This window comes from Gastrolobium bilobum, unplaced genomic scaffold, assembly GCF_033153095.1.
Source record: "Gastrolobium bilobum isolate Gb01-03AN ecotype WA unplaced genomic scaffold, APGP_CSIRO_Gbil_v1 utg5452, whole genome shotgun sequence".
Classification (NCBI taxonomy): Eukaryota; Viridiplantae; Streptophyta; class Magnoliopsida; order Fabales; family Fabaceae; genus Gastrolobium; species Gastrolobium bilobum.
The window spans coordinates 1-72,089 of NW_026895358.1; the positions used below are offsets into that span (position 1 = coordinate 1).

A 72,089-nucleotide genomic window follows, 5' to 3' on the forward strand; every position below is an offset into this window, starting at 1 on the left:
CCATCACAAGGTGTACATACATATATATGTATACTGGCACTTAGGCCATCACTGGATCATCATCCGTTTATTTATCAGAGTAGGTATACTGGCCATCAGGCCATTAGGTATTATTCACAATGCATTACAACATCCACTAGTAATTAGGCCATTTCAATTTACGATATTCATTCTTTGAGATCTCCATGAGACCTCCATCATGGATCAATCCTCTTATGCTTCATAACACCTGAACCTCTACAAAGTAGCCATTTCCAAGGAGAATTCCACACATTAACGCACACATATAATCACATTTGTTTCCTTTATGGCATGTCTGTCAAGCTAGACCATATTCCGTTACGGACAATCATACTCTCAATGAACCTTGTTCAATGCCATCCATGGCGATTCTATCAACTTCTTCCTTATACATATAATACATAATTAATTCATCTCCCCTATGCTTAATCAATACTACCTCCTTATGGATTTAAATCCCATATTTCGATACATCTCAATTTAACAATTGACCAACATTATAATTTCAAGTGGTCAAATCCCATAGGATTAATCATCAATTATTCTATTTATTTCTCTGCATGAACCATCTCACTTTGTTTAAGTGTACATCATCCATCAAGGACTTATAACTTCTAGTCAACATAAAATATTCAAACTCATGCCTAAGCATATCTGTTCACCATTTTCAATAATCCAACAGGTTCTAAACCTTTCACCTTGATGAAGTCTATTCACCAAGTCCATTGTACACACTATACTACACACATACTTGGAAGCTTTACCCATACCATTTCCATACTATGGACTCATCTCAATTATATATCTTTATTATTCATGGTACTACAAGGTTCATCCATGCAATACCGTACATATCATAGATTTGTTTACAACTTTCACTTATAATCCAGCATTATAAATTTCATCTACAAGGTCAGACGAAACATTTAAGTCTGTTTCCCATAAGTCCTATAATATTCATATTTTACTTACTGCCATCTCTTGTCCATGGAGCAGTCAACACTGCATCCACAACATCAGGCTAAGGACTTACATTTGGTGTTCCAAGGTTGCCACGCAGGCTTCTTACGATGACTACGCATGTAACACAAAGGAATGGGTTGATCAGACCCACACTAAGGAATCACATATGCAGTAATCGATAAGAATCTACATACAACTATGCAACACACAACACAACTATATATTCATTATCAGAGTTCCCTAACAAAACTGCTCTGATACCATAAAATGTAACAGCCCGTTACGTACCGGTATTGTTAACATTAATTATGATATTAAGCGCAGTTACAATCACAGCAGTTCATTTATGAAACGCGAATAAATTTTTTTCGATTATTACGCGAGCATTTAAAACATAAAAAGGCGTAATAATTAAAAGCTGTGACCGTAACCATAAACTCTTGCGGAAGACTTATTTAAACTATTTTTATCACTTACGTTACTTATTATAAGTTACTAAGGAGTTCCCATAAACTCACTTAGCCAATTTCCAACTTTACGTTTTACACCAATTCGAATATGTTACACTCTAAGTTTTTCTGGGACCAAACAAATCGCAACCAACCCTACTTCTCAGATTATATCTTTGTGTTACTTAATTCCCTTTTTAACAAGCTAAAATACGCTCAATTCGGAGCTCATTTGCTCCGGTTATCGCCGTTTGAAGTTGGATAAGCAATTAGCCCAAACAACCCCAAAAACAGCCCAAACCACTCACTTTGCCCGAATTACTGCACTCAATCGACTCAACCATTTGCTCTCAAATTTTTATCCTACAAACTAGACATCTCAAACTTCATTTTGATATATCACACGCTTAATTTGACGGAGAAACGAAGCGGGAATTAATTTCCCAAATCCGGTCCAGAATCTGCCTCAGGTGCAGGGGCACATGGGCAGTCCGTGTTTCTCTATTTATTTCAGGCCGAAGATCAACCCAGAATTTCCTCAAATTTTGACACAAGGTAGAGGACATCTCAACCTTCAAAATGACGTATGGCACGTCCCTAGGGGACCTCTATAGAGGGAGATATGCTCTTCCGAAGTTCGCCTAAAATCTGCCAATTCTACAGAAAATTCGCCAGAGTTTCCTTTGTTTTTCCAATAATCCCAAATTTGTAAAAGATCATTTAAAACCTCAATGTACCTAATAAACACATGATAATACAGTAATAATCCAATGGGTGGCACACACAAGGACCAACAACGCCTTGGGGCACTTACAACCCAATCCAGTTTATAGTTATTAAACATAGAGTCCATATTAATCATTCTTAAGTAGTTGCAATCACTAACACCTTTTTCATGCATATTTCCATCATACATATTATCATAACCTAAAATAGGCCTAAGGCCCTTCCATCATAATTAGACATGCATCAATACTATTACAATATGGCTTTACAAATTACAACTTGAAACTAAAACTTCAAATTACATTCTTCTAAAATTTCAACTTAATTTAAAAGACAACATAACCAAATACATCACTACTAGACTTAGGCAAAATGGCATGAACAAGATGCTAATGAAGCTACTAATAAATACAAATGACATGTTCATGCCCTAAGTCTAGCCTAGGCCACACGGCCAACAAAATGCAAAATAAGAAACGCTCCATCGCTCACTCTGCGGGCCTCTTGCCCGAGGCTCCTGCTCCACTGCTACCTCCTGAAATAAATGCCCCGAGACGGGGTGAGATATACGAATATATCTCAGTAACCAAGAGGTTCTGGAGAAAACTCCACCCAATGGTTCACTTCGATGCATATCAATAGAATACAACAACCACTTTGAAAACGGGATATAGCAAGGGATTTAGAGAATGGGGAATATAAAGAAAACAAAATACGACGATACGGGATGGTAACCCCAATTCCACGTACGCCCTCGGCATATATAAGCCTATGGGTATCATCCAAGGTGTGTTCACAGAAACCACAACCATGATGCCCAAACCAACCAAAACGCCAAAGACATTCCTAGTGTGCTCCTACCCGGATCACACACCATGACACGCGGTCAACTGGAACTCCCTCCTGGAGACCTATCCAGCGGAAGTCCGAAAATGCCCGAAGGCTAATAAAACTGTCTACTGGCCAGAGACTCGGTACATAAGTACCCATAGCAATAATGCATGCATGCTCATGTGTTCTATACTACTCATACACACTTCCTACCGTTGCCATCAACTGGCAAAGTGGAACAGAAAAGGGGAACAAGCCCCAGTACCAAGAGGTTACCTTAATTTGCGTTTCCACAAGCTCCGCAGCAGCTTATCCCTCAACTCGGTACACAGCGGAATGCCTACACAGAGGACATTCCCAATCACTCTCAGTTCAACCCATACATGTTAATTTATAATTACACATGTAATGAACCAATTTCTTACCTCAATCCACTTGGTCCCGGACCAAGGGCAATTCACTGATTCAAGATTCGGGATTCAGGTCGACGTACGGCAACCTATACAATAACGTACATCCATCAGTACTCGTCAAATAGTATCAAAACGCAAAAACACAAAAATCCTCCCCATCCTCCCTTGATGGTTCGGCCATTGTAGTGTAAATGTGAGATTTATTTTTCTAAATTTTCTTTCTCATTTTGTTACGTCTCATTAGGTTGTCAATAGGCCGGTTCAAGTGCCGGTTCGTCATTTTCGCGTCGAATTACATCAAAACACGAAAATCGCCAAATCACCCCTTTTCCCCTTGGAGGTTCGGCCATGTAGGTGTAAATTTGAGATTTATTTTCCTAAATTTTCTTTCTCATTTTATAACACTCCCTTAGGTTGTTTAGAGGCTAGTTCAATCGTCGTTTTTCCGTTTTTCGACATTTACGCATCGTTTTGCGAAATATTTCATTCTGGGCTCATTTAGGTCTCTAACACAATTCATTTTTCTCCATTGATTCAAACACTCTCCAAGCACAACACAACCCATCTAAGCACCATATAACTACACAATTCATTATCCAAACCATTTTTCAACATCAATTCCACAATCTTTCCTCAAAGAATCGAATTTTAACCTATGGCATTCCAAGGAATTTCCATACAACTTTAATCATTCCAACCATCATACATCCTATTATATCATCATACCATCATGCCACCATCATCAAACAAGTCTCAACACCAAAATTCACAAATTCCAAAATCATGATCATCAATTTTTCTAAGTTAAAAATCATCACATTTCACTTAAAATTTTCATTGCATTTCTAGCATTACTACATCATTTTAAGGCATTATCATCTAATAGACATTTTCCATTTGAGCTCTCTAACACAACACATCATAAAATCCCTCTTTAGGGTTCATAAACACAATTCACCAATCAACCATTGAAATGTTGAAATAACTTACCCAAATGCAAGGCAAATGACTCCTCCTAGGTATACTCCACCATTGGAGCATTCCAAAGCTCCATGAACACCAAATTCCACAACTGAGCCGCGGCCTTTGAGGGGGAGGATCTCAAAATCCAGCCACTTTCACGACTCAAGGATAGCACCAATGGCTTTAGAAGGCAATTTCCAACAAATTTCAAGTTAAACTTTGTTGAATTTGGTTAGGATTTGAGTGATTTAGGTGGGAAGAAAATTTGAAAGAAAACTTGGAGAAAGAAGGAGGGGGGCTCGGTTTTTGGCTGAAGGAGGGGTGAAGGAGGTGATGAATAGTACTTTGATGAGGTGTTTTAAGTGAATTTTAAGTGGGGTGGGTCCCACGCCACCTCACGCGATTTAAAACGCGTCCAAACTCTCACTAAACGTCCGTAAATTCAAAACTTATTTAGAAACTCTAATTTTTAACATTAACTATTCTCCTTTAATTATGCTTGATCAGATGAATTAAGAGTTCTCCACTCGTTCGGAGAAAACACTGTTTTAAGCTATTACGCGCGCCATTGGCACGCTTCCCCAAACTGTCTTAATTTCATCGAATATCATAAGAAATCATATTTCCTAACTCATTAGACCATTTTTAACTCATATTTGAAACCTAGAGCTCAAAATTCCACTGGCACATTTTACGGTGCAATCGTAACGCGGTATTTTCACCCGCGAAAAACACTATTCACTGATTTTTCTGAAACTTGCCTGTCCACTCAATTTTTCGTTCTGAATCCATTTCCAGGGTTATTTTTATCATCGGAGACCTTCTACTCAATTTTTATCTGCCTAGGGTTGCGTGTTGGCTAATTACCATTTTGCCCTTTCTTTGTATTTTGGCCTAATCTTTAGGATTTTCACTAATCCATCACTTGATTACACACTTAATGGCTTAAATACTTAATTTCAAATTGTGAGGTGTTATATACCATCACAAGCCACTAATCCTCCAGATGGTAACACATCAACTCCTACCCTAAACCCTACTCAACCGCAAGGTCCTCACCCAAATTCAATTGAAAGTCCACAAACAGAAACACCCTTCCCTGTTAGTAGTGCACCGATGGTTCCACCTATCTTAAACTCACAAAGTGTATCCCAACCACACTCCAATCCTGTATATGTGGCACCAAATAACCCTCATGGAGTTCCTCATGACACATTGAATAACTCTTCAATTGGAATTCTTCAATCTATGGGGAAATTGGAAGTTTTGGAAGAAAGGTTGAGAGCTATAGAAGGGGGAAGAAATTATGGCCTTGGAAACGCATCCGAACTTTGTCTGGTTCCTACTGTTGTTATTCCCCCCCAAATTTAAAGTACCTGATTTTGACAAGTATAAAGGGACCACTTGCCCAAAGAGTCATCTGACCATGTATTGTCGAAAGATGGCCTCATATGCCCAAGATGAGAATTTGTTGATCCATTTTTTCCAGGATAGCCTGATGGGGGCAGCTTCGAATTGGTACACGCACCTTGAGCGAGCACATATACGTTGTTGGAAAGATTTGGCTGATGCTTTCCTCAAGCAATACAAGTATAACATTGATATGGCTCCTGATAGACTGCAGGTACAGAATATGACAAAGAAAGATGTTGAGTCTTTTAAAGAATATGCTCAACGATGGAGAGAACTATCTGCGCAAGTTGACCCCCCATTGTCAGAAAAGGAAATGGTTGCTACGTTCATCGATACCCTCCAATCATCGTTCTATGACCGGATGATCGGAAGCGTGTCATCAAATTTTTCTGACATTGTCATAATAGGAGAAAGGGTAGAAAACGGAATAAGGAGTGGCAAGATCACTCCTAATTCCATAGAGGCTGTTAATATGAAGAAACCTTCAACTGCGATAGGAAGAAAAAAAGAAGGAGAAACTCATGCTGTGACTTTCAATCAGCAAAGGTTTACGCAAGGCAAGCCTAACCCAACATATAGTAACCCTCAGCCAAGTTTCCAAACGCCTTTCACTAATTACCCTGATGTGGCCAATACTTCACATACCCCATATCCCCAACCTTACCACTCAACAACACCCTACCACTCGCCACCTCCTTCCCAGCCACAAACATTTCCAACTGTACCATCACGACCACCTCAATCATGGGCTCAAAATTCAAATCCAAATCAAAGAAGAACCCCAAATAACCAAGAGAGGAAACCATTTAAATTTGACCCAATTCCCATGTCTTATACCGAGCTTTTACCACACCTCATCCAAAGTTCACTTCTTGTTCCATGTCCAATGAAACCACTTGAGCCCCCTTACCCTAAAGGATTTGATGTGAATGCTAAATGTGATTATCATGCTGGAATTGTGGGCCATTCTACTGAAAATTGTAATGGTTTAAAGTTTAAGGTGCAGAATTTAATTGATGCCAAGTGGTTGAACTTTAAGGACGAAGCTCCTAATGTTGGCAATAACCCTTTGCCTAATCATGGAAGTTCTGGGGTCAATGTTGTTGAAGAGTTTTCAAATCAGCATCTTGTGAGAAAAGTGGCAGATATCAAAACTCCTCTAAAAATAATTTTCGAAGAGCTTTGTAAGTATGGGATGATACAAGCCCAAGTTAAAGAAGAGGAAATCCACGATGAAAGGATGATGTGTGGAATCCATCCAAATATGGGGCACTCCATTGAAGATTGCGACGAATTTAAGCAAATTCTTCAGGATTTGATAGACGTGCAATTTGTGCAAATTGGCTACCAACATGAGGATGGTGATGTAAATGTGGTTAAGGAGCAAGAAGATCAGGTGGATGTGGGTACCCAAGTTCCGATGGTGATCCCGCCAACTATTGAGCATACTACCTCCATCCAAAAACCACTGGTAGTTCATTACACAAGAAACTCATCCATGCAGACAACATGCAGCCCAAAGCCAATTACCATTCAAGTACCAACCCCTTTTGCCTACAAGGACACCAAAGTTGTGCCATGGAAGTATGGTGTGCAGGTTCTTACTAGCAACCCTCAGAATGATATATTGCCAGCGTCTTCTAGTACATGCTTTTCTATTGTCACAAATGTTTCTGGAATTGGTGGGATGACCCGAAGTGGTCGTATTTATAACCCCGAAGAGCTTCGAAGTGATTCAGCCAAGGAAGTAATGAAAGAAGACAGGACGAAGAACAAAGATGGAAGCATTTGTGGAGAAAAAGAAGTTAGTCCAGATGAGCGCAAGAAAGCGGTAACAAATGAAGAAGCCTGTGAGTTTTTAAAGTTCATCAGACAAAGTGAATATAAAGTGGTAGAACAACTGAATCACACTCCAGCAAAAATATCTCTCCTGTCTTTATTGTTGAACTCTGAACCACACAGAAAGGTATTAATGAAGGTATTGAATGAAGCTCATGTTGCCCATGACATTGCGGTGGACAAGTTGGATGGCATTGTCGGTAACATTGTTGCTGATAATTATGTCAGTTTCACTGATGATGAAATACCTGCGGATGGAAGGGGGCATAATAGAGCACTGCATATTTCTGTGAAATGTCAAGATCATGCTATGGCTAAAGTACTTATTGACAACGGCTCCTCTTTGAATGTAATGCCCCTATCAACACTATCAAAGCTGCCTTTCGATATTTCATACATGAGACCAAGTACTATGATAGTGAGAGCTTTCGACGGTACTAGAAGAGAAGTGATTGGGGAAATTGACATTCCGATCCAGATTGGCCCATGTACTTTTGAAATCACCTTCCAAGTGATGGACATTATGCCAGCCTATAGTTGTCTCTTGGGGCGACCTTGGATTCACTCTGCGGGAGTTGTGCCCTCCACATTGCACCAAACGTTGAAGTTCATAGTAGACAACAAGTTGGTAATTGTTTCAGGTGAAGAAGATTTGTTGGTGAGTAAAACATCATCAAACCCTTATATTGAAGCTGCAGAGGAGGCCCTTGAAACTTCTTTCCAAGCACTTGAGATTGCTAACACCACCTATGTAGGGGAAGGAGCACAAGTTATAAAGCCAACACCATCTAATGCATCATTAATGGTGGCTAAACTTATGCTCGAAGGAGGTTGTTTGTATGGGCACGGGCTAGGGAAAAATGGAGAAGGCATTGCTGAGCCGCTACAACTGTGTGAGAATAAAAATAGATTTGGGTTGGGATACAGGCCCACTAGAGCGGATAAAAGAAGAATCATAGAAGAGAAGAAGGAAAGAAGGATAACTCGGTTGGAAGGTAGGGATCCAACAACTGAGGGGGTTCCCATTTGTGATATTCGGCAAAGCTTTCGAAGTGCTGGACTGGTGTTTTTGGATCAAGTGGTTGCTATTGAAGATGATCATCCTGGCAACGGCAATATTAACTTGGTATATCCATGTTCTTCGGATACAGAGCTTGGCAATTGGGAGGTCGTCGAGTTACCCGTGATCTTAGATTCAAAGTAATTTGTAATGCTAATCCTATTGCTCTGCCCAAGGCTTTAGGAATACTTTTTGTAACATGGGCTCACATGTTTTGTTTCAGTATTTGTTATCAATAAATGCATTTCCTTCAATTTATCCTTGTTTCTTTATCTTGCACCTGGCCACTACTTCAATCTTTATTCATCTTTTGTTAACACCAATAAATGCAGATCTGAAAGTGTTTCTCTTGAAAATGACCATGTTAGCATCTCATCATATGATTTTGATCACCCTATTAATCATGCTGACGAGGATAATGAAGAAAGTTGGGAACCTCCCCCTGAGTTAATGAGATTAATAGAACAAGAAGCCAAAGAAATTCAACCCCATGAGGAGTCAATTGAAATAATCAATTTGGGGACTGAACATGACAAAAGGGAAATTAAAGTTGGCACATGTATGAAAGAAAGTGAGCGTAGCAAGTTGATTAAGCTCTTGTACGATTATAGTGATATTTTTGCGTGGTCATATCAAGATATGCCTGGGCTAGATGCTAGCATAGTTGAGCATAAATTACCTTTGAAGCCCGAGTGTCCCCCAGTTAAGCAAAAGTTGAGACGGATGAAAGCAGATATGCTATTGAAAGTTAGAGAAGAAGTTAAAAAACTGTTCGATGCTGGTTTCCTTTCAGTTTCCAGGTACCCTCAATGGGTTGCAAACATTGTTCCAGTTCCAAAGAAAGATGGGAAAGTTCGAATGTGTGTTGACTATCGAGATTTGAATAGAGCTAGCCCCAAGGATGACTTCCCAATCCCTCATATTGATGTTCTGGTGGATAATACTGCTCAACACTCATTTTTCTCCTTCATGGATGGTTTCTCGGGTTATAATCAGATCAAAATGGCTCCTGAAGACATGGAGAAAACCACATTCATCACGTTATGGGGAACATTTTGCTACAGAGTAATGCCATTTGGTTTAAAAAATGCAGGGGCAACTTATCAAAGAGCAATGGTGACCTTGTTTCATGACATGATGCATAAAGAGATAGAGGTTTATATAGACGACATTATTGCAAAGTCTCAAACAGAAGAGGACCACATAGTCAACCTACAAAAGCTGTTTGAGCGATTAAGAAAGTTCAAGCTCAGGTTAAAGCCAGCTAAATGCACTTTTGGCGTGAAGTCGGGCAAATTATTGGGGTTCGTGGTTAGTCAAAAAGGGATAGAAGTTGATCCTGACAAGGTCCGAGCAATCATAGATATGCCAGCTCCTCGTACAGAAAAGGAAGTTCGTGGATTTTTAGGGAGATTGAATTATATTGCCAGGTTCATATCTCAATTAACTGCAACTTGCGAACCAATTTTTAAATTGTTACGCAAGAGTCATACTGTGGTATGGAATGAAGATTGTCAAAAGGCTTTCGAGAAGATCAAACAGTATCTGCAAGAGCCTCCTATTTTGGTACCTCCTGTGCCGGGAAGACCTCTCATTATGTATCTGACAGTGCTTGATGAATCTATGGGTTGTGTATTGGGGCAGCATGATGAATCTGGTAGAAAAGAGCACGCCATATACTACTTGAGCAAGAAGTTTACCAGTTGTGAAGCAAATTATTCGTTGTTGGAACGGACGTGTTGTGCTATGGCATGGGCTGCTCGTCGCTTGAGGCAGTATATGTTGTATTATACTACTTGGTTAGTGTCAAAGATGGACCCGATCAAGTATATTTTTGAGAAACCGGCTCTTACTGGAAGAATAGCTCGCTGGCAAGTTCTGTTATCAGAATATGATATTGTCTATGTCACTCAAAAGGCAATAAAAGGCAGTGCTCTTGCTGAGTATTTGGCTCAACAGCCCGTGGAAGATTATCAGTCGATGCAGTGTGATTTTCCAGATGAAGATATAATGGCTTTATTTGAAGAAGAAGAAGAGTCTTCACAGCAAGAAGGATGGACTTTATTGTTTGATGGGGCATCTAATGCATTGGGGCATGGAATTGGAGCTATATTAGTTTCCCCTGAAAACCATTTTATTCCAATCACAGCCAGGTTATGCTTTGACTGTACAAATAATGTAGCAGAGTATGAGGCATGTGCTATGGGAATCCAAGCGGCAATAGAATCAAAAGCAAAAGTTCTCAAGGTGTATGGAGATTCTGCTTTAGTTATCCATCAGCTAAGAGGAGATTGGGAAACCCGAGATACCAAGTTAGTCCCTTATTATGCTTACATAAGGGAGCTAATTGAGCAATTTGATAAAGTTACATTCCATCGCATCCCTCGTGAAGATAATCAGTTGGCCGATGCTTTAGCCACTTTATCTTCAATGTTCAAGATAAGCCATGACAGAGATATGCCACTGGTAAGGATGGAAACTCGTGATCAGCCTGCATATTGTCAAACAGTGGAAGAGGAGCTCGACGGCAAGCCGTGGTATCATGATATCAAATGCTACATTAAGAGCAGAGAATATCCTCCTAGTGCCTCGGAGAATGATAAGAGAACCTTGAGGAGATTGGCAATAAGTTTCTTTTTAAATGAAGATGTACTTTATAAGAAGAATCATGACATGGTGCTTCTCAGATGTGTTGATGTAGCAGAAGCAGAGAAAATTATCAGAGATGTTCATGAAGGTTCTTTTGGGACTCACGCAAATGGGCATGCAATGGCGAGGAAAATCTTGAGGGCAGGCTATTATTGGTTGACTATGGAGACTGATTGTTTTAATTATGTGAAGAAGTGCCATAAATGTCAGACGTATGCTGACAACATTCACGCACCGCCAATGTCTTTGAATGTCTTAACAGCACCTTGGCCATTTTCAATGTGGGGAATGGACGTCATTGGGGTAATTGAACCAAAAGCCTCTAATGGTCATCGTTTCATTCTGGTCGCAATTGATTACTTCACCAAATGGGTCGAGGCTGCCTCTTATGCCAGTGTAACCAGAAGTGTAGTCGTCAAGTTTATTAAGAAAGAGTTGATTTGTCGTTATGGCCTGCCGAACAAGATCATTACTGACAATGCGACTAACCTGAATAACAAGATGATGAAGGAATTATGTGAGAGCTTCAAGATACAACATCATAACTCCTCCCCATATCGACCAAAGATGAATGGAGCAGTTGAAGCAGCAAACAAGAACATCAAGAAGATCATTCAAAAGATGGTGATAACATACAGGGACTGGAGTGAAATGCTTCCTTTTGCCTTGCACGGATATCGCACCTCTATTCGTACCTCAACAGGTGCCACCCCATTCTCTTTGGTGTACGGAATGGAAGCGGTGCTTCCTATTGAAGTGGAGATTCCCTCGTTGAGAGTCCTGATGGAGACAGAATTGGAAGAAGCAGAGTGGGTCCAATCTCGACTTGATCAATTGAATCTTATTGAAGGAAAAAGATTAAATGCTCTTTGTCATGGCCAATTGTATCAAAAGAGGATGAAGAAAGCTTATGAGAAGAAAATACGACCTCGACAATTTCAAGAAGGAGATTTAGTGCTAAAAAAGATTCTTCCCATTCAAAAGGATCACCGAGGAAAGTGGACTCCCAATTATCAAGGGCCCTATGTTGTGAAGAAAGCCTTTTCCGGAGGGGCCCTAATACTCACAATGATGGACGGTGAAGATCTACCGCTCCCGGTCAATTCAGATGCAGTCAAGAAGTATTATGCTTAAAATACAAAAAAAAAAACAAAAAAAAACAAAAAAAAAAAAAAAAAAAAAAAAAAAAACAAAAAAACAAAAAACAAAAAACAAAAAAACAAAAAGAAGAAAAAGAAGGTGCTCGCTAGGTTGAAAACCTGAAAAGGCGACCTAGGCAAAAATTAGAGCGACCTGGTAGGTTGAAAACTCGAAAGAGCAACCTAGGCAAAAGTTAGGGTCCAAAAAGTAAAGTATCACTCTTGATATATCAAGCTAGCATCAAAAGATCTCCCAAACTGGAGCAGATTAGACACTCGAGGCACAAGGGGCTGGGGCAACCGGTATCCATGGAAGTTGATTAGGGCATGTTCAAGATGATAAGCAAGGGAAGCTAGCATTGGTCATCGGAAAGAGTATCACTGGATGAGCTGAAACCCTCTCTTTTACCATTACCGTTTAAATTTCTTTGTCTCTTTATATCCTAGTTTATGGCTCATCTGTACTATTCTTTTTTCATATAATGACGTTTCCTTTTTTCTTCACTTCCATTGTTGATTGCATATGCATTTTCTATGATAAACCTATACTGAAATATGAAATATGTGATATATCATATATGCATTAAGGATTACTATAATTGCTTCAAAGGATCATGGTAAACACGATAAATCTCCCACAAGCAGGGTACGATAAGTAACAAATATCAAGAGTGTAGTTCTAAGGGCCAGCACCACAGTTTGGGTACAAAAAAATGAAGCAAGAAACAAGAACACTTTTCAGTTCATTCATGAGTTAAGAGGTAATTAAAACTGCAAGGCGACAGAACTAAGGGTTGTCGTGGAAGCAAAGGAGCTAGAAAATATCCAATTTGTAATTTTTGAGAGTGTCTGCATTTTGTGACATGCATTGCATCTTGCATCATCATTGCATTACAAAAAAAAATTATTATAAACATCTTGGTTCTTTACATTTTTGGCACTCATGCCTACACCTAGCTAAAGCGGGTACACTCTTCCGCGCCTTTATTTTTCTGCAAAAGCGGGTCCACTCTTCCGCGCCTTTAAATTTCTGCCAAAGCGGGTCCACTCTCCCGCGCCTTTAAATTTCTGTTAAGACGGGTCCATTAATTCGGGTCCATTTTCCTGAACCATTTATTTTTAAGTTAAATTTGGGTCCTCAATCCCACGCCATAATTATTCGGATCCTCTGACCTACACTCATTAAAGCTGGGTCCCCTGTCCCACAACTGAGATTAATTTAGCCGTGACGACTTGTTAATCTTATAATATAATTTTGGGTTATTTTAACTGTGACAGTTTGATAACTTGAAATTGACAGCTTATCTAGAGCATACTTACTTTTCCTATTAAAGCTGGGATCTCAATCCTGCATATATATACCTTTTAGCCCTATGCCATCACTGTTTACCTTTTGAGCTCCTACGCTCGTCATTGATTATCTTTTCACCTTAATATCCACCACCTCGTATGTTTTCCGGACAAAAAATGAGAGTTGACGTCTTTACTTATACTTTATACTGATAATATGAAAATTATAGTTCTTCATATTTTCTACTAAAGATAAGTAAAGAGGGGCAACTGTAACCACTCAATTTTGTCCTCACACGTAAAAAAAAATGTGAACCTTTTAGTTTGGAGTATATTATTATCATTATTATTTATTTTTTGTTTTATAAGAGAAAAAGAAAAAAAAGGGAAAAAGAAATGAAGGAAAACAGAGAATAAAAAAGAGTAAAAAGAAATTAAGTAAAAAGAGAGATATATTGATACAAAAAAAAAGAGTTCAGATTTTACCATTTAATAATAATAATGTTACCTTTCTTAATGGAAAGGAAACATTGTCGGGCTGTTCTCAAACCCCATACACCCATCATCATTCATGATAACAATTGATCCCATTTGTCAAGCTGTGTTACCTTGGAGAAAACAAAGCAGAAGGCGCTACAGAGCAGAGATAAGGCCATGTAACATGTAAGAGTGACAACAGAAGGGTTGAAAGGGCGGTTTAAAACAAAAAATTATTATTCTGTTGAAGTTCCACCGCCTTCGTCCATATATAAAAAATAGGGAGGGGGCACCATCGAAGAGAGGAGGGAGACGAATTCTCCTTTGGATCCTTACATAAGGTTACCATAAAACACAAGCCTCCGCACCAAGATAGTGTTTCCCTCCTCCACCGTTTTGACGCCGTTCACCACCACCAGTTGCTGCAAGTCTTACCATTGTTGTCACCAAAGAAGGTTACTGCAAGTAATCACCACAAAAAATCCGATACAGTTTGCCGCTGCTTGGACCTCATCCATCGCAGTGAACTGCCACCAGAAAATCGCCTACCACTGTGTTTAATCACCCAAAGCTCGCACAACATCTGATCGTTACTATTGTGCAGTCTCCACAGTTGGTATATTATTCGAAGGGGTCTTTCACCAAGGATAGCATATTATTATTCTTTTTGTCTTTCCTCTATACGGACTCACAGGTACGCAGTTTGTTTGATTAAATAAATTGTTTATCTTTTCGTTTGTTTTAATACTCATCGTGGAAGATATTATATGAGAAATAATAGGTTAATTTGAATATGCAAAGACCAAGATGCCTTTTATTCACTTGTGCCCACGGACGTACGGGAATCATTAAACTTTTACACTCATGCATGTATGACGTTTTGGGTACAAACATATAAAATGGAAATGGTGGTCCCATTTTTTGTTATTAGCTTATCATGTTAGTGTTAGTTTATTAGCTTATCATACTGTGTCTTCACGTTATTTTCGGTCCAAACAATACAAATATGAATCTCTTAAAAAGTGAAAAAAAGGTAAGAATGTCTCTTACAAATTTTTTAGCAGCATGTTAATCGATTATACCATTATGGAATAAGATGGGCATACACTATTCAATATTTAATCTATTTACCAATTTTATATTCTTCACAATTATAAAAGCATAGAATGGTCTGCACTTTTATATCGTGGAATCCAAGACATTATTTCTCATAAATTTTTTATTTAATTGGACAAACTTAAAATACTTGGAAATTGGAATAATGGTGTTGTTTAGAATTGAAGCATGGCTTCACTGAAGGCAAAAAAAAAATATAAGACAAAATTTATTTTATATGGGTGATTTAGCCGTGACGGCTGGTAACTCTCTATATTTTCTTTTGGATCATTTTGGCCGACACGGCTTGGCGATTCAAGATTCATTTAAGTTTTCGTAAAATAACATGGAATATATGTTAAAAGGATTAGCTGAGTTGTGACAGCTTGTTAATTCCTTTATTCTATAGAATCATTTCGACTGTGACAGTCGGATGATTTTAGACAATTTAGAAATAATAAATAAACAAACAAATAGTCACAATTTTTTATTATTGATTTTGGGTTAATTTAAAACATAAAAAATAAAGAAAATTAGTTCACTATCAATTGAAATGGGAGTCAGCTGAGCCGTGACGGCTTGTTAACCCCACACATTTTGTTTTGACTCATTTTTGCCGTGACGGCTTGGTGATTCAAAATTAAATCAAATTTATCATAAAATTTACGATAACAAAAAATAATAATATGAATATTATTATTCTTTTTAAAAGAAAGGATTAGCTGAGTTGAGATAGCTTGTTAATCTTGCAATTATCATTTCGGATTATTTTAGCTGCGACAGTTTGATATTCCGAAACCATCAAATCCAAAACTTTCAAATTATTTTCTTTAAAACTACTTTCAAAATTAAAATCAATCAACACACAAATATTTTTTACAGAACGACGTAGCTTTGAGTTCCCTATTGTACCGAGGGATACGTCGGAGCGAGACTCTTCCCGTCAAGCATAAAAATACATTTTCAAAAAATTAGTTTTCTTTTCCAACAATCAATTTTATTTAATTTTTTAGGGTGAAATAAATATTTAAAATCATATCAACAATTTGCACAATTAATATAAGGTAACCGTTTTTTTAAACGGACGGAGTAGGGTGCTAACACCTTCCCTACTCGCAATCGACTCCCGAACTCATTTCTACTACCAAAGACCATTTGTCTTTAATAAAAGGTTTTTCCAATGTTTTCCTAAATAAACATTGGTGGCGACTCTATTGTTTTAAACATTTAATATTTTTCGTCGTCACGTCGCGATACGGTTGCGACAATAGTGATAAAAGAAAACATAAAATTAAACTAATAAAGAAAAAAAATCAAAGTGGTGAGACAAAAAAAAAAGGGACAGAAAACATCAGGAATGTGGTGTGAGACTTTCCCAAACTCTGTCTGAGCTATCTTGTTAGCAACACCACCGGTAATTTTCACACCTGACAAGATAATATAAAATATTTGTTAGAACAAAACCAACTGGAAAGTTTAAAATATTTATTTTTATTTTTTATTTTTTATTTTTTTTAACTTGTAATATATACACTCAAACTACATACACATCAGAAAAATCAAAATGTTATCAAATAAAACAGAAAGCAACATATCAAATTAAACATGCTTAATTTAAAGTCTCAAGCTAGACTTTTGGTTATTGTATTTTTTTACTAGACAGAAGGGTCATAGAGAGAGATAGAAATATTAGCTCTGTTTATTGGTTCTCCAAAGTAATGCTTCAACCTTTGCCCATTCTTAGTGAATTTTCTCTCATCATTTTCACTGGTAATGCTTCAACCTTTGCCTATCTCAGTTTACCAAGAAAATTTTTTAGCCTAGAATTGAATAGGAGCACTTGATGTCCTACCTCAATTTTTCTCTCTAAAATTTTTCTATCATGCCACTTTTTCATTTTTTCCTTATAAAGCTTGGCATTCTCATAGGCATGTAATCTGAATTCATCCAAGTCATTGAGTTGGATGAGCCTATTTTCACCAGAAGTAGTAGCATCAAAGTTCAGTTGTGTGGTGGCCCAGTAAGCTTTCTACTCCAATTCTAAAGGCAAATGACAATTCTTTCCAAAGGCTAACTTGTATGGGGAGCATCCTAGAGGGGTCCTATATACAGTCCTGTAAGCCCAAAGGAGTCATGTAACTTAAGTGACTAGTCCTTCCTTGAAGGATTCACCACTTTTTCTAAAATTCTCTTGACTTCCCTATTAATGACCTCTACCTACCCACTGGTTTGTGGGTGATATGTACTAGCAACTTTGTGCTTGACTCCGTACTTAGATAAAAAGGCTTCAAACTGCCTACCTGCAAAATGTTTTCCTACATCACTAATTATAGCTCTAGGAGTCCCAAATCTTGTAAAAATATTCTTTTTAAAGAATTTTATCACCACTTTTGAGTCTTTTGAGAGTAAGGCTGCAGCCTCTACCCATTTTGACACATAATCCACTACAACCAAATTGTATTGGTTCCTAAAAGATGGTGGAAAAGGGACCATAAAATCTATGCCCCACACATCAAAAAGTTGTACTTCTAAAATTGGTTTTAAAGGCATCTCTTGCCTTCTGGATACATTACCAATTCGTTGACACATATCACACTTATGGACGTAGACATTGGCATCCTTAAATAAATTTGGCCAATAAAGGTCAGACTGCAACACTTTTACTGCTGTCCTCATGCCACCAAAATGACCACCATATGGTGAGTCATGACATTGCTTTAGAGTTTCATCTTTTTCTTCCTCCAAAATACACCTCCTGATGATCTGGTCTGCATATATCTTAAACATATATGGCTCATCCCATAGGTAAAATCTGCTGTCATGTACCAACTTTTTCCTTTGTGGATAACTTAGCTCCTTAAGAAGCACCCCACTAACTAAATTATTAGCTATGTCAGCATGCCATGGGGTTGTGTTAGTGGAAACCAGAAATAGTTGCTCATCAGGGAAGGTTTCTTTTGTAGCTTGCTCAACTTCATTTTCACCTTGCTGCCCTTCATTCAGCCTAGATAAGTGATCAACCACTTGGTTTTCTGATCCTTTTCTATCTTTTATTTCTATGTCAAACTCTTGGAGAAGGACCCATCTAATGAGCCTAGGCTTTGAATCTTTCTTTTCTACCAAGTACTTGATGGCTGAATTGTCAGTGTACACTATGACCTTAGTGCCTACCAAATATGATCTGAACTTGTCAAAGGCAAACACTACAGCCAACAGTTCTTTTTTAGTCATTGTGTAATTGAGTTGGGCTCTATTCAAGGTTCTGCTAGCATAATAAATAGAGTGAAAAACTCTATTTTTTCTTTGTCCTAACACAACCCCCACTGCCCAATCGCTTGCATCACACGTTAACTCAAAGGGCAGTGACCAGTCAGGGGCTATTATTATTGGAGCAGAAATTGGTTTCTATTTTAACTCCTCAACAGCTTTAAGACAAGCTTAATCAAAATGGAAAGGGGTGTTGGCTTCAAGTAAGTGACTAAGAGGCTTACAAATTTTTGAAAACTCTTTTATAAACCTCCTATAAAAACCTGCATGCCCCAGGAATGATCTAATGCCTTTTACATTAACAGGGGGAGGCAACTTTTCAATCTAGTATATTTTGGCTTTATCAACACCTAAACCAGCCTTAGAAATTCTATGTCCTAGCACTATACCTTCCCTCACCATAAAGTGACACTTCTCCCAATTTAAAACCAGATTTGTCTTTTTACACCTTTCTAGCACTTTTCCCAAATTTTCTAAACACTCTTCATAAGAATCTCCAAAAACACTTAAGTCATCCATGAAGACTTCCACAAATTGCTCTATCATATCAGTGAGAATAGCCATCATGAACCTTTGAAAGGTGGTTGGTGCATTGCACAACCCAAAGGGCATCCTCCTAAAGGAAAAAATTCCATAGAGACATGTGAAAGTAGTCTTTGGCTGGTCCTCAGGGGCTAAGGCTATTTGATTATAGCCTGAATAGCCATCAAGAAAACAGTAGAATTCTCTACCAGCAAACCTATCCAACATCTGATCTATGAAAGGGAGGGGGAAGTTGTAACACCTCGTGTGCACCCGATGTATTAAACATATATATGGTAATAACGTAGCTAATTAAAAGCGGAAGCTAACTTTTTCTTTTCAATTATGAATTATGAACCAAGTGGATTTACTTATTCCTTTTCAAAATATAGCATGTATGTAAATTGTAACAAATACTACTCTGAATAACCTCATGGCATAAATGTCTGTGTATCTAGTCACGTAACTACAACACGTAGGCCAAACAATATCCTGATACAATATTACAGCTCAAATGTAAAACAAACATAACTGATGCTAATGTGGCATGGACAACTCTCATGCTCACCAAATAAGGCAACATAGCCAAACCATGTCTCAAATCCTATAACAAAATACTGATAGCAAAGCATAATCAATATCCAGGCATATCAGTAAACAACATGCATATCCAGCTCAACTCTGGCCTCCTGCCACAAAAGGTCTCAACCTCAGAGGTACTTGTACCTGAAAATGTGCCCCAACACGGGGTGAGATCTCTAAAAAAAAAATCTTAGTAAAACAAGGGGTCCTCAAGGATCTCTCCACCCCAAGCTTACTTACATGTGCAATATAAGTTCCAAAATAATAACAGTAGTATAATTTCCAAAATCTGTGCAATGCAGCATATATTCATGTCATGTGTGTATGCATCCCACTGGCCAGAGAATAAAAAGTAGGGATTACACACGTCTACAACCTACAGTATAAGGCTCCTTGCCTGTACCTCATCCACGGTTGTATGTCTCCACATACTCAAGGATTACCGTCGAGGTGGAACGCCACATACATATCATATGGCATTTGCACTCAAAATCAGCTCAATAACATCAATATTCATCACTTATTTTCAGAAAACACATCATACATATAATCATCCCTCCATGAGGTATGGTGGAACCAGCAATGGCAAAACCGATGACACGAAAGCTTACCTCGCAAGCTAACAATACCAACAAAGAGTCCTCACAAGTCCACGATCACCAAACAGTGTAATCACAATCTGTTTAAACCAGAAACATTATCAACATACATAGTCTAGAAGTTCATTATATTACGACAACGTTTCCTTTTTCACATGCCCTTAGGCTTCTCCAAAACATAAGCCTTTAATTTAAGTGATTCCGACTTAGTTAACTTATTACAGAGGTTCATATTAACCTATCCTGAGTCGAGACCCAATCTACACTTTTGTTTGGACAGAACAGTGCATAACTCAAAATTCCCAGAATATCCTGGATATTCTACGGGGGCATATCCGGATATCAATATCCGGATATCACAGGGTCAATATCCGGATATCCATATCCGTATATCATATCCGGATATTAATATCGGGATATCATATCCAGATATTTCGCGACAGAATGCAGTTTTGCATTTTCGCGAAGATACCCGTTCAAGACATCTTTTTTAATCATTCTAAATGTTCAAGCATGCATTTTTAGACATGTTTAGGCCAGTGTTCGTGTTAGTTACTTAATCATATAATTTTACATGCCAAGACTTTATCTTTTACATGAAAACTTCAAGAACAAAGGTTGTGATGCATACCAATGGCTCAAAACAGAGTAAAAGAGTGATCTTGGAGCTTCCTACACAGCTCTATGGTTATGACTTCACAAGACTACGAAAATGGTTCCCCAAGCTTGGTCCTCTCCACAAAAGATGGCTTCTTGAAGCTTCAAATAACAAGTAAATGGCTCCCACAACACCCAACCAAGGTGGACAGCCCCAACTCAGAACACACAGCCACTCACACTCTCAAGAACTCATTTTTCTCCACCCTAAGGTTGCTCTCAATTGCCTACAAGGTTAGAGGTGAAGAATCCAAAGAAATATGTGGTGACTTGAGGGATTTTTCATGCAAGGAGGACAAAGGGACAAGGAGGCAGCCAAGACACCCAAGGAGCTCTAGGTAACACTCAGAAAACTGACCTAGAATAATGTGCCATTTAGTATTTATAGCCACATTAAGTTTAATCCGTCGGTATTAGCACTAATAGTTGCTAATCATTTTAATCTCAAACTTCAGATTCTGAACCTAACCATTTTTCTAAAATTTTTCATATTTTTATTAAAATTTTCGCAACACTTTGCGGGTACGCGTTTTATACGTAGCCGGTATTAGTTCTGGCATCAACGCTCATTATTATGACTCCAAACTTGATATTCCAGACCTAAGTATTATTCTAGGAATATTCATATACTTATTATAATTTTTTGGGATACTTCACCGGTACGCATTTATACCGTGAAGCAGAACCGGTATCTGCACTTTTCGTCCGAAAAGTGACTTTCAGCGTTATTAAGCCCTTATAATAATTATTTAAATCTTCCCATATATATTCAAAGTCAATTATGGACTTACTTCTTAAACTCAATTAATTTATTTAAATTCCTAATTTAACGGTGCAGATTCTTACAAAAGTGGTCTTTTCTAGTGACTTTGTTGAGTTTTCTGTAATCCATACAGATCTTCCAACCAGTGACAGTCCTAATAGGTATCAACTCTTTCTTTTCATTTTCCACAATAGTGATCCCACCCTTTTTAGGGACACATTGCACTGGGCTGAACCAGTTGTTGTCAGAAACAGGGTATATAACACATGCATCCAGCCACTTAATAATTTCCTTCTTCACTAGCTTCTTCATTATTGGATTAAGCCTCCTCTGCTTCTCCCTAGAGCTGCTGTTTGGGTTTGTCAAAAGGATTTTATACATACAATAAGAGGGGCTAATACCTTTAATATCTGCCAAAGAGACGAGGGCACAATGCTTTTCTTTGACTTTGATCGGCGTGAAGTAAATGAACAACCTCGTGTGAATGACCGGAAAAAGGAGATGATGGACGTCTTTTTCAGTCGGCAAGCGATGACTGATTTGAGGCTTGAATATGGTGTATTTTCTGGTCGGCAAGTGATGTATGGTCTTTTGTTCTTTATTTCAGATCGTTTGCTTTGCATATCTGGTTGATGGGGCAGATCTGGCGATTGAGGGCTTCAATGGACGACAACAATGAACAACAAACTCTGGCAAGTGGTTATTTTTGCGCTTGGGTGGAAAAGTCCAACCTTTCTACGTATGGTGTTTGGTCCGACCGGCAGTTGGGTGGTGGTGGTTTCTGTGGCGTCCATGTTAACGATCATGAGGACAGTTATGTTTGGCGGCCGACGTGGAGCTTTGAGTTGATGGTCAACGTCTTAACTTCCTAGATGGGGAGTGTGGTGCTTTGACTTGACGCGACGCTTGTTCACATGCTTGGTGGGCGACCTGGTGCTCCCATTTATGGCGAACAGGTTTGGATCAAACTCATGTACCAAACGGTTTGAAGCTGACGAGTGAGGCAGTCGAAGTTGACCGGTTCGGGCGAAAAAATAATGTGGTGGTGCTGTTTGATTAAGGTCAGGTTGGCGACCAGTTGTGCGTATCCCATTGGTATAAGCGTATGACGATCTGGTAGAGTGAAATAGCCGTCAGGTTGAGGCGACATGTGGTTCATAATGCTGGTTTCCTTTTTCTTCAAAGATCTAGTTCTCCTTCATTTCTGCTTTCTGTCTTCTAGAGTTCGATTTTCCTTTTTCTTTGTAGATCTAGTTCTTCTTCGTGAAGTTCTATTTGAAGGCTTTACGTATATTCCAGTAACAGGGCTTTTCGTAGTTGAGTAAACAAGGGTCTTTTTGCAGGAATGCCTTTCAGGAAAGGCAACCAAGGAGGTTATGGGTTGTGAAATAGGAAGAAAGAAGAGTTCTTAGAACTTCCAGTAAAGGAATGGGAATGGGAATTTGTCGTTCCCACAAACGGCCCCAATGTACCGCGGGGGTACATAAGATGTGTCCCATGGAGGGTGAAGTATGTTGATATAGGGGGTGCTCATGATGGCGATGGTAGAGACCAAAGCACTAATGAAGCTTCCCATGGTGTGCATAAAGGGTGTATGTGGGAGTGGCTAGGATAGCTTTCCATGGTAGCAGCACATGAAGTTCAATAGAGGAGAAGAAGCCCCTTCCTCAATGTGAGAGGGGGTATTTAGAGTGAGAGCTATAGTCAACCTAGCCAGACTAGCCTTTTCATGCTGGGCATGTTGAACCTGTCAGTGTGCAGGGACAGCCATGTGCACGGGGAAGAAGAGGAATCCTATGCTGCCTTCTAGATGTGGGCTTTTAGACTGGACACAGTGGTTGGACCTATGTATGTGGGCTATCCAGAACAGGCAGCATGTACACAACTCATAAAAATAACAAAAACAAATATACAAAACATAGCAGTCATTCTCAATTACTGCACTCCTTTTTTGTTTTTTGGTTAGCATTTTTATCAGATATTTATCTACCGTAAATATGAATATATGATATATAAAAACCGCCATTGGATGGATGCGTTAAGGGGTTTATCATCTAACGAGCTAAGGTCACGTGTATTTTAAACAAACATGTCTCATAGCCAAACAACGTTCTCTATTATTGCTTTTGAAAGTCATCAGTGCTAAATTTGGCACACAAAATCATCTCAATAAAACCCCCAAATCTCCTAATTAGTTTATAAAATATCCACCAAGAATTCCCGTCACAAAATGCTCTATTGTTGCTTTTGAAAATCATCAGTGCTAAACTTGGCACTCAAAATCATCTCAATAAAACCCCCAAATCTCCTAATTATTTTATAGATAATTAAAAATCCATCAAGAATTCCCGTCACAAAACATGTACAAAAAACTTTCTTAGATACTGTATTTACCAAGAAATATTCAGAGGAAATAATAACATGAATGGTCAAATCCATGTAATTACGGAACCAATTTCAAAAAATGAAATATTTTTTTTTAGAAACTGATCATAATTACATCTTTGAGGCGAATCAGAATCTTTCGGTATCTCTACAGATTCGACTTTTTGAGTCGCCTATGGAACTAATCCAGAGTTCGGGTGCGAGTCCAAATATTATAGTATTTATGCCACTCTCCAGATGGTATTGGTGGGATTCGAACTGAGGTCTTCTCCCACTACTCAGTCCACGTGCCCGCCGTTAATAAAAAAGAAATACTCTGACTTTAAAGAACTATCCTTCCTCTTCATCGTTTCCTTTTAAAATAAAATTATATTTTATGATAAAGTTAGAGGAGAAAAAAGACTTTAGCTTATATTTTCTTCTGGCTAGTTCATGTTGTCTTGGTCGGTTCTTCTGTGGTCGACATTTAGTTCTGGTCGGTTGGATGAAGTTTGTGGAAGCTAGGTTGCTTAGCCGGAACAGGTAGCGACTTCAGCTTATCCTTTGCTGAAAACTCGCACTGAAAATACGCATCTAAGTGGTAAATGTTCATTTGTTGGGGATTTCGTCAGCTACGAACTTGCCCTCTTTTGTATGGCCTTGTTCTTTTTCACGTTGGGTGATCAATGTTTCTTTTTCTGGGTTTTCATATTTGAGGAGACAACAGGGCTTTTACATAAAAGTATTTTGGGAAAACAACCGGGAGAAAAAAGAGTTCCTCGCCTTCCTAGATTTTTAGCATAGAAAAGGGAATTGAAATTCACCGATTCCCATAGACGGCACCAAATGTTCAGAAGTGAACACCAACTATAGAATAACTAGTTGAGATATGCCAATGGTGGATATGGTTAGTTGAAGACAATGGCTAGGTCAGAGTGAGCATATCTGCTCTGTATAGATGACTCTAAGTTATCGTACTGTTGAAATAGATATAGTGGTTCTCAAGAGTGGTTAAGGAAGAAGATCATAGATATAAAGCAATTTTTTGAACGAGGATCATGATAGTTATGAAGAAGAGTGAGATCTTGGATATAAACCCACAATCCGGGCTATTGGTTAAACCTGGAACAATAACTGAACTCATTTACTAACCAAGCTACTCATGAGAATCGATTTCTTGTAATAAATAATATATTATTAACAATTTAGTGATAATATATTTTTTTGTCACAATTACCATTAGTTTATATATTATTAATTTGTTTATATATAATTAACATAATCTCATATAAGGTAAAAAAATCATATAATTGCATTTTAAATTCTTTTTTGAATTAACGCTATTTTCAATCTGTTGAGATATATAGTCTCACATTGGTTATATGAGCAACTAATGTGGAGTTTATAAGACCTTGGGCACTCTCACCCTTTCAGCTAGCTTTTGGGGTGGTGTATCCCAAGGTTCTTTACATAGTATCAGAGTTTGAGTGACTACAAGGTCCCAAGTATTAAAAATAAAAAGCACAAAAGTTCGATCCTCAGTGCCCCCACTTTAAAGTGGAATTAAAAATAAAAAGCACAAAAGGAAAACCAAAAACCCTTTGAGCTAGCTTTTGAGATGGTGTATCCGAAGGTTTTTTACACAATCAATTTATTTAACATTATATTTTGTGCAACTGCCACTAGCCAAGCTGTGAATTGTACAAGTATCATATACGTGATTAATTGTGTACTAGGTATAGAGGTGGCAAAGTGGGCGGCCCGCCCCGTCCCGTCCCACCCCGCCATTAACCCGTCAAAAAATGAGTCAGCCCGCCCCGCCCCGCTTTTGAAAGTAGGCTGAAAAACTCAGCCCGCCCCGCCCCGTTTGGCGGGTTGGCCCGCCAGCCCGAGCCTATTTTACACTGATCCGCCTCGGCCCGCCTATGCCCGCCAAAAAATGAGTTCGCCCCGCCCCGCCCCGCTTTTGAGATGGGTTGAAAAACTCAGCCCGTCCCGCCCCGTTTGGTGGGTTGGGCGAGTTGGCCTGCCGAGCCGAGCCCGTTTTGCCGGCTCTAACTAGGTAGTTGCATAACATTATATTTTGCCATGTGATACTCGTACAGTTCTCCAATATAATGATTATAGTTAGAAGTGGCAAAATAGATTCGCCTGCCAAACTAGGCCGGGTGAGTTGAGTTTTTCAAACTCACCACTCGCCAAGCCCGCCCTATCAAGTCTGCCAGTAGAGGTGTAAATGGGCTAGGCCGGCCTACAGGGGCCTACGACCTAGCCTATATTAGGCCAGACTTGGCCTATTATAAGTAGTAAAATAGAATAAGCCTAGGCTTTTAAAAAAACCTATTTAAAAAACAGGCCATAGGCTTTTTTGTACATGTCGGGCATATAAGCCTACAGGCCGGCCTATATCATATTATTTATTTAAAATATAATAAATAAAATTATTATTTAATAATTTTGAATAATAAAATAATATTATTTTAGTTATTCATTTAATTGTTGAATGTTTGATAGGCTTAAACAGGCTAACAGGCCTAAGCCAAGGCTTTTATTTTTTGAATATAGGTCAGACCAAACTTGTAATTTGAAGCCTACACAGGCTAATAGGCTAGGTCATACCCAATGTTTTTACATAGACTTGACCTATTTAAGCCAAAGCCTAACCCATTTACACTCCTATCTACCAGCCCGCCTCATCTGTCTAAACGGGGCAGAGTGGGCCAATTCACTTTTTAATAGGCTCTGGTGGGGCGGTGCCTGGTTTGCCAGTTGCCAATAGCCTTCTAGTTTTCTCAAGCCCTTTTTCTATCTATCAATTTTCTAAAATCTTTTTCTTTTTCTTTTTTCAAAATGTGTCCAAATTTGCTATTAGTTGATAGATGACATGGATAATAACAATAGTGTATCTGGCAAAATTTAGAATTCATTAAGTTCGCATGTATTTGGCAAAATTTAGAGCTTGCTATGTGATAGTTGCACATATATCACATGCGCAACTAGTTACACATTATTTATTCTTCTACATTAATTAGATAAAATATTTGAAAATGATATTAATTCATTAATTGTTTTTAAAACAAAATACAATTATATGGTTTTCTCTCATAACAACTAAAATCATGACATATGTACAAAAAAAATAAAAAATGAGAAGTATGAGAAGTCATGAGGGATGCATTCCCTCTTCCAGTAACCCAGTTACGAATAAATCTTTGGTATTACTATTGTACCAAAGATTTCGTGCATCCCACTGACAAAAATATTACATGTCAGCTAATTTTATTTTATTTTATCAAGTTTTTTCTCTCTCTTCTAATGTGTATTGCTCTCATTAACGAGATGCACTGAATCTTCGTACAACACTACTAAAGATTTATTCCCCAGCTACCGAACACCCTGTTATACCGGTGCTCTACTAGAAACCCTATCTCACCTTCCTTGTCAGCGTGCTCTCTCAGCTATTTTTTTAACAAAAATCTCATTTAGGTATTTTTCTCTGATTTTCTGATTTCATTGAATGATTGTATTGCTTATATGGACTTTCTGATTTACTCATCTCTTGTTGTTTTTATGGTTTTATTGCAAATATGAGCTTTGACCAAGCTTTTAATTTGTTATGTTTGTGTTTGAGTAAAATTTTGATTTCAACTTGAAGTTGGAGTATGTAATAGTCCTTCGTGTTAGTGGTTTTGTTGTCAGTGGTTTGTTTATACTAATCAATCATATGTTCAATTGTGGATGCTACTGCTTTATATTTTTACTACTGTTCTCAAGTTGCTTTTCATTTTGGGCTTGGAGTGTTTGTTTGTTGGGAATGCCTTCATTCTGTTTGTGGAAATGTTGACGTTGCAAGGACAAGGTATTTTGGTTTGCCATGGGTTGCTTGTTTGAAAGATAATAAAAAAGAAATTGGGGTTGGGGGGTTGATGCTGATTTGAAGGTAATCTATGCCTAATAGATTTTGCTTGTTTTGGCTAATCTAACCCTTGATATCATGAAAATCCACACACCGTATAGATAAGGGGAACAGAAAACGCTACCCTTGGATACTCTCTGAATTTCCATTTTTCCCATGTTCCATTTCTCCATTTCAACCTTGATGCCAGGTTGAAATACCACTGAAGCTGCTTTGCCTCAACTTTGGCTTGCTCTCCCTCCCTGTGCCAGATTGTTGACCTCATTTATAACTGTTAGAAAAGGAAGCAAATTTGCAAACCGTCTAGCTACTGAGACCAATGTCATCATGTGTTGAGATATATAGTCCCACATTGGTTGTACGAGCAACTAATATGGAGTTTATAAGGCCTTGAGCACTCCCACCCTTTGAGCTAGCTTTTGGGGTGGTGTATCCCAAGGTTCTTTACATGGTATCAGAGCTTGAGTAAATCCTCATCGTCCCCCACTTTAAAGTGGAATTAAAATAAAAAGCACAAAAAGGTAAACCAAAAATTGAGCCTGTGCAATTCCACGCTTCTAGCCCAAAGGACTCTTGCGTGAGGGGGCGTGTTGAGATATATGGTCCCACATTGGTTGTATGAGCAACTAATGTGGAGTTTATAAGGCCTTGAGCACTCCCACCCTTTGAGCTAGCTTTTGGGGTGGTGTATCCCAAGGTTCTTTACATCATGTGACAGAGGCACATGGTGTTAATTATTAATCAACTCTGACCAAAAGCATAAGATCCAAGATTGAAATCGATTTTTCCTTTTTGCTTAATTTTGTTTTAGCTATATCCTATATTGAAGAATTCCTCATCTCTAATAGTTAGCTCTATTGCATTATTATGCATGATCAGAGTGAATGTTCTATTTGAACCTTCGTATTAGCAGTTAGTTGCTCTAATAATCATTTGAGTAATTAAGAATATTTTACTTTATGAGCATATAGTACAGAGAACTAAGTGGCTCTGTGTATGAATCTTTTCACGTTTTTGTAAGATTAGTTAGTTCTGCTGATGAATTGTTGGAACAAGTGCATGCTATACTTTTGTATGCTTCTCATAGGCGTCACTGCAAAAACTGATTTTTCAAGCGAAATTTCTACTTACCATTTTCAGGTTTTCCTTGGACACAGTGGTGCCCATGTTATTTTTCCAGACAGAAAAGGCCAGGTTACAAACACCACAAAAAGGCTGGTTTTGAAAATCCACTGGTATGGATAGATATTTCATATTAACATTTTATTTAGGGGTTAATGTTTCTCTGCAAACATGAGGTAATTTATCTCTTGCACACACATGCAAGTGGGTGGGGCTCTATGAGAAGAAGAGAAAGAAAGAGAAAAAGCGGGGTCCACCCACTTGCATGTGTGTGCAGGAGAAACATTAAACCCTTTTATATAAGGTCATTAAAATTTTATAATGCTTGATGCTTGTTTGGATTTATATAGGTGAGGGTGTCTGCAGTTCTCTCAAGTCACAAATGATCCCTACATTGTCAATCTTGACTGTGATCATTATGTTAACAATAGCAAGGCTTCCAGAAGCAATGTGTTTTCTGATGGATACAGTGGTTGGTTGAGATGCGTGTTATGTGCAATTCCCCCAGATATTTGATGGTATTGATTGATATGCCAATCGCAACAAAGTTCTCTTTCATCCTCTCTGAACAGTGAGAACCATTCTTCGAGTGGCTGTGCGGTGAATTTTCGAGGTGACGTTACGCTCTAAGTGACTGTGTGTACTTCATTGATTGATAAGATTTGTATTCATACCACGGATAGGTACAACTTCCAATTCTTTCATGGATTCCAATATCATCCAAGGTGGACCGTCATCTCGGCAGATCTGTAAATATGATGTGTTTCTCAGTTTCAGAGGTATTGACACCCGCAACACTTTTGTTGATCATCTTTACGCTCATCTCACCAGAAAAGGTATTTTCGCCTTCAAAGATGACAAACAGCTCCAAAAAGGAGAGTCCATTTCACCACAGCTTCTACAAGCAATTCTAGATTCACGGGTTTCTATTGTTGTATTCTCAAAGGATTATGCTGCCTCAACATAGTGTTTGGATGAAATGGCTACTATAGCTGCGTGCCATGAAGAATTGAAGCAAATTGTTTTCCCTATTTTCTATGATGTGGATCCATCTCATGTACGAAAACAGAATGGGGTGTATGAGGACGTTTTTGTTTCACGCACAGAGAAATTCAGACAAGATCCAGGCAAGGTTGATCGATGGAAGAGAACCATGACGGATTTGGCCAAATTAGTTGGTTGGGATGTCAGGGATAAGTAAGTATTAATGTTATTCTCTTTGTTGTTTTGCATTCTTAACATGATTTTGTGGTTGTCGACAAAAGTTATATTCATTAGAATATTATTCTAACATGAATTTCTGCTTCTTCTTTTTCCCTTGATTTTTTGGTGATAATTTAGTGATCTTATTTTCCATGTCTTTCAGGCCACAGTTTGGAGAAATTGGAAATATTGTTTAGGTAGTAATAAAAACATTGGGTCATAAATTCTCAGGGTTTGCTGATGACCTTATTGGGATACAACCTTGTGTAGCAGCATTAGAAAGCCTTTTAAAATTAAGCTCAGAGGATGATGATTTTTGAGTTTTAGGAATTTGGGGGATGGGTGTAATAGGAAAGACAACTCTTGCTACTGTCTTGTATGACAAAATCTCTTATCAATTTAGCGCTTGCTGTTTTATTGAGGATGCAAGCAAAATTTATAGAGATGGTGGTCCTATAGCAGTGCAGAAACAAATTCTTCGTCTAACTCTGGATGAAAAAAGTCTAGAGACATACACTCCTTCTGAAATATCTGGAATTGTAAGAAACAGGCTACACAACATAAAGGTCCTTGTAGTTCTTGACAATGTTGATCAATTAGAGCAACTGTTGGAATTAGCCATAAATCCTAAATTGCTTCGTGCGGGAAGTAGAATAATCATAACCAGTAGAGATGAGCATATTCTTAGAGTGTATGGAGCTGATATAGTTTATGAGGCTCGACTTATGAATGACAATGATGCTCGTGAACTTTTATGTAGAAAAGCCTTCAAAAGTTATGATTTAAGCAACAATTTTGTGGAGCTGATCCCCGAAATACTAAACTATGCTCAACGTCTTCCATTAGCAATTAGAATATTGGGTTCTTTCTTATGTACTTGAAATGCCACCCAATGGAGAGCTATCTTGGATGGACTGCGGAACATTCCAGACAAAAAAATTATGAAAGTGCTAAAGATAAGTTTTGAGGGATTAGAGCAAAGAGAGAGAGAAATATTTCTGCATATTGCTTGTTTCTTTAAAGGGGAGAGGGAGGATTATGTAAGGAGAATTGTAGATTGTTGTGGATTAAACCCTGATATAGGAATTCCACTTATCGCCGAAAAATCGCTCATAACCATTAGAAACCAGGAAATTCATATGCATGACATGTTGCAAGAATTGGGGAAGCTAATTGTTCGGGAACAATTTCTAGAAGAACCAGGATTGTGGAGTAGACTGTGGCTTCACCAGGATTTCCATCATGTCTTGATGACAGAAACGGTAACAAGTTATATATCTTTCCAAAATTAAAGTCCACGATCTTCCTTTTATTCATTAGAAAGTTTTGATATTTTTATTATTAAATAAAGATATATATAGACAACTTTTTATTTCTAACAAAAAGTTCAGTTGATTCAAGTGATTTCATTTTCCCCCACTTGTGACATGTTTATTCTTATTTCATTTTTAGGGATCAGAAAAGGTTAAAGCCATAGTTCTAGATCAAAAAGAGCGTCTCTTCGAATGCCTTGAGACAAGGGTTGAAGGATTATCAAAGATGACAAGTCTTAGACTACTCATATTATATCAAAAGAGCTTTTCAGGAAGCCTATATTTTCTTTCTAACAACCTACGGTATCTTTTGTGGCACAGTTACCCTTTTGCTTCTTTGCCATCAAAATTTGAGCCGTATTATCTTGTTGAATTGAATATGCCTAATAGCTGCATCCAACGACTATGGGAAGGCCGCAAGGTACTTTAATGATTTTTTTTTTTTCACATTTTTATTGGTTTAAGGAAATAATGGGAAGGACGAAGAACAATTATCTCAATTATTTTTCAAAAGAAGTGCCACTTTTTTTTATTATATAGTAGTGGCTTAATAATTTTAAAAATTTAAAACTAATATAATTTACTTAGAAAGATCTTAATATGCTTGAAAGGCTGAAAAGAAGCTCCTTAAAAATAAAAGTGTATGAATGGTCAACTTTTTTGTTTAATTCAAAACAAATTGCCTCAATTATTTCTTGAAAGAAGTAGCGCAGATCATATAGATGTATACCCAATTTATTTTTTATTCAATGGTGCCATAATAATTATTAAATTAAAATTAGGATAAAAATTTATTATGTTTAAGAATTTAAATGAGCTCTTTAAAATGAGAAATGTGTGATTGAGGGTTTTTTTCTTTTTCTTTTTTTCAATTTCTTTTTCTTACTTTAAACTACTCCCTATTAAACCTTGACTAGCGAGGATGAGTTTCCTGATTTCAAACCCATAACCTTTCAATTACAGAGGAGCAATTTTACCTCTGCTTCCTTTTACTTTTTTGATTTACTATTATTTAAAAGTAATATTAAATTATAGTAAATCAATATTTGGAAATATGAAAAAGTTTTTTATATAATTTTCATAAAGTGTGAAAGCAAAGCTTTTTTTTACTATTATTAATTACTTATAAATCATTGAAAAGGTTTGACTTTTAAAGTAATTCTTACCATATGTAGTGTATTTTACTGATGTACTTGATTGAGTTAAATTTTAATAATTTTGTGCATAATGAATCACGACTAACTAATTTTCTTTAAAATTATTTTTCCATGTTAATGCAAGTAAGCTTCCATAGAAGATTGCTTTTCTAAAAGTTATCACTCAAATTTTGAAGGCATACCAAAGTTAATGCAAAATGCTAAGAGTTAATTGCTAATTCTCTATTCACAGGATCTTCCTTGTATGAAAAGGATGGATTTGAGCAACTCCAAGTATCTTATGGAAACTCCAATGTTTGAAGGAATCCCAGGACTTGAGCGGCTAGATCTTACAGGATGTACAAACCTATGTCATGTCCATCCGTCAATTGGACTTCTGACAAAACTTGCTTTCTTGAGTTTGCGAAACTGTAGCAGTTTGATCGGCCTCCATTTTGACAATTTGTCTAATTTGAGTTCTCTGAGAGTTCTACGCCTCTCTGGTTGCACAAAACTTGAAAACATGCCAGATTTTACACAGGTCTCAAATCTACGATACCTTGATATTGATCGATGTACAAGTTTACACATGGTTCATAAATCTATTGGGGCTCTTTCACAGCTTAGCTTCTTGAGTTTGAGAGACTGCACAAGTCTTTTCAATATACCCAATAGCGTTAACACCATGACATCTCTTATAACTCTAGATTTATGTGGCTGCTTGAAACTTACAAAACTTCCCCTGGAACGGACTTTCAATTTGTCTTCTACTCTAGAATCTTTGATTCATCTGGATATAGGCTTTTGCAATCTACGTGAAGTACCTGATGCTATTGGGGAGTTGAGGTGTTTGGAAAGACTAATTATAGAGGGAAACAACTTTGTTTCAGTACCTTCTTCCACCACGAGGCTATATAGTCTAGCATATCTAAACTTGGCACATTGTTATGAGCTTCAATATTTACCCGAGATCCCATCAAAAAGTGCTTCATCGGTGGGAAGGTATTTTAAAACGGCAGCTGGATCTCGTGATCATATGTCAGGATTATATATTTTTGACTGCCCCAAGGTGGCGGATAGGTTGTCCAGGGATTTCGAGTGGATGACCCCACACTCGCATTATCATTGGTACTTTGTACTTAAATGGCTAGCAAGACTTGTTGAGGTGCATACACTCTGTATACCTTCATTCTCTCTCTCTCTCTCTCACTCAGTCACTTTTTCTCTAGCTTGAATGTATTTGTGGGTGTTTTTTCCTCTGATGTACCTTATGAGCTTAAATATTTCCCTAATCTCCCATATTTAAAATGGTATCCTGATCTAGTAATCGTATGTCAGGTTATATTATTGGAAAGAATCAACTTACACCAGTGTAACCTTGCATTTATTATTAGCCGTTGATTCCACTTATAGTTAATTGCTTTAATTTATTTGTTGTATGAGCTGGATGCAAGTGTAATCAATGACTATGATTGGGTGTAAAACTTGTTATTCTTACGATAGTATAAGTTGATCCTCCCTATATTATATATTTTTGACTGTCCGAGTCAACTGGTGGTGATTACAACCTGTTTATTACTTTTCGTGGCTAACATATAAGATTAGTTGGGGTGCACTCTCTCTAGCTCTGATATACCTATGTTTTTTTCTTCTGGTACCAGGAACCTCGTCACTTCCGGTGCGGCTTTGACATTGTTGTTCCTTGGGATTGGAAGAATTATTATTATCCATTGGATTTTGTTGTTCCAATATGGTTCGATCATCGATTTAAGGGAGATTCAATAAGGATAGTACACTCTTATGTGGATCACTGGATTGGTTTTGCCTTCTGTGTAGCTTTTGAGGTAAAGAATTGTCCTGCAATTTCTGGTTCTCTACATTCATGCTCCTCACCACTGCCACATCCTTTCTTTTGAAAGTGAGTACACGGAGGAACGCTTCAATATGCAACCTAGTCTGAAACTAGACAAGTTTGATGGCTCAAAATATCTTTGGATAATCTATATATCTCGGGAGCACTGCCATTTTTTGAAAACAGGAACGCGTATCACATTTAAAGCCCATCCAGGTTTGATGTTGAAGGAATGGGGGTTACGCATGCTCATCAAGCAAGATGTAGAGGCGTTAGAAAGTATACATACAGAACCACCTGGTCTATTTTATCATACATGCCGTCTTGTTATTGACAATGTAGAAGAACCTAGCAGCAGTTCTGACTCTGAGCCTAAAATCCAGCTTCCCTACAATTGGTTGGTTACTGAGGAAGAGGAAGAGGAAGTCGAGAACATTGAAGCGAAGGAAAAAGAAAATAATCTTTCTAATCTGGGCCTTTAGATAGGCCAGGCCAGCCACAATGAAAACACACAGCATCTTCTTTGAGCCATGAGGTAATTATCTTTGTAAACCAGTGGGCACATTATTAATTAATAATTAATTACCATTGTGAATTAATGATTAATTTCTATAATTAATGATGTATCAATATTTTTTATTATTATTATAGTGCATCCAATTTGATAAACTATGCTTATCCAAAAATTTCTTTTATTAATATGTTGATGTACCTCTCTTAGGGGGTCTTGTCTTCTCGGATTTCAGCTTTTTGCTTATAAAAAAGCTTTTACCTACTCCTTGAGCAAAGAAGTGTACATTATACAGGTGATGGGGTCATTTATACTCATGGAATGGCTTTTTCTGGAGTAATTATAAACACTGCATCCGAATCAATCAAGATCTACGTAGTTGATCCGTAAACGATTCCACTTCTCACATGCAGTATCCTGAGTTTTACCCAAGGAAGAAGCCATTACCTGCACATTTGAAGAAGTGAAATAGGAAATTACATTGCAGATAAGCTAGTTTGCATCCTTCGCAAGGATGAGTAATTATTTTTTCTGTGGGGACTCACTTCCTACCCAGATATGGTTTCTAATATTTGATTTGGATGGATATTCTTGCCTGTTTCCTTTCGTGTTCCTATTAGCTTTGGCAGCTAAGCCCCGCTAATTTGATTTATATGAACTAAAGTTTGGCAAAAAATACTGCCAGTTCATTTTATCCTTAGTGGGAGGTCATCCTATTAGTTTACATAATCAGGTGGTAACCTAAAACTTACTCAAACAAATTATACATAAAGACTGTTTGACAATGGCATATTTGATATGTGCAAAGCAACTAGGACCCTAAGTAAACTCTCATATATGCATATGCCCCTTGCTTGTTTTTGGACAGAGAAAAAGAGTTCTGTACAGTAAGGGACTACTATCATACTAGCTTTATGTTGACCATTTGGATGTATGATCATCCATTTGCATGCTCGCTCTTCTATTTTTTAATCTTGAAAGGATTGTATCATGAGTTTCGAGTTATTGGTTTTTATAATCTCTTCACATAGTCACAGATTCCTTTGTGTAACCATTGGGAATTTTCCTATAGTGAAAAGGTTAAATAAGTATTTCTAGCCTCTTTTCTTGAATACCTCAAAGATTACGAAGTATATATAACACACAACCAATACTTTTGTTTTCTATTTGAATATCAATTTTCATGAAATTAATGTTTTCCTATTTGAATATCAATTTGTATTCCCTGTTTTTTGCATAATGTTTCTTTCTAATGGCTAACCAAAATTGAGTGAGATATAGATATGGGAGTAAATACTCTAACGTGCTTCTTTATTAAAAGGAGAAATATGCCATAAAGGAGTGGATAGAATAAATGCAATTAGGTGAATTATTTTTTTGACTTAGTATTATAAGAGTACTGAAGAAATTTTCTAGATATGGATGCACTTTGATGAGACCAAAACTGGTTTGCTTGGGTGTATGCCGTGCAGAGTTTTATAACGCTTTGAGACTAATATGTATGGCTTAGAGTAAGCGAGCTTTAACACCAGATTCTGTGAAGGTAGCATTATATGGTCCTGCTGTTGGTAAAATCCCTTTGCCACAGATTAATCTTGCTGTTATACCTTCACCGCCAAATTCAGTGCTGCTTTTTCTACTACACGAGTGCAACTTCAGCTCCTTTTTTATCCTTAAGTAGCACCTCACTTAAGCTACTTCAAATGTTTCAGTCTAATTAAATGAGTTTTTGAAGTAACCCTTCCATTGGTATTCAAAAGCTACCAAAAGGTTCAAATATGAAATGGAATATGAACAATATGAGTTTTTGAAGTAGCGAGTCCTGATGTAGAATTGACCATGATATATGGAGATGATCAACATACAGATGAGTTTGAGGTGATTTTGACATGAAGGGGCTGCTTTAACCCAGGTAAGTAGGAAATTTTAAGAGGAGAGAGCAAATATGAAATGGAATATGAACAACAGTGACTTGTCGATTTATTATATATAACTTTTTTGGAGAATGGATGTTTCACAGCAGAAGCAGAACTATTCTAGATGCAGCAACAAGTAGTGGAGTTTTCACAGTATTCATGCTTGTATTTAATCATAATTGTCCTATAATGCTAATCAATCTCAATGGTATATTTAACATGTTAACAAAGTGGATCGTGTTAAAATTAAATACTACAGAGACAAGCTCCCTTAAGCTAAAATCTGGACAAGTTTAAAGACAATCATGGTGTGTCTTCATTACTCTTTTGATTAGAAACTTTGGTATAGCTTGATTCACGTGTCTTCTACTGACCTGTTTTTCCAGACACAAATATATAATCTGTACAGTATTTTTTTTTATAATAAATTATCCGGTATCCGCTAGTGAATGGAATAAATCTTTGGTGCTACTATTGCATCAAGATTCAAGATTCAGTACATCCCACCAATGGAAGCATTACACATCACAGGAGAGAAAAAAAATTTAGCAGAGAAAAGAAAGCTTTAGCTGACATATAATATTTCTATTTGTGGGATATACTAAATTTTTGATGTAACAGTAGCACCAAAGATTTATTCTAGTCAATGGATGCAAACTAATCTGGTTTCGAGCCAGATAAGATCAGTGGAGGCAAAGCTCCTCCTGCCAAATATTTAGTGTTATACAGTGTAATTTGTTTGAATATATATACTGACTGGATATAAAGTTTTGTCCTGTCACTCTCTTGTAACTACATATTTTGTGGAGTATATAGTTATAATATTAATTTTTTTTTCTTTATATTCATAAATTTTTCATAACTTATCAGCTAACGTTTAGAACAACTTTAATATTATAATTATATATTTTTCAAAATACATAATTATAAGGGAGTAATTAGACAAAATTTTATATCCAGTGACCGAACACTAGATGGACTATATATATATATATATATATAGATATATATATATATAGTGAAATGGGACTGAAGATTTGAATCAGTAGTTAAAGACAATTATTTGAAAAGCATAGGTTCCTTGAACATTATTTACTAGTGGAGACAAATTAGAATTTTGTCCCGTAGGTTCAAACGCTTCCTTTGATTTTACCACTATATCCAGATTGCAAATCGTTGTACCTATCCCAGAGCATTACACCTCCATACTTAGGTGACCGAACAAGGGGCAGCAATTGATTTATGAGAGCTTGTGATGGCACAAAACCGCTACCAGCTGCTGCTTTAGAGGCAGGAAGTCCAACAAAAATCTGGCCAGGATATGTGATCCATTGGTTCCATGAATTCTTAAAGCTATTAGGGTTGTTTGTGGTAAACTCACAAACAGGATTGTTATAAAACTGAACCCACACATAATCAAAAAGCCCAGTAGAAAGTGCCCCATTGAGTATATTATTTTTGAATGGACATTGTGGTGCAGCAGTTAAGTAAAACTTTTTTCTAGAACCAGCACCATGATCATGAAGCCTTCTAGCAAGTGCTGCATAGTGAGGTTCACCACCTTCAATGTCAAAATCCACCCCATCCAATATAGCATCCCCAAAGGGTCTGGAGTTTGATTGCCCTCCCAAAAAGTTATTCCAAATGTAGTCTGCAACTTGTCTAGCTTCATCTGCAGATGACAAAGAGTAGGTTTTCTTTGTGTCATCACCACCAATGGAAAGCATAACTTTAATGCCTCTACTTTGGCAGTTCTTGATGCCTATTCCCACTCTTTGGCAACCGTTTGATTCAGGGTAACAATGGCCTGCGAGATTGATTTGAGGTTGGCGACCATTCCCAAATGTTGAGAGGAATGCTATGTTTACTATTTGGAAGAGTCCAGTGTTGCATGTATCTGTCAGTTTTCCTTCCCCTTTATTTTGGCCCCAGTAAACCACAAGTTTTCCTGCATTTGATTTGCAAAACAAGGTGAGTGAAATAAAAAGGAAAAGACATAAAAGGTAAGAGGATTTGTTCCTCATCGTGACTCTCTACTCTTGAAGTCTTCTTAAAATTTATTGCAAGAAGTTCTATATGATAGATACTAATATATAGAGGCTTGAAAATTATTGGTGAAGCGAGATATTTATTGTTTCTCTTATTTCAGGGATAAATTTATTTTCTATACATATATAAAAATATGAAAAATTTATGTTTTTTTTTTCTCTTCTCCTCACATGAATTCATATGAGTCTTACATATTTTGATATATGTATAAGAGATAAATTTATTTTTATAAAAAAGAGAAGGTTATATTAATAAACTTTTTTTTTATAAACTTACAAACTACACTAAGTCTGACTAATTACATACTCTTGATTGAAGTCTGAAGTCTGACTGTTCAGAATTAGTGTAATTTGAAATAAAAAAATTTCTCAATATAACCTCTCCCTATAAAAAACATTAAACCCATTTATTGCTCCCACCAATGGGACATTGACCAAACTGACACCCATTTAATAAAATTTTACTGATATGCCACACTCCAATAGAAATTTTTTAAAATGTCACGTCACAATTCCACTGATCTGACAAGTGAGAATAAATTGGACACGTGGTGACGTCTGCATGATCAACCATTCTAGCTGAGCAGCTCAACGAGAATGACAGAATGCTGATACGTGGCAAAAGTACAGGCATTCTCGCTGGGCAGCCCAGCGAGATTAGTCACCTGAATAACTTTTGCAGAGAATATCTATAATTTTGCTACGCGTTAGCATCCTGTCATTCTTGCTGGTCTGCTCAGCTAGAATGGTTGATCATGCAAATATTGTCACATGTCCAGTTTATTTTCGCTGAGTGACGTAGCGAAAATGTGAAGTGATATTTTGAAAAAAAAATTTCCTAACGTAACAATCCAACAAATTTTTGTCTATGACATTATGGTCATTGTGCCACCAATTTCCTTGTTGGTTCTTTGCTGCTTTTTCTCTTGACTTGTCAGTCAACCGACCCATTGCTTAGGCAACTGGGAAACTTCCTCACAACGACCAAGACCAAGACATTGTGTAAATGCATGTGTTGTCCTAGATCATGTCAGGTACTGATGTACGGAAATAGTAGAAGACTGAGAAACTTTGTTGCTCACGGTGAAGTTTACATAGTTATGAATCTTATGATTGGTGCTTGAGTCCCTTACTAGGCCGATGAATTTAGTTTTTAGCCAAAAATAATTTATTTTTTCAGAAAAAAAAATATTTTTACTGTAAAATCCATTTGAATGTTTATTTTTTTAAAAAGAAGAAATCACATAAAAATTAAAAATTTACTTTTTAAAAGATAAAAATTTTAACTTCTAAAAAAAAAGAAATCAAAAGTTAAATATTTTTTTAATATACAAATATTATTTTAAAAATCTAATTAGTTTTAATTTTTATAAAAAATATTTTAAAATAAGTAAAGTATAAAAAGTACTTTTTTTCAAAAACCAAAAAGGCCCTTAGATTAGATAATGTAACATAAATTTGCCTCCTCTCATGTCCAATCTTTTAGCTTTGTTCGTATTATTCCCACTTACTAAAAAAATTTGGAGAGTTCTTCAATTTTATTTACATATTGATCCCTTATTATTAGGGATGTTCATCAATCGATCCAAACTGATTCAAACCAAGGTAATCGAACCGAAAAAATCAAAAATTAAATAAATCGAAAATCAAAAAATAGAAAACCGAAAAAAGTCACAAATTTTAATTGGATTGGATCGATTTTCGGATTGATTGATGAAAATCGATCCAATATATTAATTTCCCTCTACCTACTTAAGTCTTTCCCAAAATAGCCCAAAAGTTTCTAAACCCAACTCATCAACTAAACTCAAGAAAAAATTTAGTCACATCTGATTAATAAAATTTCATTTGTGTAGAGCTTCATATCTCATTTAAAAAAAAAAAAACTATTATCGTTTAACGATGCTTTTTATTTAAAAAGAAAATTTACAAAATCATTATATACAAAAGATGTTATTTGCACAACATTCATGAGACAAATTTTAGAATTTTCAAAAAATCGAAAACAGATCCAATCCAAACCGACAAAAATTGGATATGATTAGATCGAATTTGAAAAAAAATCCAAACCGAATGGATGATTACATGATCAAACCGAAGGGATTGAATCAGATAATTTTTGTTTCCAAAATCGATCCAATCCAGACCGCAATCACCTTTACTTATCATATTACCCTGCGTATATTAGTGTGAATTTAGATTCTTTCATTCCCTTTTACAAAATTTTCTAGCTCGTGCCATTGGTCATGATCGAGGTTCGTCATTAGATAAGTGTGAGTGCGAGTTAGTAGTTATAATCTATGAAGCACCGACACTTCAAAAATCCTGACGTGTCGTGTCCGACACTTCCTGACACTCCCCGACACTTCAACACGCGTTATAGAAATTCAAAAAAAGGTTCAAAGGTTTCATTGTGTTGAGTTTTTAGTTCCAACTATTAGATTCGTTGGATTACAATTACCATTTTATTGAGTTTAATATAAATATTTGGGATATCTTATGTTTCTTTGCAAAATTGATGCATATTATAAGTTTAGTTTCATTTTTTTGTTAAATTATTGAATATTAAATATAATATACACTACATAAATTAAAATTATTATTTAATATCAAAACGTGTTCTAACTTGTCGAAATCTAACATTTTTTAGAATTAACATGTCGGAGTGTCGTGTCGTATCGTGTCACGTGTCCCGTATCAGTACCGGTGCTACATAGGTTATAATCGAGCTCTGTGCAACGGCAATTGTTTTTAACCCTAATCTTATGGTTTCTCCCTCACAAAACTAAGCTGGCTTTTTAATACAAATTTAGAAAGAATATATTTAACAAATCTTGTAAAGTGGAATATAATTCATATAGAATTATTTTACTTTAACAAATAATGTTGTTTAAAAAAGAAATTTTTTGTGTTTCCTAAGAACTATAATTATATACGAGGGTTCGTCTTTTCTAATGTCAATGTAGATAAGTTATTTATATTGAGCTCAAAACGACGTCATGAAAATCAAAGTATTTTTATAATTATAGTTTGAGTTTGATGTTTGTCATTTTAAATGACATAAGTTGTATTATTTTAAGAAAGAGATAGACAAAAGAAATGGAAATCATTAGAGAGAAAGTGAGTGGTTTTTTTTTTAATTTAAATTTTAAACAAAAAAATTTATCTTGTGTCTACCTCTCTTTTAAAGTTGCATAACTTTATGTCATTTAAAATGACAAACACTTTTTCCTTATAATTTATATTAAGGTTATAATAATCATTCTTATTATAATTTTTAAATTTTTCAATTCAAAATGACGTCGTTTTGAAGGTGAATGTAGATAAATTATCTATAATTATTACATGAATGATTAAAATATTCGTGTTTTTTGTAGTACAATGAAAATATTCGTTTTAAGTGAATATCTATGGTAATTCCCGTCCCACATTCCTCTAGTTGTATAAATGGGAATACATTTTCTCCGTGGGGTGAACCACATTCCTGCATTTGATTTTGGAAACAGTGGTAAGTGAAAAAATCAAAAACACTTAAATGTTGTTGCAGAAGGAAAATATTTTAAGTGCTCCTGATACGGGCCAGCCCAATGCAGATGCAATCACTGAAGAAGAACAAGTGGATCGTGAAGAGGAAGGGAACACAGCCCACATTGAAGGGCAAGCGATTAAGCAAAATGGAAGGTGGGCTAAGATGAATCGTACGAGGCCAAAATGGATGAAAGACTTCACCATGTGATATGGTGAAGTTACCATGGGGTAGGGTGAGGTTGTTAGAAGGGTTCCGGAATTTACGGGAAATACTGCTATTTGTTTAGGCGTGCATGTTGCATTTGTATGCCGTTCGTCATTTACCTTCTGTTATTTGTATTCCTCCAAATACTTCCTCTTACTCTATTTAAAGGAAGAACTGATTGTAATAAAGCAGTGAAGAATTTCTGTAGTTAGTTTTAGTTGTGGAGGTACTCTCCCTCGAAGAGAGTGTGATTTTCTTATCCCCTATCAAGTGGTGCTTTCATTGAGAGCCACCATGACCGGCTCTCCATCCATCTCACAAGAAAAGTTCGAAAATGCCATGGGTATGATGCTGGAAGCCCAGAAACAGATGCAACTGCATATGCAGAATTTAATGCGAAAAGTTGCAGCCATGGAACACAAGGCACCAAGCAGCGAAGGAAGTATTCCAAGTCCTCCGCCTTTCCTCGGTCCGAACACAAGAATGAAGTTAGATGTTCCGCGGTTCAATGGATCTGACCCTTTAGGGTGGATCTTCAAAATCTCGCAGTTCTTTGACTACCATCAAACTTCTGATGACCAACGGCTGCGCATCGCTTCTTTTTACATGGAAGGAGAAGCGTTGGGGTGGTTTCAATGGATGCATGCGAATGGTCAGCTTCCTTCCTGGGTACACTTTCTGCATTCAGTTGAATTGCGTTTTGCTCCGTCCCAGTACGAGGATCCAAAAGGGACAATCTTCAAATTGACGCAGATAACGACGGTCCGTGAATACCAGACCCAATTCGAAGCATTGGCGAATCGGATCGTTGGCCTCCCAGCTCACGCGTTCTTGAGCTGTTTTATTTCGGGGTTAAAACTGGATATTCGCCGAGAGGTGATGGCGCTGCAACCGGCATCTCTCGTTCAGGCTATTGGCCTTGCACGTCTCCAAGAAGATAAGCTGAACGACGTGTCCTCTATACAGAAAGGGAAAGGTGTTGCAACCTCCTCTTCTGGTTACAACACGGTGCCTCCAAAGAGCACAGTCACTCCTGCAACAAAGGCAACAGTACCAACGAATACCAAACCCCAGATCAAAAGAATTTCCCCCGAAGAGGCACAGGCACGGAAAGAAAAGGGACTTTGTTTTTACTGTGATGAGAAGTACCATTTTGGCCACAAGTGTAAGAGACAATTTATGATGTTAATTGTACCGCCTGAGCATGACGTGAGCGAATTGTTTGACCCAGGAGATGACTCAACAGAAGGCCCTAGGGAAGCTGGGCCGTTGGAGACAAGTTTTGAGCCCAATGCGGTTCAGATCAGTTTCAATGCATTAATGGGTCACAGTATCCCTCAGACTTTGCGTGTTCAAGGTCGGATTGAAAAAACTGAGTTAGCCATTTTAATCGACAGCGGCAGCACCCATAATTTCATGCAGGAAAGGATTGCCAAGTTTTTGGGCCTAGGCGCACAAGCAGCCCAAACTTTCTCAGTTGTGACTGGAAATGGTGAGGAGATGACGTGCTCATCAGTATGCAGACAAGTTTCCTTACTATTAGATAAGAATAAGTTTTCTGTGGATTTTTTTGTATTACCTATTACTGGAGCAGACCTTGTGCTGGGAGTGCAGTGGCTCAAAACTTTAGGCCCAATACTGACGGACTATGATGCTTTGACCATGAAATTTGTTCAGGATGGGCAGGTAGTGCAACTAATGGGGGCCCAGTCTCCTAAACTTCAAACAGTATCAGCGGCCCAACTTAAAAGATTGGCTTCAACCCAAGCCATAGCAGAAATGTTTCATCTCCAAGCTGTGCCCATTGAGAAGACGACTACAGCGTTAGGGTGGCCGTGTGAGATAGAGCAGCTCCTGCTGAAGTTCGACACCATTTTTGACACACCGACGGAGCTTCCCCCTCCACGCACCGCAGATCACCGCATCACCTTAGAAGCTGGCGCTGATCCCGTTAACGTACGTCCTTACAGATATCCGCACTTCCAGAAACGGGAGATCGAGCGGTTGGTGGCTGAGATGTTGGACTCCGAAATAATTCAAGGGAGCATCAGCCCATTCTCTTCCCCAGCTCTGTTGGTGAGAAAGAAAGACGGGACATGGCGATTTTGCGTCGATTATAGAGCTTTGAACGCCATCACTCACAAGGATCGATTTCCAATCCCAGCCATCGACGAGCTTCTAGATGAACTCCATGGGGTGCAGTGGTTTTCTAAATTGGATTTGCGAGCAGGCTATCACCAGATTCGCATGGCCATGGGTGATACAGCAAAAACGGCTTTCCGCACACACGAAGGGCACTACGAGTTCCTGGTAATGCCCTTTGGCCTGTGTAACGCGCCGGCGACCTTCCAATCCACCATGAACTCCCTGTTGAAACCCTACCTACGTAAATTTGCTATTGTATTTTTTGATGATATTTTAGTTTATAGTCGCACCTTGAACGATCATGTTTCTCACCTGGAACAAGTTCTTACTGAACTGAGGCGAAACCAATTTTTTCTAAAGAAGTCCAAGTGTTTCTTTGCGTAGGAATCACTAGAGTACCTGGGTCACATAATCTCTCGCAGGGGTGTGGGACCAGATCCAGAAAAGATAAAGGCGATGGTGTCATGGCCTCTACCCAGAAACTTGAAACAATTACGAGGATTCTTAGGCTTAACAGGATTCTACCGGAAGTTCGTGAAAAACTACGCCTCCATAGCAGCCCCATTAACCGACATGTTGAAGAAGGATGCATTTGCATGGGATCCCAAGGCTCAATTGGCGTTTGAAGCACTGAAGCAAGCCATGACTGAGTCCCCTGTATTGGCCTTGCAAAATTTTGATAGCGATTTTGTTATCGAGACGGATGCGTCAGGGCTGGGCATGGGAGCGGTCCTTCTGCAGAATGGTCATCCTGTCAGTTTTTTTAGCAAAAAGTTTTGCACTAAGTTGCTCACAGCCAGCACTTATGTTCGCGAGCTACACGCTATTACAGCTGCAGTTAAAAAATGGAGGCCTTATCTCTTGGGTCGTCGCTTCATCATACATACGGATCAGAAGAGTTTGCGTGAGTTGATGACACAAGTCATTCAGACTCCTGAGCAACACTATTATCTGGCCAAACTGTTGGGCTACGATTATTCCATTGTGTATAAACCAGGTACTGAAAACTGGGTAACTGATGCTCTATCTAGATGCCATGAAGGGCCTGCACAGATGGCTGCTATCACGGCGCCTCACTGCGATATCATAGCCAAAATCAAGGAGTCATATGCACAAGAACCTGATATGCAGCAATTGGTCTTGGAGCTGCAAACCACACCTGAGCATCACCCTGATTTCTCGTTGGTTCAGGGGGTAGTGATGCGCAAAGGTCGTCTGTTCTTAGGAGCGCTGTCTCCATTCAAGAAATTACTAATGGAGGAGTTTCACGCGTCCCCAGTAGGTGGTCATTTCGGCATAGCCAAGACCATGGGGCGGTTGAGCGAGAATTTCCTCTGGGAAGACATGAAGAAAGAAGTGACAGAGTTTGTAAAAAGCTGTATGGTGTGTCAACAAATCAAAACTCCCAACACACCCCCCTTGGGTTTACTGCAACCGATTTCCATACCAACTCATATATGGGAAGACATTTCAATGGATTTTGTGGTGGGTTTACCACTTTCGGGTGGCTACACTGTGATCTTGGTTGTTGTCGATAGGCTTTCAAAGGCAGCACATTTTGGGTCACTTCCAACTCACTACACAGCTGCTAAAGTGGCGGATTTATTTGCCCATATGTACTGCCGACTGCATGGGATGCCAAAAAGCATCATTTCTGATCGCGATCCGGTGTTTTTAAGTCATTTCTGGCAGGAGTTGTTTCGGTTGAGTGGCACCAAGTTGCGTTTCTCCACTGCTTATCACCCCCAAAGTGACGGGCAAACGGAAGTAGTAAATAGAACCTTGCAACAATACCTCCGAGCGTTCGTAATGGACAAACCGCGGCTTTGGAGTGAGTTTATTGTATGGGCAGAATGGTGTTACAATACTGCTATCCACTCTTCTTCAGGCATTTCTCCTTTCGAGGTCGTTTATGGCAAGAAACCACCGTCATTACCTCAATATGTGAGCAACTCCAGTTCAGTGGAAGCAGTGGACTATGAATTGACCAACAGGGATGAAATTTTAGCTAAGCTAAAATTAAAATTGACTAAAGCACAACAGCGGATGAAGGAAGTAGCAGATAGGGGACGGAAGGATCATTCCTTTCACGAAGGAGATTGGGTCATGGTAAAACTCAGGCCATACCGCCAGCAATCGGTGGCTGGAAAACGGGTACATAAGCTAGCAAAAAGGTTCTATGGTCCTTATCAGATCACTCAATGCATCGGGGAGGTGGCCTTTCGCTTACAATTGCCAGAAGGGTCTAAAATCCATGATGTTTTTCATGCATCATTACTTAAGCCATTTTATGGTTCCAGTGTGCATTCGGAATTAAGTTTGCCTCCTTTAGTGTCGGATAATCAACCTTTGGTACAGCCTGCATTGGTTTTAGCTGAGAAAGTTAGCGCACAAACTGGACAGGAACAAGTATTGATTCAGTGGAGTGGGCTCTTGCCAGAAGATGCCACGTGGGAGTACCTGCCTGAGTTACTTGTCGATTATCCAAAGCTACACCTTGAGGGCAAGGTGTTTGTGGAAGACCAAGGGGATGATACGGGCCAGCCCAATGCAGATGCAATCACTGAAGAAGAACAAGTGGATCGTGAAGAGGAAGGGAACACAGCCCACATTGAAGGGCAAGCGATTAAGCAAAATGGAAGGTGGGCTAAGAGGAATCGTACGAGGCCAAAATGGATGAAAGACTTCACCATGTGATATGGTGAAGTTACCATGGGGTAGGGTGAGGTTGTTAGAAGGGTTCCGGAATTTACGGGAAATACTGCTATTTGTTTAGGCGTGCATTTTGCATTTGTATGCCGTTCGTCATTTACCTTATGTTATTTGTATTCCTCCAAATACTTCCTCTTACTCTATTTAAAGGAAGAACTGATTGTAATAAAGCAGTGAAGAATTTCTGTAGTTAGTTTTAGTTGTGGAGGTACTCTCCCTCGAAGAGAGTGTGATTTTCTTATCCCCTATCAGCTCCCCTACCCAATTCTTAATACATCTATCCACTAGAAACAAGATATTAATGTTTCAGGAGAGAAAAAAAAAATGCACTCCAACACTCATTTACAGGTTTTATTTTGAATAGAAGTCTTTTGAATAGAAATAGAATGTGGGACGTGAGCATTAAAAATGCTCTCTTGCTCATGGTCATTGCAGGTTTGGAGTCTTGCTGATACCGTAAGCACTAAGCTAAATTCAGTCTACAAAAAAAAATTAAGAACTGCAATTTTAGTGGGATTTAAGCAAGTTTTATTTTTTCCTCACATTATTGTCCTTACCGATAATGACGTGATTTGATTGGTGTTACCCCATGAGAAAAATAATAATTCATCGTTGTTATTTCCTGTTTGCAAGTCAAGTGGCCCACCGCTTTGGCAAGTGCTGAGAAACTGGTGGTTTGTTTTGTATCCAGTCATCAAATGAAAGATTCTTCCGTGATTTAGAAATTTGAGTAAATATTTTTTTTTTTGTCTTCAACAAATTTCACGATACTTGTTTTAGTTCTTAACAAAAAAAAAAAAGGTTATTCATGATCCTTAAAAAATTCAAAAGAGACCCATTTAGTTGAAATCGTGGTCCTTTACAAATTCAAAAAAGACTCATACTAGTCCCTCAAAAGTACTAAAATGAATTCACTTTGAATTTCTTAGGGACCACGAATAGCTTTTTTATTTGCTAGGGACTAAAGCGGATATTGTAAAATTTGGTGAGAACCGAAAATAGTATTTACTCTAAAAATTATGATATTTTTTATGAAAGGGGAGAGGACAATTTAACTTTATTGTATTATTGATAACACTGAAGATGTTAACTAGGGGTGTTCATCAACCGATCCAAATCGTGGTGACCGAACCGAAAATCAAAAAATTGAAAATTAAAAAATTTAATTGGATTGGATTGGTTTTCGGATTGATTGATGAAAATCGATCCAATATATTAATTTCTCTATACCTACTTGGGTCTTTCCCCAATAATAGCAAAAAATTTCTATAGTCAAGACCCATTAACCCATCAACTAAACCCAAGAAAAAATCTAATCATATCTCATCAACAAAATTTTATTTGTGTAGACCTTGATATCTCGTTGTTCAAAAAAAAATTATATTATCGTTTACTGATGATTTTGTATTTAAAAAATAAATAAATTATAAAGCTAATATATACAAAACATGTTATTTGCACAATATAAAAAAATATATTATATTATCGTTTACTGATGAATTAAATTTTAGGATTTTTAAAAAAATCAAAAAACCGATCCAATCCAAACAGAAAAAAATTAGATTGGATCTAATCGGATTTGAAAAAAAATCTAAACCGAATGAATGATTACATGATCAAACCGAAGGGATTGGATCAGATAATTTTTACTTCTAAAATTAATCAAATCAAGACCGCGAACACTCTAATGTTAACTTGTGAGTGAGTAATCATAAGTTCGATCACATTAAATATTAAGGTGTTGTTGCATAATTCAATGAAAAAGCATGAACCCTTAGGGAAAAAAATTAATATATTATTATTTTAATAAAAAATTACGAAAACATAATTATTTTGAACTAATTTACGAATTTATTGCACGCCGTCGCGCTTGCGCCCATACGCAACAAGTCTTGCCCCACATAGGCGCAACATGTGCAAAGTCGCGCTCCACACTAGCGCGACTCATCTGATGATGACACGTGGTATAAAAAATCAACAGTTTGACCGTAAAACTTCAGAAAACTATAACTTTTGACTTGGGTGTTCGAATTTGGTATTTTTTTTATTCTACATAAATTTTTAAGATCTATGCAATGATATATAATTGAAGGGAATATGGTCAAAAAAATTAAAAATGTAATTGATGACACAATCTATTTCTATTCATATTGAGAAAATATATATTTAATAATGTATATTTAATTATAATAATACATTATTATACTATGTTAAGGGGGAAAAAAGGGAAAAAATATTGTCCATTTTTCTAGAGTATAAAATTAAACCAATCTCCAACCAATATTGTTTCATTGACCATAAATCAACAAATAACAAAAGCTTTAAAATTTGAATCGTTTCAAGTATCATTAATCAATTCCACTTGGAATTAAGGGATTTTTGCCAATTATTATCATAAGTGGTACATCAAAACCTAAAAATGTTAAAATTAGCAAATCACAAACTTCTTGTTCTGATTTTGGAAAGCATAATTAAATTCTTCACTTATCTGCGGGGTTCAGGAGATAGTAAAAGAAAATTCTTCCAGATTGAGCAATTTGATTTTGACCATGTTGGTAGCAAAATAAATTCTTTTTTTATTTTGAGTTTTAACTCAATCCTAATTATTTTTTCAGGCGAGTTAGCTCCTCCGGTATTCTCTCAAGTTTTGACTCTTTGAATCGGCTATGAGATTAATCCAAATTGCGAGACGTGTCAAGGATAAAGATATTTAAGCTCTTACCAGAGGTGACATATGGGGATCGAACCAAAGTTATTTCCTTTTCACTGCCCAGCTCCCTTGCTCCATTACATGGACTGTTACTCGGATGTCCGATTTTTTTTTTTTACCAAAACTCCTTCAATGAGAGGTCATTATGTAGATGACGAAAAATTATGGGAAATCAAAAAAAAATCATATGATTCGGACACCTGAGTCGAAAGTTATGGCTTTCAGAAGTTTTACAGTCAAACCATGTTGATTTTTTTTGCCACATATTCACCGGACGATTCACGTCTTTGTGGGGCGCGACTTTGCACAAGTTGCGCCTATGTAAGACTAAGGTTATTGGTTAAAATTTAGATTAAGGAAATTAGGAAAAAGCTTCGAAAATCTAGGAAAGCATAAAAGGCTGCTTATGAGGAACTTACTTTCTTACTACAAATGAGCAGTGTGAAGTGCCCATGACATTTTGCAATTTTATGAAGATTTCATATTTAAAGACGAAGATGGCAATCTCCAAAAAAAGAAAGAAAAAAGAGAGAGAGAGAGAGAGAGAGAGACGAAGATGGTAAACTCTCCAAATATTTATCATAATTTGTTCATTTGTGATTGTTCTATGTGTCCTGATAATTACCTAATAATGTATAGTTGGAGTCAACTTTTCATGTGAAAAGATTTACTCCCCACTATAATCCTTTAATTTGAACTCTCAATTTAGACAAGATTTATGTCAATTGTTCCTCTTATTGTAAATATACCCCACTTTTTGATAATCAGAATAATTACCATATTTCTGATTATCATACGATGGTGAATACATATAATAAAAGAATGATTCATTTCTTCTACAGTAAATTTTAGATTGAATTCAAAACAACGTCGTATTGAGTAGTCGGAAATCAATATATTTTTATAAGGATTATATTTATCTTATGTTGTAGAAAAATAATTATATCATGTTATATAAATATAATTATAAGTGAGACGTATATGTAAGAGAAGAGAAATAAAATAAATGTGAGATCCACCTCCACTTTGTATGTAGGAAACTTATTTATCTTAAGTAACATAAGATAAATATAACTCTTTTGTAATTATAATTTATTTCAAAATTATAATAATCTTTTTTCATTGTAATTTTTTAATCTTAAAAATCAAAATGACATCATTTTGAGAGTGAATATATATAACATATTCACACTTTTAAAAATATTAAAGCCATAAAAGAAACGATTTATCATATTGAATATTCTCCTTATGAAGAGAAACCATAAGTTCGAGATTTGAAGTCACCTTTCTCCTCCTCGTGCTTCTTGCTGACGGTGACGACAATGTATCGTCGTGCTATAGGTTTATAAATGCTCCCATATGTGAAATGTGGCATTTCAATATATAATTTCCAAAATCGAGTCATGTGAATCGTTATCCCCACTTTCATTGCTTGTTCTTGTATACCGTGTTGTTTTTCTTTCGGGAAAAGTGTCTACCATTTAAAAGTACACAATTTACATTTTTTCACTCTCACAAAGACATGGGACCCACACCTTTATTTTTTTTTGTCAACTCTTTCTCCTCCTTAATCTATCTCTTTCTCTCTCTTAAAATGATACAACTTTACATCCTTTAAAATTATACACACTTTTCCCTTTTCTTTTTGGCGAAATTAGTCATTATTTATTTGTTCCCATTTTCCAATATTTTATCTTAAAAAAATGTGAAAGGTCTCCCATGACTTATCACTTACAAATTAAAATCTAAAGGCTTAACAATTAATACTTAGCTGAAGTTATATTCCTCAAAAATAAGAAAGGGCCTCATCTCACTAATAAATTTCAAATTTTAATAAATCTTAATAAAAACTACCGCCTCAAAAATTTTAAATTTTAATAAATCTAAGCAATAACTCGAATTACCTGATAAACTTTGAATTTCATTAAATGTTGGCAATAATTCATAAATGTTAAATTTCAATAAATCCCAATAAAAACTGCTATCTCATATATTTTATATTTTAATAAATTTCTATAATAACTATTACCTAATAAATTTTAAATTTCAATAAATTTTTAGCTTATATATTTAGTACACCATTTATATGATAAGTTATTTTTATTGCATTTCTTAATTTTATGATTCGATACAATTTATGCAAAAACCAGCCCAACAAATTCTGTGATTCGATACATAGCCAGCCAAACAATTCAGAATTTGGATTGAATAACCTTGAGGTTGTGTTTGGTTCGGGACTTCTACTGAGTATCCCAGCAAAGTGCATGTGGGTAACTGAGTTCTCCACGTTTGGTTGAGGGAAAATCCAAAATTTAGCCATCAAACATGTTTTCCCAGCTATCGATGTTTTAGTGTAAATCAGGGCAATTTTCACTGTTGAAGAAACCCTCTTGGACCATGGTATTATTCAATAATACCGGACAACTTGAAAAGTGGACGAAAAATTTGACAAAGTTACCCCTCATCTCATCCACATTTGAGGAAGAAAATCTCAACCATATACCAAATCCAACTAGCTTGACATATTCGTGCAGGAAAAATCAGAGAGTGTGAAGCATCAAATGAAAAATCCGTGCCCTCCAAAGCAGCAGGTAGTGAAGAATAGACCCGAGAAGAATGAAAAGAAAAGCAAACGTGGAAAGAAAAAGAAAAGCAATGGCAGTCATTAACGTCGGCGACAGACAGGGTTGCCAAACAAAAACGGAGACAAAGACGTTGTGATATTGTCCTTGGGTGAATTATTAGAATGTAATTTCAATAAATATTGAATAAGTTTTTAAAAAATACAGGGTTATTTCAATTGGGGGTTCTTTTGTATTTTGATTAAATTTTTCCATCCATATTTTATCTTCAACCAAATACACATTCAGTAATTTAACTCAATTTTCCTGGTAAAATTTTGCCCAACCAAACAACATTTTTAAACTTTCCTATATAACTCACTTTCCCCTCAGATCCCTAGTAATTACATTTTTCTAGTAAATTTTTTTTTTCTTGAACCAAACACTACCTGAGAGTAATTGGTAAAGGTTTCTTACCATGAGAGTTCAATAAAAGCAACACCTCGTTGTCCATGAGCATATTAGGTATCAATTTATCATGGCCTCGGGATAATTACTTTGATTATCATACAACGAGAATACCTAGAAAATGATTTATTAAAATGAATATTTTCGTAATGGTGGGAGCATTGTTGTCAAAAACTAATCTAAAAACGTAAAAACGCAAAGTAAAAACATGTTAAAACTTAAAACGTAAGTAGAAACAGATAAAAACGTCGTGTAAAAACGTAAAAACGGTAGAACGCAAGTTTTTATGTTTTTTACCGTTTTTACTTAAACTCAATTTTTTTATTTTTTATTTTTAAAAAAACCTATTTTCCATTTTTCTTAAATTCAATTTTCTCTTTTAATGTTTTTGGGCTTATATCTTATATAGTTATGTAACTTATATCTTTTAAATATGAAGTTATTTATTAAATTTTGAGTAATGACTTATGTGGGAAAATATATATATATATATATATATATATATATATATATATATATATATATTTGTATCTTGACCTTAAGTAGTAAAAACTTCGTTTCTACGAATTACATCCGTTTCTACGTAGAAACTCAATTTTGACTACATTGGATGGGAGGGCTATGCTTGTGCATCCAAGATTTCAAGTCACCTAACTCCTCCTCGTTCTTCTTACCTGCAGCAATAATGATGACATTGTTGCCGGCGAGCAAGGTGTCCGGGTTGGATGCATGAACTCCTATGACAAAATACATGGCAGCAACGGAAATGGTTCTTGCAAAGGGGGAGGACAAAGAATGCGGAACAAGAGGATGAGGCGAAGAAGAATAGTGAATTGGAGGGGAGAAGAAGCACTTATATGAAACTAAGAGACACAAACTTCCATATAGTTAAGGAATGGGAAAGTGAGAATCTTTTAGAATGAACATGCTTTGTTTTATTTTAATTTTAATTTTTTTGGAGATATTCCAGTTTGTTTATCACTTCGCGACTAGTCTGATTCGGGACAGATCCCGAAATTAAGACTTTAAACTCCTTCCAAAGACGGTACTGAAAATGATCAAATACATACTCTCACTTCTACATACTCAATTTTCGCGCCAACTGAACTACCATCATTTGATTAAGATGCTTTGTTTTGTTATCTGTGTTTCAGAGAAAAAAGCACGAGAGAAGTGTGCCACTGATTTTTGTTAAGAGAGATATTTTGATTTGGGATTTTGTTTGTTCAACATTGCATTCTTTCACCATTGCTTCCAACATCCTCAACCTTTTATCAACCTCACCAGTCACCACCCTGGTTTTTAACAACCCTCCATTTTGGACGTTAATATAGTTTACATTTCCTCCTCTCAATAGATCTAGCAAGTTAGACCAATTTGGTAGGGACCAAATGACACAGGAAGAAAGTCACATATCATTACTAGGTACTAGCTAAAGAAGAAAAGGATTATAGAAAGGTAGAACCTCCTAAACCCAAAAAAATACCCCATAGCCTATGGCTCCACAAAGATGAATTTCTCTACCCAAGTCAGCATGTTCTTCAAGCCTTTCTCCTTTCTGCCCATTTTTAAATTTTGGGCCTTTGATTTGGACCATTAATCAGCTATCCTTGAATTTCCCCAGCATCCCATTCACTCAAAGAACCAGTCACCATCAATTGCCTAAAAGCTAAAAGGTTGATGGCCTAACTAACAGAATACTTAATGCCGAGACATATGCGAAAATTGACTAGATAGTAGAATAAAGATTCAGAATAACTGCAGCTCTTAATACAATCTTTATTCAATCAAAACAATCAACTAAACTAAGGTTCATAACACCCTTAAATAATCAGAATTATGAAACTGTTCCTACAAAAATAAAAAGATAAAATAAATAAAATTAAAAACTCAATAAAAATATCCCGAAAGCCCAAAAGCTGTCAGGGCTCATGGCTAAACGATGAGCCTTGATCAGAAGGCCAATTCCAAGGACCCAATAAAATTTGAGCCCATTCCGAGATGGTCATCCGAGTTCAATTAATATCAGTAAAATTCCATTCATCTCAACATATTACTGCATTATGCTTGGCCAACTGAGCATGTACAAATGTGCAAAAGATGCATTAAAGTTTGTAAATAGTTGATAAGTAAAGACAAATTCAACAGCCTCCGAGCTAATTCATGACATAACAAGGTCTGAAAATATTTTATAAGCAAAGAAAATTCAACATCCGAAAGAGGTTTGTAATCTCAGATGCTCTCTTCCATTCGGGGGGAAAATAGGGAAAAGGAAAAGGCTTAATGGATCAGATATTCATCAGCACCATATAATCTTTTATGAACAGGTGGCCTAGCCTTAAATGTTGAATTTTGTTGGAACATCAAAGTCGTCAAAGTCATATCTCTGTCTCTCTCTACCGGCCTGAGTACACATACTCTGTGTTAGTTATCAATATTTTATATACAAGTTTACATAACAGGATAAAGCAATTAAACATGCTCACCTTAGACAAGTACAACTGATCACATGAAATTTGTTCATCCATTGCAGTTAGTTTCCTTGATAGTCCCATTATTCTGGACAGTAATTAAGAAAAAAAAAAATGCTTTAGTACAAGAGGAAAGACATAATATTTACACAGATCACTACCAAATTCAACATCAACAGCACCTTTAACCCAAGCTAATTGGGGTAAGTGGTAGATAAACCCAATGATAAACAAGAGGAGAGATCACTACCGAATTAACCATTAAAATTACTAATTAAATAACTGCTTTGGCAGCATATTTTCACTTGAGGCTTTCAGGTGAAACTTACTGATTGTCTTATCAGACAGTACAGGAAAGTCATTGTGTTTAATTTGCTGAACATAAAATATACCAGAAGCATACCTCTGGATTGACGAATCAATATGCTCAATCATCTCACAGGTTTTATATTGTTCAGGATCCTCCAAGAATCTCACCATTCCATCCTTCTGGTTGATCGTTGCATGTATCTCACCATCCTCAATCTGTAGTTGAGGAGTGTGTTATGAGTGGTAAAATATTAACGCTACATGAAAATGACTAAAAATATAGCATTCTGAAGACCACCATTTGTAGCACATGCATTTCAGCTTCCTTGGGGCTATTTAACTGCACCCTGTCAGCTATATCTTGGAGAGAAAGGGTCAAGTATGTCTGGGTCAATCTCTGTATATTCCGCTTATACATGGATGATACAACCTGCTTAACCAGTCCAAGGTTGTTGTCCTGAAACAAAGGAATTCGCACATAAATTATCTGTCAGTCACATAAACAGACAATTTCTGGAAAAGCTTAATGAGTAACCAAAGAACATGACAAACTGGAAGTTAGACACATTGCAGAGTTAGGATTCAAGTGAAAATGCCCGATGCTTCAAATAAAGGATAAGTATGTGAAAGAACCCACAGAATCAAACTTTTCTGCATTTGTCTTGACGTATGCCTCTAATTCTGCAATTTTTCCAGTGCTATAACTATTTGCCAATTCAATGTAAGGCTGATCAAATGGGGGAAAAAATGAAAAAGAGGTTAACAACTTAACATGGCTCAAGTTATAAAACTCCAAAATATATGCTAGGAAAGCATGTCAAATGAAATTCAGCAATGTTCTTCGAAGTAATCAACCAAAATCACTAATAGCAAGTTATGATTTCAAGTTCATACTTCATAGTTCAAGAAAATAATTCCAAATAAGCAAATTTAAAAACAAATCAATTGAGGGAAACCACAAATTGTAGCTAAGATTGGGGGTCCCTGTAGACAGCAACCTAGAAGAGGGAAATAAATACTAAAGCAGGCATATTGTGGTAGGGTTAGGGGCTACTCATTGGAAATGACAGATTTCAAAATCTTTGCAGCTCACTCACAACATATGTTCAGATCACAAGCAAAAATATAATTAAAACAAAAGAAGTTATCTTGTCCATACTCCATTGAAAACTTAAGTCTCAACTAAATCAGCTGCCATTGCCTTTAAGAGAGAGAGAGAGAGAGAGAGAGAGAGAGAGAGAGGGAAGGGAGGGGGGAGCTGTTATTGCCTAATACAAAAGTCAGAGAACCCATGCAACCAAGAAAGTAAGCTAGCAACAACAGACACATTAAAGTTGGAGACAATAAATTAAAAGGAAAAAAATTCACAGAGCGACAGAGCATCATTTTCCTTAAAGGAATCAATGGGCTCCTTGCAAAGCATAATTTAACATGCTCAAGATATCTTACAAAAGTAAGAGCATCAATGTAAATATTTTGCGCAAAAAGGTCAAAGGCTTCCCATCTTTTCTAACCTCAACTGAATTTAAGTCATACCTGACAAAAGTTCTTTAGGTTCCTTTGAGCAACTGAAGAAGAATACTTAGGAAGACTGGTAGAGAACTGCCACCAAAAATATGGCAGGTCAGCTGATTAACTACAAAGAGGGGACCTCATATAAAATAAGAGCTAAATTGGTCAAAATGAGAAAAATAAAAATCCCATAGACAAAGTGTTAGTCTTCTGGCAATAAAGATGATATTTTGAATTTGATTCTTTTCAATATTATATAAGAGCAAAATTTTGATTTAATACCTTCATTAAGCCATGTCACATACAGAGACAAGAAAGAATGTTAACGCTTACCTGCCCATGACGAATGAGAGAAACCAATACATACTTTTTGTAAGCTTCAACAGCTACAGCATTTATGGTAGACATGGGAGCAGATACAACCTGGAAAATATAACCAATAAGCTATTAAAAATATTGCTGAACCAAAGGTTGCTATTAGAACAAAGAACAAACCATGACCAATGCAAGTTGCAGCTGTAGGTAGATTACTTACATTATGCAGAAGGTCCAATGCATTCTGAAAGCGCTTCATCCCAATGCATATCATGCCTCTGTTAGAAAGTAAAAAGTCAGACAAGTATGCAAATTCCTGATTATGAACTCATGACTAGAAGCATAATCTAAATCACTAAATGTTGACGTGAGTATTCAAAGTACTCATTAATCCGATCCATGTGTATTTCAATTTAATTACGATCGAGATTAGATAAGAGATAATTTCACTTATCATATCCCATTGCAATTGAATAATATGGTCAAGATTAGATAAGAGAATAATTTCACTTATCATATCCCATTGCATTTGAATACTCATGCATTTGCAGGGAAGTACAAATTCTAGAAGATAGGGATGCAATGGAAGTCAATGCACATGTTGATCATTGGGTTACTTAACTATCTGCTTTTCACATTGAACGGATGTTACTGAGCTTGGTCAAAGGAAACCAGGAATAAGAGGAATGGATCAATGTTTTTCATCCTTCATGCTTTTTGGGGGTCAATTCCAAAATTATCTAGCTAAAAAACTAATCTTCTATGAAAAATTAGGAGTGAACAGTCACAATTGGATTTCCATGAACCATCAAGATTAAAATAAAATCATGTGGCCATTTAAATGACCATGCGATTTTATGCGGCCCCAATTGACCATTATTTAATCTTCACACCCACACCCACACCCACACCCACACCCACACCCACACCCACACCCACACGGACATTCTAGGGATATATAGACATCAGTCAACTGTTGTAAATCAAGGTCATTCTTCCACCATTGAATAACTTTTTATACATTAAAGACATTGCAAAATTCTTTGTTGCATTGAAAATTTGTATCATGCAGATCATGCTCATAAAGTATCATGTAAATCCACATTACTGTCTATTCCTTCTATATAACAAAATTACTATATATATATAGTTATCAAATGCGGATTGCGGCATGTTGCGGCCAACCCTGAAAAACGCTATAGCGTTATAGCGGGTTGCGGCTGCGGAAATAGCGGAATAGATATATGACAGAAATAATGACAAAAGGAAACATTTTTTAAAGGCAGAGATAGCAAAAGTGACAGAGAGACGCGGATAGACTAAAAAACCCTTAAAAAAATTTTGTTACACATTTAAATTTAGGACAAAATTGACATTTTTCCTTATGACAGCAATATGGCCGCAAATGCGATCGCAATGGCCACTATTGCGTTCTGGTGCGGCACGACGCGGTTTCTTGCGGAGAGGCACAGCAACGCCCATACGGAGCGGCTTGCGGCGCAATTAACTACTATATATATATATATATATATATATATCCTGCTGATCATTTACATAGCACTTTAAATTAAGAGTGGTTTCATTATTACCTTCCATCCCCTTTCACTTCCTTTTGATTTCTTCCCCTCCCAACTACCAAGTGCCAAACACACTCTAAAGTGAAATGACATGCGAAAGTTCCACAAAGCATACCACTGATGTAAAAAAACAGAACACTATCTATGTCTAATTGAGATAAAAACAAGTCCAAGAAAATATTACCCATGTTGAAGCAAACACAATATATTCCATAAACTAAAATGCAACACTGAAATATGGACAAATTCCCAGATATGTCCCACCCCCAGCCCTTTTTCAAATAGTAAGAAAGAAAGGAAGAAAGCAACGCACCCATAATAACAGTAGAGAAAAAGGTCTCTCGGTTGGTCTACTTCGAAAATGTCATCGTCCAATATGGATAGACCAGTTTTGTAGCACTTTGCCAACAAGCAAAGCAGAAGAAACTCTGCATGTAGGGGAGTCAAGTGTTCTTTAGAGACTTGAAGTTTCCGAAGAGCAGTCAACAAAGGAGCCACACCCCGAATGGGAGCATCCAGCAGCATCACTTGGTCCTTCAACCTCTTACATACAGATATAACTACAACAATCCAACAACAACAAAACAAAAAAATTACGCAAAGGAAAACCCCAAAATAACAACACCACCAAATTGAAATCTCCAGCCTGTCCCTATCAAGAAATTTTGTAGTACTCCTATAATATATCGAAAACTCAGTATTACACCGACTTAAATTATAACACATGGACATTCATTAGCTTATGATGCCATATAAGACATTCCACATGAAAAAAAAAATGATCTATGCATTATAACTTAAGGAGATTTGAATCAAAATTTTCAAAACAAGGGCAAAAGGGAGTACATTTATCAGGCGCCCACCGAATCTGCTCGGCATTGCAAGCAGCAATAAATTTGTTAATGATCGGAACTACTGTCTCAGCTTGCTGTTTCGAAACGTAACTAGCCGTGGACGCTTCTCTGTAATCACAAATGCATGCACCCAATTAGAAAACAAACAAACTTTTCAACAGCAAATAAAAAGGACACACAATAACATGATTCAAATCCAACATAAACAACCAACAACCAAAGCAATAAGTAACATTCTTAGGGTTCCAATAACTAGGGTTTTAAGCATCAATAACACATAGTTGAGTTCTAACAAATTAACTAACGCTGAAAATTTAATATTAATCCAAAAGGGTAGACAAATATACAGGATATAGAGAAAACCGAGAGAGTGGATTGAGGGGTCAAGCTGGGAGAGAAGGGGGGGCAACCGAGTCGACTCAGTGCGGAGCGAGTCATCGTTTTGCTTCAATATGATGGAAAGACGAGCGATGTCGCTGGCGGTGCTTGATAGCCCTTGGATTTGGGCAACCACTGCTTCCAGAGGGTCCATGTGATGGCAACTCGACTCGCTGACTCGTTCCCACAAAGATTCTGACTCAGTGCAGGGTTAATTGCAAACACACTACAGGGACACACAACGCAACCTCTTCCTTTTATTTTCTCTCCGTTGCTCTCAGAGTTTAGAAAAAAAAATTCAGACTATGCTTACGTTACATCTTTTACTAAGTAGTGTCTTTTGTGTTTGGGGATGAAGGACGGTGGAATGGAATTCAGTGAAAGAATAAAATTTATTCTTCTATAATTGTTTGAATATAATAAATTCAATTTTTTCAAATTTTTTTTTTTTAAAAGTAGATAAAATGCTAGAGATAATAGGAATAAATAAATTGATTCTATTATGTTCTATGAAAATAATAAATTTTATCTCCTATACATATAAAAATGTGTAGGACTCGTATTTTTTTTTCTCTCTCTTTATTAGTCTGATATATTTTTATATGTGTATAGGAGATAAAATTATTTCCTACAATATAAAAAATATTAATCTCATATTCTATTTCATATTTTAAGCTTGGAGAGAACAAAAATAGAAGTATGTGACAGAATGTAATCATGAGTGTTTAGTCCGATAAGATGGACTAATGGATTAATATGCAAACCCACGAGCAATTGGTTTGGGAACAAGGTCTATGAATGCAATGTGGTGGTTTCTATCGTGTGTACAAAAAAGATAGGGTGGCGAGGTGTTCATTTGCAAAGTGCTTAAGTGCTCTAAGGACTGCAAACCACCACATTGCATTCATAGACCTTGTTCCCACATTGCATTCTAGAAGGTGTGAGGTGGCACAAGTGATTCTACAATTGTGTGTGTATGTGTGTGTGTGCTAAAAAGTGGGGATAATTCGTTGAAATAGTGGAAGATGGTTATTTAGAGAAAGAGAAAGAAAAGATATATTTTGTGATATGAAAATTTTATCCTGCAAGGAGAGTGAGGAATGAGCCGAACAAGGGATTTGATCAAAACAAAATGGAATTCAATATAATTTATTACATTCTATTCCAATCTAACATATTTTAAGCAATCCAAATAATAACTAATATCATTCTATTTCATTTCATTCAATTTCATCTAGTCAAACACTAAGTGTAATTTATAGTGTAGCATTGTGCTAAGATTTTAAAAGTCATTTGTTACAAAGTGCTCCTTCAAAACAAATGATATAGATGTATGAGTATTTACAAAATGGCATATCTAGTCATTGTTTATCTTGAAGAGTTACACAAACTTAATCACTTAAGCATATGTGCAAAAGATTAAAAAAATAAAATAATGAAACTTAACTTCTCAATTTTTTTGTTTCGACAATCAAAGTGGGGACCAGGAACTCAATAGCATCATTACTAGAGACTTAATAGAAAAGACAATTGTGAGCTAGTATAATGAATAACTAATGCAACAACAAAAGGTAAAGGTAACACTTTATTCTGTAACAAAGTCACCACCTTTCACCAACAAGTACATAACTAGAAAAGGTGGAGAGCAAAATTTAGACTCTTGTTATAAAAGTTCTAAGTCACGATTCAAAAACACTATGAGGTACTACCTTGTGCCTATCCTTCACCTCATTGAAAACTATGCATTCTATAGTTATCAAGCTTTCCAAGAATCCACTCAATGGAGATGTTAAACAAATACGCTATAATAAAAGAACACAAGGTTTTACGAGGTTCGATATAGTGCATATGTCCTTCGATAAACTAGCTTGCTATTCTATTTTGGTTACCACTATGTCTATTACAATATCCCAAAAGCGTAATTATACACAATGAGGATACCAATGCAAGAAACAACATAAATCCCAATAAGGAAAATAATCTCACACCACTAATTTAGCAATATATGCTTATTTACAAATTTGATTCCACCATATCAAGATTCTTCCTAATCGTTTTAATTTGTGACTATTTACAGCTCTGATTACACCAAATTAGGATCATCCACAAATCATCCTAATTTGTTAATCATGCTAACATTCTCCCTTCAGTTGGTACATAGATAGATATCTTGGATACCTAACTTGTAAAGTGAGTTATAAAAATTCTTACTCGACACAACCCTAGTCAAAATATCCACCACCCGATCCTCAAACTTAATGATAGGAATCCAAATTATCCTCGTACAATAATCACTTTATCTCGTACAATGATAATTCCATCTTACATATTGTACTTGGCCTAGACAAAGACCTGTAGTCTGGTGGAATATCCATGCAGATTTCTTATTCAATGTCAGTGTGAATATGTTTTCAACATCAATTTCATGTAATGACCAATCTAAGTTCACGACAAGGGATAGCAAGACCCAAATAGTGTTGAGCTTTGTAACATGGGAGAAAATATCCCGATAGTCTACCCCATATGTTTGTGAGTAACCTTCACCACCAGTCGCACCTTATATCTCTCAATAAATTTCACTGCCTTATATTTCACTCTAAACACCCATTTATGTCCCACTATTTTCTTCCCTTAAAGTAATTTCACTAGTTTCCAAGTCTTATTCTTTTTCAGTGCCTCCATATCTCCCTTCAAGGCTTGAACCCACCTCGGGTCTCCTAGAGCATCTAGTACTCTATTAGTATTGCAAACAAAAGACATATTCAACAAAAATACCTTTGGTTGTTCTGATAACCTATTGCCAACATAAAATTTACAATAAGATATCTCGACCACTTCTCTTCATTCTTTAATAAGTATTGATTCAAAGGCTTACTTAGAAAAAAATAAAATTCAATTACAGTGGGAGAAATTACCTTATGGATATCCTCAAAGATAAACTAAACCCTGGCTATTGAAAGAGAGGGAATTGTTCATGTATTACTAATTCTCACAAGATCTACACAATATGATCTTCCTCAACTAACGTTTCTTGTGGCTTAGGAACTTTTCGCTTAGGAATTGGTATCATCAAATCATATTTGATATATGGTGTTATCCATCCAACTTTAGTACTAACTTTATTCACTAATACTGGACCAATCGGTTTCCACCAATTCTCTCTTTCTCCATGTGTTTCTTTGTAAGAGGAAGAATTAGAATTGGGATACAAGTTTTCAGATTCAATGAAGGTGACATTCCTTATGACATATGTCTCATTAGTAGATATATTGAAGCAATGATAACCTTTCTAATGTGGACCATAGTCGTAGAAGATGAACCAGATAATAAAATGATCAAGTTTGGATCATTGGCGATTTGAAATGTAAATGTAGGTAACACAACCAAACACCCAAGAATGAATGATTAAAATTGATGGAAAATGGACATAATCAGAAAACACTTACAAGGGTGTTTTGAAGTCTCAACACTTTTAAAGGCATTATGTTCAAAAATGGATGATTTAGTAACTACATTGTCCCAAAATCATTTTGGACTATTGCCCTCAAAGTGAAGAATGTGTATCAGTTCTATAATATTTCTATTTTTCCTTTCACCCATTCCATTCTATTATGGTGTTCTTGAACAAAATGTCCAATGAATCAAATAATGCTCTTAAAAATATTCTATAAGGGTATGGTTGGTAAACCTTTAATCATTATATCAAAGACCAACGATGTCCCTTCAAATTAGGTTTGAATCATAGTGAGAAATATCTAAAACCATTATCACATGGACCAAACATGGACACTTTTTTGTAGCCATAAATGTATGCTCTCAATTAGAAAAAGTAAATAAATAAATAACCTCCTTCAATAAAAAAAAAGCACAAAAGCAAGATTCAAATTCAAAATAGACAACCATCTAAGAAATAAATGATTATTAGGGTCCAAGAAATAGGGTTTTAAGGATTAAAAAATAACCACAAAATTAGGGATTTAAATAACACAAGTTTAGTTCTAAGAAATTAATTGTTGTTGAATTTTACAAATGATTTTAATTTTTTTCTAGATGGAAATTTTTAATAAAACTAATGAAGGAAAGGTAGACATACATGATATAAAGAAAACCGAAAGAATGGAGGGAAGGGTCAAGCTGGGCGAGAAGGGAAGACAAGTGAGTGGAGTCTATGCAGAGCTTGTCATTGGCCTGCTTCAAGATGCTACGAAGGTAAGCAACGTCGTCGGTGGTACTCGAAAACCCTTGGATCTGAGCAACCAGAGCTTCTAGAGGGTCCATGTGGTGTGATGCAGCTCGACTCACTCTTGTTCCCACCACAATTCCAACTAAACATAGGGCAACCACAAACAAAGTATACGGACACACAACCACTCCCTTTTATCTCTCGTGTCCCTAGGGTTTAGAACTTCAAACCAGGCTTACGTTACATCTTTTATCACGAAGTGGTTTTTATATTTAAATAATTAATGAATGGGGAATGAAGGAGTATGGAATGGAGTGGAACTTAGTTCGGAATGCAATTAAATAAATTTATATTTAAATATAACAGATTAAATTTTTTGTTTTATTAAAAATAAATAATCATAAAGAGATCGATTATAAATAAATTGGTTTTATTCCATTCTATTTTATATCCATAAATTGAATGGAAGAAAAATAAAGGTATTTGATGGAATAATATGTTCCACCATATTCCATTCCGTCAAAGAATGACAATTATTATCATTCTATTTCATTTTGTTCCTTCTTATCCATTTCTATCAATTCAAACATAACCTAATTGAAGGATGTAGCACTATGCTAATTAAATTGTAACACTTGAATTTTTGGAAAAATAGATTAATGGTAAATATTATACACAAGTAACTTATTTATTTGATAAAATTTTAAAAGTTTCTCTAATGCAAAATGATCATTCAAAACAAATGACATAGGTTTATAAGTATATTGAAAGAGACCATATCATGTAATTCTTTGTCATTTGAGTTACTCAAACTTAAACACTTTATTCATATTTGTAAAAGATAGAGAAATCTTAATAATGAAAATTAGTCAATCATTTTGTTTAGAGCATCATAAGCATGTAAATTTATTCTGGACCTATAGCTCAATCCAAATAATCCATTTAATATGTTCCCTATGCTAATTAGAGCTAATAACTCTAGAGGTATGACTTTTGATTAGAGTTGACAATATAGGTCAATTCACCTTGACTCAACCCCACTCACTTTTAACCTGACAAAAAAAGGGTAGAGTAGGCTAATCTGCATTTGCAAATAGGTCAAAAACATCAATCTACCCTATTTTATGACGGGTTGGTGGGCCAACCAACCTAAAAAAATGAGCTTAAATATCATATAATGATTCAACTAATCAACTACAATGAGTGAGATTTTCTTTATCAAGCAATGCTATCAAAACTAGCATAGTCCAAAAAAAATAAAGCTTCTCAACACACAAAAAAAGAACAAAAACACTTAAAGTTCAACTGTGCTCTTAACAAATGAGAAATTTGTTTAGGTGATAATTGGGTGGTACGTGATGAAGATCCACTAGGGAATTTATGGTTATGTTATAAGTGAGAAAACATAAAACACAACTCAATTTAAAGAATTGTTTTAAATAATGTAACCCACTCTATATTGTGCTTGATTCATTTTAGCTCATACTTACGCTTGACGACTTATTGTAGGTTAATATTTACAACTCAACCCTCCAATTTTAATGAGATAAGATAAACGAGTCAACCCGTCAAGTCAAACCGACCATTGATGAAGCGTGCCCACAATGCATAAAGCGTGCCCACAATGCATATAACAGCTTAAAACTGTGATTTCACCGAATGACCGAAAAATTCCGGATTCATCTGATCAAAGGCAATTAAAGGACATTGGTGAATGTTAAAAATTGAAGTTTCTAAATAGTCTAGGAATTAATTGGAGTTTAGTGGTTTAAGCGAGAGATTTGAATTAATTTGAAACGCACGAGGTGGCAGTCTCAAGTATAACATTACACATGTGCACAAGACACTATTCACCATCTTCTTCACCCCCTCTCTCTCTCTCAAACTCGTGGCCTTGCATGGTTATTGTGCAAGTTTTTCTCCTTAGATTTTCTCCATCAAATCTCCACCAAAATCAAAGTTCCACCACATGAAACTTCAAGTAAACAACCATCAAAACCCAACCATACCACTTTCAAGCCTTGAAACCCTTTAGTTTGAGACAAATTTGAGACCCATCCCACGAATTTTGTGATGAACAATGGTGTTCTTGGAGTTGTTTATTTGAATTAGTGCTTGGGTATCACTTGGAAGAGTCTTAGGCCTTAATCCTTGGTAAGTTTCAACATATTTCATTGGATAAATTGTTGGATTTAATTCATGAACCCTAGAGCATGTGTTGTGTGATTGATGCGGTTGAGGACCTCAAATTGAAAATGTGTATTAGATAAAAGTGTCTTAGAATGATGTTTTATGATGATTGAACTCATAAAAATTATTGATGAAAAATATGGTAACTTGGGCAAATTTTATTATGGATATGCATGACTTTGTGAATGGAGGTTGTTGTGTGATTATGTAATTGAGTTGTGGAGTAATTGTATGGGTTAATTATAGGATTGTAGGATGTGTGGAAGTGTGAAATTGAATTGAAAACCCTTGGATACACATGCATGCATATTTCGGCCAAGTGAGGAGAAATAAGGATGGATGTTGTAAAATTCATGTAATTGGTGTTATGAGGATTGGAGCTAAGTTTAAATAGGTTGTGTGTGGGTGTGATGCATGTGAATTGGAAGAAAAACTATTGGATGTGTGTGGATATAATTCTCGACCATAACGAGGTATGTTAGCGAAAATGGTGTTGAATGGTAATTGAATGGAATTAAGGACTTGAATTGGTATTGTGGTGAGCTTAAGGAACCATTGGAACAATGTAATAAAATTAACAACATGGTTAGGTGTTTTGGGCCTAATGGCCGAACCTATGTGTGAGTGTGGGAATGTTTGTTTTGTAATTCAATTGATTTACAATTGGATTGATAATCCTTGTGTGATCATTGTAGGCTGCCTCCCACGGACGTAATCTTTGAGCAGTGAGCTTGGTGGATTACCTTTTGTCCTTGACCAAAAGGATTATGGTAAGTATATATGGCAAATTGCATGAATGCTTGGATAACCAAGTGTATGGTTTTATGTGTTGCTAATGGAATGTGAATGAACTTGTGTAGGCATTTCTGGTTGGACCAAGTTCAGGTGTGACTTGCATTGGAGCTACCTGGCTTGGGAGCTTCAATAAGATTATCCCTTGGTACTGAGGTTAATCCCCGTGTGTGCTCCACCATGCCCATTGGGATAGTGTCGGAGGTTGTATGTTAATGATGTAGTTATAACATGCTCATGCATAAGTATATATATTAGGTACATAGGATGTACCGTATCTCTGGCCAGTAGATTGTTGTCTTCGGGCGTTACGGACTTCCACTGGATAGGTTTTCGTGAGGGAGTTCCAGTTGACCTGGGGTCATAGAGCTGTTATCTGTTGAGGAGCACTCTAGGAATGTCTTGGGTGTATTGGTGGTGGGTGTCTTGGTTGATGTTCTGGGAACATATCCTTGGATGAGAGTCCGTATGTTATATGCCGAGGTCGATAGGCCGGATGTTGCGTGGTTTTGGCTATGACTATTCTAGCTTCATCGTATGTTTACTCCTCATGCATCCCTACTTCACTAAATCCCTTATTTTATCCCTCTTAGGTTGTTATGATTCGTTTTTGATATTACATCTGAGGAGCCATTGGGCGGAGTGATCTCCAGAACTTCTAGATTACTGAGATATTCGTATATCTCACCCCGTGTTTGGGGTATTATTTCAGGTAGTTATAGCAGGGCAGGAGCCATGGGCAAGAAGCCCACATGTTGAGCACTTGGAGTCAGAAGACTTTTTGCATTTTGAGGCCACTTTTGGCATAGGCTAAACTTAGGGCATAAACATTGTATATTGTTTTAGGATTATGCATCTTGTCATATTTGTTCATGCCACATTTTGCCTAAGTCTAGTTGATGATTTATTATGTTGTATTTTGAGGATTTATTTGTATGTATGCTTACCATTGGCGAATTATAAATTGTAAATTATAGACCTTGTGTAATATTTAAAGCATGTATATGATGAAAGGGCAATAAGCCTATTTTAGGTTATGATTATGTATTTATTGTAAGAATGCATGCAAATGGGATAATATGATTGAAATGTTTATAAGTTTTGATAAGTAAGCATGAATGATAAGCAGATGAAAAATATTGCAATTGGTAATGGGTTGTAAGAGAACCAAGGCATTGTTGATCCTTGAGTTCCACCCTTGTCTATTAGGTACCCTTGAGACATGATAACACACTTTTGATAAAGTGAGATAGATTGAATAAACAAAAGAGATGCCGTCAAAATTTCTTTTAAATGACAGTTTTTAGGGTAACTTTGGGAGAACATATCTCCCTCCATAGAGGTCCAATAGGGACGTGCCATATATTATTTTGAATCTTGTGATGTCAATTATGTTGTGTCAAAATTTGGTAGCAATTGAAGCTGTGTGCATACCTGTAGACGCGTTTGAGAGGAGACCGCCCAATTGGCCCTGCACATGGGGGCTGTCGGGTTGCAATTTTGGGAAATTATTCCTCCCTCAATTCTTGGTCAAATTAGACCCATGATATGTCAAATTGAAGCTTAAGGTGTCTAGTTTACGGTATAAAAATTTTAGAGCAATTAGTTGAGTCGTTTGTCCAGAATCGCAGAAATGGTAAGGTATGTTTGGTGTCCTGTTTGGGGTTTCTGGCAGCTTTGCTTGTCCAACTTCAAACGATAATAGTCGGAGTAAATGAGAACTTTATGGGGCGTGTGATACCATAAGGTATGTTTGGTGTCCTGTTTGGGGTTGCTGGCAGCTTTGCTTGTCCAACTTCAAACGGTAATAGTCGGAGCAAATGAGAACTTTATGGGGCGTGTGATACCATGTTGGAAAGGTAATTGAGTCTAGAATAGCATACTAAAATATGAGAGCCCCATAACCACTAAATTATGCATAATGTCCAAAAGACTGAACTATGTTCAGTTATGTAATAACCGTAAAAGTAAGAATTATGCTAAGTGGGTTTATGGGAACCCCTTAGTGACTTAAGATAAGCATTATATGATAGTTAGGAATTTATTTTAATTATTTCGCATTTAGATTTTAGTTTTGATCACAACTTTTACCATTACGTTCTATTATTGTTTTTAAAATGATTACGTAAGGAAAATGAAAAAGTTTACTCATTTTTAAATGAACTGCTGTGATTGTAAGTGCGCTTAATATCATAATCTATGTTAACAACACCGGTACGTAACAGGGTGTTACAGCAAGCTTCAAGAATATGAATTGAAGCTATTAACCTCATTAAGAATCCCATAATGCACTCAAGAACTAAACATATTGATATAAGGTATTATTTTATAAGAGTCATGTGCAAAATGATGATTGTATTTTAGAACATGTTGAATCTTCCAACAATTGGCGGATATTTTAACAAAACCTCTTTCAAATGATGTTTTAATAAATTTGAGAAGAGAAATTGGTTTGGTTGATCCATCATACTTGTGAATATGTATATATGATTTAAATGCTTTAATTTATCTCTAAAGTTGATCACTAACTTGTGCGTTGGAGATTTCCCTAGCCTTATTTTCTGAGTCCTTTATATGCTTAGTGTGATAAGAAAGCAAAAGATTGAGGTAACATGTATATGTGAGCATCAATGCAAAATTCATGTATCATAATGTTACTATGAGATCCAATGAGAATATTAATGATTTAATTATTTTTATGTGATTTGCAAATGAATTTTTCTCCCACCAAGTCATAATATACGATCTATCACTGCATGACATTGTTTGGTTATCATTTAACATGTTTTGAATGTAATTTAGATTCATCCTAGTTGTGATTTCTTAGCTTCTGCATAAAGGAATTCAAATCATTTCTCACTGGTATTCGAATCTTACCTGTTATGAGCAAGGAATTTGAATCCCTTTAACAGAGGAATTCGAATCCTCCCCGAAAAGCATTCGAATCTCTCAGTTAAGGATTCAAATCCTCTTCACGAAGAACTTGATTCCCTACTGACCAGTGGCTGTATAATTGTGTTGTATTCAAATCCCCTTCCTTATTTCTTATCTTCCACCTCTGGCACCACTCTCCTCTACCTCCTCGTCTCTCCATCACTTAAACCCATTACCCTATTCACCTCCCACCAACTACACCATGATTTTCGCTTTTGTTTCAATCCCATTCTCGATCAATCCATCCTGAAAACCCCTCTCCTCCATCATTTCTCTCTTCACCTTAACCTTTATTCCTTTTTTAATCCACAAACCAGCCCAAATTTCTTCACATTCAACCTGTATTTTTTTATTCTTAGGCATCCCAAACAAAACCCCCTTCATTCCATCAAGTTTCATCCACAGGTTTGGCTAATTGTAAGGTACCTTCATCATGCGATTTGGGGTTCCCTCCATCGGTTGCTGCACATTTTTGCTGGTATTTTTGCTCGGTTTTGGTGCATTTCAAGCTCCCTTAATCATCTCCCATCCATCTCCAGCAATGGCAAGCGACTCTACTGCTAGAAACACTCGTTCCAAAACACAACATAATCGTCCTACGCCTGAAGCTGCAACTTTTACTAGATATTTCCCTGGTATTCTAGGTCAGCAACAATCCAGTATTAATTCATATGTGCATAGGACTATAGCCACTCTTAATTATCTGGATGATATTTCTTTAGTGATGAGGTATAACATCTCACACAATTCAAACATGATAATATGAGTTAAATTATGGGTTAATGGACTTATTTAGTGAAAATCTTCAATTTTGGGTCAAAATACCCACCAGGGATAAAATGGTTATTTGGAAAAAAGTAACCCTGAACTATAAAATGGGATAATTAGACATTATTTGACGAAAATAATGATGGAATTGGATTCAAAATAAAATTTAGATGGATAGACACTTTTGGGTGGAAATAACGAATAGTGAAATTTATCGGGCAAAATATTACGGTACAATTATACCGGGAAACTTAGAAGTAAGATTACTATTATAGGATTGAGTACATATTAGAAGAGACATTTATAACTAAGAAATTGATTATTGGAATTTTTTTGGAGAATTTTAGTGATTTGGGGAAAACGTGCCAAAAACGCGTA

At 36.5% G+C, this 72,089-nt stretch overlaps 2 protein-coding genes and 2 pseudogenes across 2 annotated transcripts; 2 read left to right on the forward strand and 2 right to left on the reverse strand.

Annotated features, from left to right (window-relative positions):
* The first annotated feature begins 5,482 nt into the window (after positions 1–5,482).
* Positions 5,483–12,461, forward strand: LOC133306958 (uncharacterized; annotated as a pseudogene).
* A 14,972-nt stretch (positions 12,462–27,433) lies between these two features.
* Positions 27,434–36,050, forward strand: LOC133306982 (disease resistance protein RUN1-like; annotated as a pseudogene).
* A 1,939-nt stretch (positions 36,051–37,989) lies between these two features.
* On the reverse strand, positions 37,990–39,102 carry LOC133307036 (basic endochitinase-like). The gene has a single exon (XM_061507454.1). The coding sequence runs from the start codon at positions 39,073–39,075 to the stop codon at positions 38,182–38,184; it is 894 nt and encodes a 297-aa protein (XP_061363438.1). The 5' UTR covers positions 39,076–39,102; the 3' UTR covers positions 37,990–38,181.
* Positions 39,103–55,474: 16,372 nt separating this feature from the next.
* On the reverse strand, positions 55,475–61,190 carry LOC133307045 (COP9 signalosome complex subunit 3). Its single transcript, XM_061507465.1, has 11 exons — positions 60,814–61,190; positions 60,459–60,574; positions 59,926–60,172; positions 58,256–58,313; positions 58,054–58,143; positions 57,745–57,810; positions 56,846–56,935; positions 56,507–56,665; positions 56,303–56,424; positions 55,915–55,987; positions 55,475–55,832 (listed from the first exon to the last, which is right to left on the reverse strand). The coding sequence occupies exons 1-11, from the start codon at positions 60,996–60,998 to the stop codon at positions 55,767–55,769; spliced, it is 1,272 nt and encodes a 423-aa protein (XP_061363449.1). The 5' UTR covers positions 60,999–61,190; the 3' UTR covers positions 55,475–55,766.
* Between the last annotated feature and the right edge of the window lie 10,899 nt (positions 61,191–72,089).

Excerpts from the sequence above, each read along its gene's own strand:
- LOC133307036 (XM_061507454.1), bottom strand. The coding sequence starts at position 39,075 with ATGAGGAACAAATCCTCTTACCTTTTATGTCTTTTCCTTTTTATTTCA.
- LOC133307045 (XM_061507465.1), bottom strand. The coding sequence starts at position 60,998 with ATGGACCCTCTGGAAGCAGTGGTTGCCCAAATCCAAGGGCTATCAAGC. Across the intron at positions 58,314-59,925 it reads TTTCTCTACTGTTATTATGG|AGGCATGATATGCATTGGGA; the intron begins GTGCGTTGCTTT and ends ACTTTCTAACAG. Across the intron at positions 56,936-57,744 it reads ACCTAAAGAACTTTTGTCAG|CCTTACATTGAATTGGCAAA; the intron begins GTATGACTTAAA and ends CCATTTGATCAG.